At 31.6% G+C, this 72,089-nt stretch overlaps 2 protein-coding genes across 2 annotated transcripts; both read right to left on the bottom strand.

Moving 5' to 3' along the window:
• Positions 1 to 19,588: 19,588 nt before the first annotated feature.
• LOC114728539 (MADS-box transcription factor 23-like) lies at positions 19,589 to 25,691 on the bottom strand. The gene is made up of 8 exons (XM_028915450.1): positions 25,510 to 25,691; positions 23,245 to 23,326; positions 20,578 to 20,639; positions 20,329 to 20,428; positions 20,191 to 20,232; positions 20,021 to 20,104; positions 19,690 to 19,814; positions 19,589 to 19,604 (listed from the first exon to the last, which is right to left on the bottom strand). The coding sequence occupies exons 1-8, from the start codon at positions 25,689 to 25,691 to the stop codon at positions 19,589 to 19,591; spliced, it is 693 nt and encodes a 230-aa protein (XP_028771283.1).
• A 13,587-nt stretch (positions 25,692 to 39,278) lies between these two features.
• On the bottom strand, positions 39,279 to 46,754 carry LOC114728540 (agamous-like MADS-box protein AGL21). The gene is made up of 5 exons (XM_028915451.1): positions 46,681 to 46,754; positions 46,300 to 46,525; positions 41,341 to 41,422; positions 39,498 to 39,559; positions 39,279 to 39,384 (listed from the first exon to the last, which is right to left on the bottom strand). Exons 2-5 carry the CDS (start codon positions 46,479 to 46,481, stop codon positions 39,279 to 39,281), a joined length of 432 nt encoding a protein of 143 aa, XP_028771284.1. The 5' UTR covers positions 46,482 to 46,525; positions 46,681 to 46,754.
• Between the last annotated feature and the right edge of the window lie 25,335 nt (positions 46,755 to 72,089).

Here is a 72,089-nt window from a genome sequence, read left to right as displayed (position 1 = left end):
TCAAAAGACTCTAAGGGCCACCCTTTAGACTCGGTTTAATTAGAATAATCAACACCAAGCCACCTTGCATATTAATTACTCATCACAATTAAATTGTTTTAGTACAATTAGTCAAAAAGAATCAAAGAAAAACAATTAACATTTTTAGTCCAATAACCAAGCCACCTTGAATTACCACTAAATATTCACAATAATTTCAAAACATAGTCTGACCCAGTACAATGTAAAGAAATTAAAGCTAATCACAGTATAATGTCAAATGCTATCCCAACAACTACAACCAATCTCAATACAAATATAATTCATCACAGCACGTCCAAACATTATAAAATTTATTCTAAGACCTAAGAATCACAATTATAATGAAAGAAATAAAGATTGGAAGAGCTGAAACTCCCCTTTAAAGCTCCAAGTTCAAGTCATAAACACTGTGCTAGAGAATTGAAGGATTTAGCTAAGCCCGTGCATCAGTAAAGCTCCACCGTATGCTTTAATAATCACAGCCATAGCAAAAAAACACAGCGAAAGGTAGATGAATGCTGAAGGATGGGTTTCGGTTGATGAGAGACAGAGAGGAGAGGCGAAGTCGAGACTATAGAGGTTTGATTCTCCCCCTGGCACCGTCGGCCTCTTGTGCTCCTCTCGCCTTCGCGTCTCTCTCTTTTTTTTCTTCCAGCGCCGTCCAGCTCGTGGCCGCCTCTCCCCTGCAGATGATGAAGAATAGTGGTATATTAGGTTGGGGGGCAAAATGTTGCGTTTTGCTCCCCCCCTATTATTATTATTTTTTTAAAAAAATTTTATTATATTTTTTATTTTTTATTTTTAAATCTTCCAAAAACCTGCAATCAAAATTCAAAGATAAGGTAGCATTAATTGTTCTCGAAATTCAATTAGTTACAATTAAACCAAAATATGACAATTTTGCCCCTATAAAATAATAATTCAAAATAAAACATATTAAATCAATTAACAATCAATTAAGGTTAAAAGGACTAATTAAATTGACAAAACCCATATAAAAGATATCAAAATATATAAAAATAATTGAGTTTGTCAACTCCCCCACACTTAGCCTTTTGCACTTCTAGGCAAAACATCATTAAAGAAGAATCCAATAGAGAGACTCAATGCAAGCAACCATAAAATCGACTAAGCATGAATGTGCAATTAACTCAAACAACCTTTATTCCTAATCAATCAACAATCATAGAATACTTCAGTGCAAAGAAATTAACATAAGAAACATAGCAGGATAAAAGAAGAGAAACATAATAGAGTTCACATGGGGTACAAGTGTTTCACTCATCTCTCAAATGGGAAAAATTTCACTCAATCCACCTAGATTAGCACCTACCATGAGCTTGTAGAGATTCTAATGTCTCCACCACTAACATACCTTAGACTCATGATCAAGGGGATTTGAAAGGTTGTAATATTGGAAAGCATGGTCAAATGAATGATGAATGAACTAACTAGTGAAATGCATGAACAGTAGTATCAACTCAAAGTGAGCTAAAGTACAATCATGAAAGAATACCAAAGTGTAGATTTTAAACATTTGAAACAGAAATCCTTGCTCTCCAAACCACCATTGAATGCCTTATTTCAAATTTTATTCTCTTGTTGCAACCCTTTATTTTTACTTTCTTTCTTTAGCTTTTTCTATATATTTTCTTTTTTCTATTGCCTTTTTCCACTTCTTTTTCTTCTTTTGTATTCTTTTTTTTTCCTCTTTTTTTTTTGGCATCCAAACCCAAGAAGGCAGAGATATAGACTTTAATGATGTACTTTTTAAAATGAAAAACTAAATGTAACTCATGCAAAACACTTACTAAAAAGCAATGAATAGAATGAAAGTGAAGGCTCAAAGGGGTAAAAAAGGTTAAATAAAGTAGTTTGTGTTAAGGTAAAGGATTTAGAAATGAATGCCCTATCATCTTCACAAATTTCGGTATTAATGAAGCTTTGAAAAAAAATCTAGACAAGTTCTAGAGGTTAACCAAAACTAGGTGAAAATCACACAAGATGAGAAAGAATACATGGGTCAATAATCCTTCCATCAAGGCTTTCTCCAAGATGTTTCCTTTTTAAGGATCAAGCTATGAAACAAGGTTAATAACATTGCAACAAAGGAATTCTACTATGCTAACCAAGTACAGAAATCACTCAAATCAAATGCAATCAAACTCAGCCGTGCAACATTTACAAGCATTGTGCAAAAAGATTTCAAAAGAGATGCCCAAGAATTACAAAAGTCAAGTCAGCATTAGAGAAAACAGCAAATCACCCATACAACAGTGCAGAACACTGAGGCAAATGAAAACAGGAGGGCACAGAAACTAGCAGCAAAATTCCCAAGGAAAAATTACTTTCAAATCATGCGATGCTATTTAAAAATCAACCAATAAGGCAAAGGAAAGAGCAATTATAGCAGCAATACTCAGGAAACAGGAGCAAATCCAGAGGCAAATTTTTTTAAAAAAAAATTCAGCTCAACTCAACAAAAATCCCTCCTCCACACTTAAATTTTGCATTGTCCTCAATGCAAAATCCAAGGGCAAGGTAATGACAAGAGAAAAAGAGGCTCAATAGGGGAGTAAACAAAAGCAAGGTTACCTTTTCTACTAGACTAGCTCCCCCACACTTATCCTCTTTAATAATTCAATTAAGCATAGTTAATTAATGCAAAGTTAAGAGAAAATAAGTGAGGAAAGAGACAACCTTGCGCTTAAAGCGCCTTAGACTCTTGAAAGAAAAATTCTCATCAGTAATGAGAAACATGAAATTTAGAAAAAAGGATTGCTCTTGATGATTACGCTTTCTTGGTGGTGGCTCAGGGTCAATTGAAAGAGGTCCAAGAGTATATGGTGGAGTTTGGTGTCGAGGACGTCCCTTCCAACTATGCGCCTGTACAAAAAACAAGCTAGCAGCAGTACCAAATCTAATATAGAGACATGGAGAGATTTCAAATAAAGTGAAGATATTTTATGATCTAGGCTCTCCAAGTAGCTATCACATCCAAGAAAGTTAATGACACTCCCTTCAATAGGAGTCAAATAATCATTTAAAATTTCAAAACACTCAGGTTTATGTGACGTGAAAACTGAAGAATCCAACTGATAATTATTGGAGTATAGCACATCACTACCACATTCACAAGGAGAGGTAAAAGGGTGGAACCAGAAGAAGATTCATGCAAATTATGATCATGCAATAAAATAGTACTATTTACACAACTAGCTAAGTTAGGAGGTAAGTCACAAGACAACATTTGTTGAAAAGACTCATCTATATGCATAATTTTGTCAATCAAAATTTCAAAGTCTTTCTCAACAACACTAGAAGCTACTAACTCAAAGGAACTATCATGGATTTGGTTTTCAAGGCAATGATTATTCTCACATTTGTCATCAATAATTGCACTCAAACAAGATTTAGCAATCTTAATGTTCTCATACTTATCAATAACAGCACTTCTAACAATAGGAAGAGAAACATAATTGGCATGTAAATCATCACACAAAACAGCATCTTCATCCAAATCACTACCACTAAAAGCAACAGATTGAGTATTAACATTTTCAAACAATTGAGGGGATTCACAAACAATTTCTTCATCCACCTCAGTATCTCTCACATTATCAAAAGCTTCTAAAGGCATATCAGTAGTGAGAGGAGGGTTAATCTCCTCAAGAATAGGAGCATTGTTACCTAAAGTATGTGATGGCTCCTCTGTAAGTTGAAAATGCTCTTGCTTCACTTCGGCTTCTTGTGTGAGTAACTTTGGGCACTTTGGTCCATCCTTCCCATTCTCATATTCAATTTGAGCTATATCACTTAAGATCTTTTCCAATGCACTCTTACATTCTCCTAACTCTTCCTCTGATTCCTTTGAGATTCCAGATATCTGTGCTTCTTCAAGTAATCCATGGTAGTATGAATTTAAGCAGTCATAAGCTTCTCTCAAAAATTGTATCTGGTCTTTCTTAGGAATAGTAAGAAATAGGTCAGGTTCATTGAATTGATGTTCATGAGATTGGGGGAGAGAATGGTACTTGGATTGGGACAAGGGTTAGTGGTAGTATTCATATGGAAAAAGGGGTGGTTCTTGGTGGTATGTATATGTTAGAGGCATATGATTAAAGTATGGTTGGTGAGGTTGGAGTGATGGGTTAGGTGATTGATGTGGAGGATGGTTCATCCAAAAAGGGTCATGGATAGAGAGGTGATTAGACATTTGAGACTCTAGCTAAGCTTGGAAGGAGTCCAACTGTTGTAACAACTCTTCAATCTCTTGAGAACATACTGAATTAGAAGGTGCTTCATTCCATGTACTATTTCCCGCATAAAAGTGAGAATGCAAGGGTAGATCATGATTGCTATTAAACCAAGCCATGAGTCATACAATCAATTCCCAACAAAAACCAACCTAAAGAAACTCAAAACAATCCTAAAAAGCTAGAAAAATCAAAAAGCTAACACAAAAACACACAAATAAAAAAATCTGAAAAAATTCCAGAAAATAAAGAAAAATTGAAAAACTACCCAAAATGAAGGAATTCGGCTAAAATTCACCATACCAAAGCTATTGGTCTTGCTTAGAATGGCCAAAACCTTTAGGAAACCGTAGCTCAAAATTTTCTCCACAAAAATTTGAAGATTTGACAGCAATTTTGAAAATAGAACCCTTTTTAATTTTTAAAGCAAAATCAATCTTATGATAGTAATAAATTCACAAAAATGATAAGCTCAAGCATGTACGGATGAAGAAATTAACCAAATGGCGGCAGCAAAATCACTTTCAAAATTTCAAAGATAACTAAGAATCACCAAGAAAATGCAAGAGGTAAAACGAAAATGAAAATGAAAAATACAAATGAATGAAAAATTAAGATATTTAGTTGTATTTTTGAAAAATTTTCTATGCAAAGGAAAGAAATGCTTTGAAAAATCAAAAACAAATGCAAACTATTTAAAAAATACAAAAGCTAACTAAATGCAAAAACCAAAAGGCTCAAGGACCAAGTCAACCAAAATTTGACACTTAGTTACTAGGAAACCAATTTCTTGGCTTCCCGGCAACGACGCCATTTGATGAGAGCCTTTGTCATTCGCCTTGGGATTTCCAATCAAAAATAAATCCAAACAATACAATATAGTGCAAAACTCGGGTCGTTTCACTTTGAGGAGCCTTTATTTGAAATTCTAAGCAAACTAAGTATCAAAAGTAAAGAATTGACTTGAAAAGGGATTGATTTTCTTTTTAACTAACTAATTGGCAAAATTTAAAACAATGCAAAATGAATAAATCATTTTTGGATTTTTAGTTTATAAAATAGATATGAATGAAATAAACAAAGAGAATTAACAAGTGACAGGAAATGGGAAAACAATCCTCTAACACAATGATTAAGGCTATCATTAGTTCAATTAATTTGGGAGTTAGCTAAATTCAAAAGACTCTAAGGGCCACCCTTTAGACTCGGTTTAATTAGAATAATCAACACCAAGCCATCTTGCATATTAATTACTCACAATTAAACTGTTTCAGCACAATTAGCTAGAAAGGATAAAAAAAAAACAATTAACATTTTTAGTCCAATAACCAAGCCATCTTGAATTACCACTAAATATTCACAATAATTTCAAAACATAGTCTGACCCAGTACAATGTAAAGAAATTAAAGCTAATCACAGTATAATGTCAAATGCTAATCAGAGATACTAACAACTACAACCAATCTCAATACAAATATAATTCATCACAGCACATTCAAACATTATAAAATTTATTCTAAGACCTATAAATCACAATTATAATGAAAGAAATAAAGATTGGAAGAGCTGAAACTCCCCTTTGAAGCTCCAAGTTCAAGTCATAAACATTGTGCTCGAGAATTGAAGGATTTAGCTAAGCCCGTGCATCAGTAAAGCTCCACCATATGCTTTAATAATCACAGCCATAGCAAAAAAAACACAACGAAAGGTAGATGAATGCTGAAGGATTGGTTTCGGTTGATGAGAGACAGAGAGGAGAGGCGAAGTCGAGACTATGGAGGTTTGATTCTCCCCCTGGCGCCGTCGGCCTCTTGTGCTCCTCTCGCCTTCGCGTCTCTCTCTTTTTCTTTTTTTTCCCTTCCAGCGCCGTCCAACTCGTGCCTGCCTCTCCCCTGGAGATGATGAAGAATAGTGGTATATTAGGTTGGGGGGCAAAATGTTGCGTTTTGCTTCCCCCCTTTTATTATTATTTTTTTTTAAAAAAAATTTATTATATTTTTTTCTTTTTGTATTTTCATTTTTATTTTTAAATCTTCCAAAAACTGCAATCAAAATTCAAGGACAAGGTAGCATTAATTGTCCTCAAAAGTCAATTAGTTACAATTAAACCAAAATATGACAATTTTGCCCCTATAAAATAATAATTCAAAATAAAACATATTAAATCAATTAACAATCAATTAAGGCCAAAAGGACTAATTAAGTTGACAAAACCCATATAAAAAATGTCAAAATATATAAAAATAATTGAGTTTGTCACCTAACCTGACATAATTAATAAATAAGTTAGACTCAGATTCAGCTCTATTATCAAGCCTATTTTTACAACTTTCAAGCTTACATGCCGGGCCTATTTAATTTTTTTAGTTTGCATTATTATATATAAGATAATATAATATAATATAAATCAATTTTATATATAAGTTATTTATAAAATCACTAACTTAACTCTAACCCTAAGTTTCACATCCTGTCATTCACACATGATATCGTATCCCGAATTTTGGTCATAGAATCTCAATTATAAGCCGGAATTAAGATAGGCTTCAAGCCTAATTGAGCCGGAGGCATTCAAATGACTCGAAAGATAGAATGATTCACAACGATCATGTAATATCTGCCCTTTCTCAACAGAGGTTAAATATATGTAATTAAAGGTTAGCCCAAGCCCACATAAAATTGCAGACACCCAAGGTAACATTGTGCGTCCAATGTCTTGAGTTATGGCAAAAGCGTAATTTTTGAAAATTGCAGCTATGGACAATTTTGAAAATTATGTCCCGAATCTAAAGAGAAAATCCCTGTAGAAAGGTGGAGAATAATTCCACAGACTGTATTTGAAGCTTAATAGAGGTATAAATGGAAACATTACCCCAAAAATGAATTTTAAATTATTATTGGAATTTGATTAATTAAAGAATAATTAGTCAAATTTAATTATAAAAATATCATGATGCCTCAAATAATAATTGGACAAAATATGGTAAAATTATTTTAGGAGTAATATAAATTTGTAAAAATGTTTATATGCCCAATAGATGGAGAATTTGGTTTAAATAACATTTTAAGAAATTTTACCAAAGAATAAGGCATTTCTTGGAGGAGATTGTGGGAAATACCTAAGGACTAAATTTGAGCTTGGGAAAAAAATTAGAGAATTAAAAGCTAATAAATTTGAATTTTTAATGATATCACATTGGTCTAAGCGTAAGGAATTCTCAAAAAACATTTGTAAGTGATCAATTGCATATAAATGAAGAAATTAAGCTTATAGGATATGATTAAGCTTTTGGAAGACAAATTTATGGACTTCTATGAGGCCCAAGTGGCGAGATGCTGCTGATGGAAGAGGGGCAGAAAAGCTTTGGGCCATGTGATAATAAAGATGTATTAAAACAATAATTCTGGGTGGATATTTTCCTACTTGGGGGGGCGGGGGAGCTTAACGCTCTCATTTCTGCATTTCACGTCCAGCACCAGCACTCAGAGAGAATTTCGAAAGTGAGTGAGAGGAGAGAGGAGAAGAAAAGAAGGGACGAGGAGGAGGATAAAGATGGAAAATAGGTAATCTTGTGATCCAAGTCCATAAATACTTCTCGTTTTCTTGTTTAAACATATATATGGTTTCTAAATCCTCTCCTGATGTTGTATTTTAACAAGAAGAGAGGTTTGAGGTTAGGGTTTCCAAGAGAAGGATTTACAAGAAATCGCACCTTGGACTTAGGTAAGTGGCGATCATGATTTATGGTGTATTGTTGGTGTTGTTAATTGGCCTTGTTCTTGAGCTTTTGTAATTTTTGGGAAGCAAGAATATAAGGGGAGGTGCTGTCAAAATTTTCAAGAAATAATGAAAGCTTGATTTTTAGATTAAGTCATAGTTAAGAGAATGATTAGTACTTGAATTATAGTAGTTAATGGATTGGAATGTTGAAAATTCATTTTCTCTTCCCCTTTGATGGCACATCCGCTTCCTAAACAGGGCATTTGATTTAGAATGTGAATTTGACAATTTTGATGCTTCCATTGAGTTCAAAGTTAAAAATTGTGTAGGGTTCAAGTGACAAAGTAAGTTTGAAAACATTAGGAATCAAAATAGAATTTTGTGTTATAAGACCGTTATGTTTCTGTTTTGACTAGTTAGAGGGGAAGGATGTTTCTTTTGCTCAATTTTAGCTCAAAAATTGAATTCCTCATGAAATAATGAGTGTTCAAATGAAGGCTCAAGAGTTTTTATGGCAAACAAAAATAAAGAGAAAAATTAAGATAAAGAAAGTAGGAATTAAATAAAGGTGATTAATGGCTCTAATAATTCTTATAAACATTTCATAATGGCATATATTTAGGGACGAAGGATGTCATGGAAAAGGACTAAGAGGTTTTTTTAACCAAAAAAGGGAATAAGAGCTTTGGTCACGGTTGAATTGGAGGAAGGCATATCAGGCAATGCTTTTTCATATCATATGCTTATGTTTTGATTGTTGCATTTTTGTTTGGACCATAATGTTGTAGTTAAGCACGAGAACATGTAATAGTTTCATTGGATGGATGGTTAGCCATGGGCATGTGTAGCAGATAGATATGGGGCAGTCTCTGCCATTTACTTTCTCATCAATTAATTCAGGTTAGCTATATGTTTGTGCATTTATGCTTTACTGCATAGCTTGCGAGGTAATATTTCTCCATGACTTGTTTTGCATATTATAGTGATCATTCATAATTATATGGTAGAAATTGCTGCTTCTGGGATTCTTCGAATCTCACCACCCATGACTAACCGTGCTAGATTATGAGCCACCAAAGGAAGAGCTTTTGGAAGAAGCAGGGGTAAGTGGACGGAATAACTGATTCTTATGGCATTATTTTGCTATAATTTGTAAAATGTATAGCAATTACCATGAGTTGTCTAATATCAATATGATGCCTGATAAGTGATTATATGCATAAATATGGCCTTGAAAGCATGATTGTAAGACGCATGATCATGATTGTCCATATCAGACTACTTTTAGATCATGGTCAATGTTTGGCTGAATAACGTATAGTAAATGATCTCTAATGATCATGATAAGTTTTACATATGAACTAGACATCCTAGGATTTCGAGAAAGTTCTAAATGAAGGCCATTGGATGTACAAAAGGTGAGTTATGGATTTTGGAAATTAAGAAACAGTTTCTGTCCAACAAATAAAGCAAGTTAGGACATGCAATAAACTGTATCAATGTGGACAGGATCACGCTAGAGTGATATTTTTTTCATTTAAAGGCCTTGTAGAGGTTTCACAAGAATTTTAGATAACACTTATACTATATTTCTATAATCAGAAACAGCTGTAAATTCCAAATGAAAAGTAACACAATGAGTAAAGTGAAAATTTTAATTTATAGATTTTTATTAATGATTTACCTAAACCATAGCACTTCTGAATGTACAATAAAAGTGAAAAAATAACAGACATGACATACAATCTCAACCCTTTCATTCATAAGTCATTTACCTCTCCATCTCTTCTCTTTGATCATTCAATATGACAATGCTAGCAAGCTCCTTCCCTCTTTCCAAATTTGTGTCATTTGTTGAAATATAATAATTGCTAAAAGTTTAATTTAGTGTTACCCACATGAAATATTATAATTTTAGTAGGAGGAGCTTGTCATCCCAGTTTTTGCTGGAAAAGAAGTAAAATCCAATTTTAAATGCATATTGTTGTGCTTCGTTGATTTTAGAAAGTATATCTTCTAAGCCAACAGATGATTCATTTTCTTATCTCTACTTGTTTGGACAACTATTATCACTAAACATTCTTTTTTTCCTCACCGAACTCTTATATTGTAGATGAGAATAAATCATATTATAACACCCCGAATTTTCTCACTTAGGTAAAGTATAAAAGGAAAATTATTAAAATTATTTAGTGCCTAAGTACAATGGGGAAAAATTATGAAATATTAGTTTTAAGAACTTGGGAATTTTATGGAGAAGTTTATTCCCCAAAAAGTGGCTTAAATAATTTTAGAGCTATTTTCAGAGCAAAATGGGTTATTTTCTTAGAAAATTCTAAGAAAAATACTTAGAGGTTTCTAATTAAATTGGAAATTTTAGGAAAATTATTTTATAAGGTAAAAAAGTTATTTGAGGCATAAAATCTTGAAAATGGGTTAAGGATTAATTTCTGGAATTAAGGGCTATTTTCTTGAAAAATTTCAGAAAAATAGCTTCGGTCATGATTTTTGACCCAAAATTTTTATGAAAATTATTTTAAGAGTCACAAAAGCTATTGGATAAGTAAAATCCATATAAAATATTATTGATTAATTTCTGGGTTTATCTTATGTTTCAGAAAAAGAGGAGGAAGGGTGGAAAGGAAAGAAAGAAAAGAAATAAAGGGCATAATAGTCATTTCTCTTACTCCTGTACCTGCCACACGTGTTCCCTCGCATGATAACCCATCAGAAGCCATTTCCCTCTTCATTTTTCACCTGCAGTCAGAGAGAAAGTTGAGAGAAAGAGAGCTTGAGAACCCGAAAGGAGCAACACCGCAGAAGTGATTGGAGAAGGATTTTGGTGCATGCAACCATTGTTTCAGACCAAGGTAGGTTTGGATATCACCCTCATACCCTTCTTTCTTCTATTCTTCACGATGTTGAAGAGTTGAAGATAGATAAAAGTTTTTAGTTATGGAGGAAAATGGGTATCTTAATGAATTAAGGGTAGATGATCGTTGATGGATGCATGTTCGGGTGATTTGTGATGTTGTATGTTGTAAATGATTTCTGCATGTTGAGGACTGACTGATTGTGACACTGAAACAGGGGCTTCATGTTTCGAATTTTATGGTTTTGGGTTACTGCAATCTTTCGTTGCATGTTGCTTAATTGTTTAGAGATATTCACTGTCAAAACATGGTTAAAAGTTTCAGAGATTGGTGTTGGATTCTCTGAATTTTTAAGGAGGGAATCTAGCTTAAAATTTCTGGTTGCATATGTCGATTTTTGCTCTGGTTCTTCAAGGCTGAAACAGGGAAGATTTTGTTGATTGATTTTGATGATCTAAGTTTACTTTCTTTGGATGGATGCTGTTGGTTCTAGTTTAATGAGAGGAAATTAAGAGTATGTGTATATATATGTGTTTATATGCATAATTGATAGTTTATGTGTTTGCACTTGAATCTGAAACTAAATTAGAAAGATATACATACACATATAATTATGTTTGTGTGTGCCGGGAGGGGTGAGTTTGGAAGCTAAACATCTGATTGGAAGTGCAAAGCAACGATCAAGTCTATAGTATTGGGTTTAAGTGATTGCATATGGAGTTTTGAACCTATGAAAGGTATGTTTAAACCTGGAAAATTCCAGATTTAATGTGTATAGCTGTTTGGAAATTTTTAGAGGCTAAGAGGCATGTATGATGTTCAAATGTAGGATTATACACACGCATGTTGCTGTTGGATAGGAAATGGAACTCCTTAGTTGAATGAGAGGCTAAGGGATTCAAGTGGATAGTATAGTTGAGGAGTGAAATTAAATAGAATTTGATGTTGTAGGTGATTAAATAAATATAAGGACGCTAAAACGGTAATTGTTTGTGGATTAGTGAAGATAAGGAATTCACTACTTGATGTTATATAGTTATTTAGAATGATTCATTGAGTTATCAAGTTGTATTAAGGATCATAAAATCAAGAGTTTAGAGTTTTCCTAAATGAAGTTAGAAAGTCATTGGCTTTAAGTTATTGGAGGTTCTTAGAAGTTATTAAAGGGTAACTGCTTAATTGGAATATAATGTCAATGGATATTCAAAATGTTTGGCTGAAGCATATAGGAAATAAAGGAAGTTAAGAATTGATACAAATGTTGAAGTTTGGGGTTTTGAATTGATGATAAGATTGAATGAGATTTCAAAATGATAGCTCAAAAGTATTTTGGAGGTATTGTAAAATAAAAAAAATTAAAAAAGTATTAGGGAAAGGATTAAGAGAAAAGTAAGGAATATGCTAATAGTTATAAAATGAAAACAATGCGAAGTTTTGGAGATTTAATGATTGAACTTAGAACTAAAATTGGTTGCTATTTTGGGGATCAAAGAAATTAAGCTAGGAATTGATTTGAAATTCATTGTTGAGGTTTCCAAATGGTGAATGGACATTATATTGTAAATGGATTAATGTTTATGACATTTGAAAATTATTTTTAGATATTCATGTGGGAAATTCTCAATGGTACAGTTAATGATTAAGGTGTGGGGTAAAAATTGATAATTGATAGAAGTTATTGGAAAGGTTGTTGGAGGAATGTTAGACTAAAGATTAAGAAGATTATTAGATGGTTAGAAATTGACATTGGCTTGGCTTGAATGTAAATGATAAATATTAAGTTAATCGGGAATAAAAGCTAAGAGAGCTTATAGAATTATTTTGGGAAAATGAAATAAAATAAATTGTTGTGATTATATATAATATTTCTAATCAAGTTAACCTGTTACTAAGTAAAGTAACGGTATGGGTTTGGATAAGGAAGAAAACCCTCCAAAGAGAATAGATTGAGTAAGAAATATTGTTCAGGATGACTAACTATTAAATAGAAGGAATAGAGTTCATTAATGGGTCAAGAGAAGTTATATTTTGATAATAAAATTTTAATGGACTAAGCATTGATCCTTTTATCTATGAAACTATATCATAGGATTTGATATTTGCCTGAGCCTACCTAAAAAGCCAATAAAGAAGAAATCTGGACAAGATAAACCGAAAGAAGAGACTCCAGGTAGTGACTCTTACCCTCATATACTTATGTAATCGTTTTGCATGTCTGTTTGTGCCATGGTGCCTATATTTTTTAATGAATATATAGTGGATATGTTCTGTGACGAACGATTGTGAGCTCATGGAGCTGTACTTAGATATGAGTATGCGGAAGTGGCTTTGCATTGAGCTCATAGAACTGTACTCAGGAATGAGTATGTGGAAGTTGCTTTACATTGAGCTCGTAGAGTTGTACTCAGGTATGAGTATGTGGAAGTTATTTTGCATTGAGCTTGTTTGCATTGAGCTCATAGAGCTGTACTTAATTATGAGTATGTGATGTTGATTTAATTGCCATGGCCATGTGCGTTGCAAAGCATGGGATGCATAAGCATCATTGATTATATCTGTTTACAAAGCATGGGATGTATGAGCATCATTGATTATATCTGTTTGCAAAGCGTGAGATGCATGAACATCGTTGATTATATCTGTTTGCAAAGCGTGGGATGCGTGAGCATCATTGATTATATCTGTTTGCAAAGCTTATAATGTTTGAGCATCACTGTTTATGCTTGGATGCAAGTACTATTAATATGGCTTGTTTTGCATGCGTTTATGAACTCTGTATAATTGTAGGATGAACTATTGTCACTATTGAGATTCCTAGAATCTCACCCTTTTCATCCATGACGTACAGCAAAGGCTAGTGGTTCAAAAGGCAAGAGCATAATGTTTGCTGAGAATTAAGAAGGTTGGGAAGCTAGAGAAGTTAATTTATTGGTCATCAAGTTTATTTTGGATGTTCTAGTTATATTTTGCTAGCCATGTGAGGCTATGCTTTTGTATATTATTATATGTGATTATGTAAAGTACTTATGGGCGATATTTACCTCTATAAAGAGGAAAGTGATAGCTATGTTGCCAATAGGTAAGTGCCATCACCTTCGATGGATGCATAATGGTACATAAATATTTAGCTATTGCTATGGCGTTAAATATTAATAGTTTAGTAGAAGCAACTCATCGATATTTGAGCCAGGAAATTAATTAGACGTTTGAACCACTAAACAGTAATTCTGTAAGTTATTTCAAAAAGTTTAAAATTTTTCAGAAAATTGCATTCTTGATATGGGATCAATCCTTGTGTTTGGGAGAAGTTTTAATAGAGTTTAAGAAAACTATTCTTTTCTCCCAGGATCAAATTTGGCTTAGTGGTTCAATGGCTAATCAATTAACCTTTATGGTATAGTTAAAGTAGGTGTTACAAATAGGAATAAGAAAACTAACCCAATTGCTAGCCAAAATCTACTTTCGATGTGTATAGAATATGCTCCTTAATTATCGTGATGAATTCTTGGGATTGTTTTTGTTGTTGTTGTTGTTATTTTGTGATACACTGGAAAAGAAAAACTGCGGGAAGAAGCTAAAAAAATTAGTCTTCAGGTCCCAATGGAGCATCTCTTTAGGAATGTCAGGATGGAAGACTTGCAAACCACATGTATCTTGAAGCTTGCTTCGCCAGGATGTCAGCCATCGAAGTGTGTCGTCTATCAACGATTTGGAATTCAACTTGCCAGTCCCTCTCAATCATATGGTGTACTTCAGTTATTACATTCCAGTTGTTATGTGAGTCCGGTGTGTTACCGCATAAAAGATTGACAGCTTCAACAGAGTCATTTCTCAAAACCAATCTTCTAACTCCATTGTCCCAAGCACGCTTCAATCCCATTAGGCGCCCACAATTCAGCAGGAAGGGCGTCTCCCCCTTCAAGTCTGAGTTGAAAGCCCTCTAACAGCTCACCATTGTGATTTTTTAGAACACCTCCGCAAGTTACAGTTCCTGTGTGATGGGAAAAGGCACCATCAATTTCCAATGCTTGTTTGGCCATGAGGTCGACAGTCCCTGCTTCCAATTCTGCGGGTTACTAGAGAAGAAAGCCGTATAGTATTGTGGCTTGATGGTATCTTCCCAGAGCTTACGTACTTCACTGCAATCTCTAAGGGCGTGAAGCTCATTGTCTAACTCCCCCCTGCAAGCTGTACAGTGCACATTTTCTTATTTGTATTTTTATAAACTTGTAACTATATTGAGATTTTATGAGATATTATAATGAATCAAATTTTGTTATTTCAATATAAATTCAAATCAAATTTACTTAAATAAATCATGCTTAATCTTTTCCAATGCCTATATGAAATATAATGTAAGCTTTAGATTTTAAGTCTATTTAAAGGCCTATATTTTAAGTAAGCATATTTTAAAAGCGTCTGCGCACGGGTCCACGTACTGCCATCACTGTGAACGTCCCAGACGATTTTTTTTTTTTGGGGTGCAATTATGACTCTTTTTCGTGCGGTTTCTTCAACCGTAGACCTTTGGAAAACCAAGAAGAATCATCATAACACCAATGGGGCAATATTTCTTTTCCAGCCTCTTTAAGTCAAGTCACTAAGGCCCAACCGTTCCTCTATTTTAATTATTGTGACCGTTCGGCATACTGGAGGTTACTACTTTTGTTTCTATAATTGTTGCTGGTCACTCTTTTGCTATAAATATTTTATTATGTCCTATTTGTTTGACTTTTCATTTTATTTTATATTTTCCAAAATAAAAAACAAAGAAAGAGGAGTGGGGAGTGCGGTTAAGGTAACTGTCTACTAACTACAAAATAAATAAATAATTAAAATAACTAAACTAAATCCTAAATAGTGCCTAATTATCTGCATCAAATATTTTAGGCTTTGTCAGGTCGTCGCACATGCACAACAGATGGTATCGCCATCTTCCCTCCTTTGTTATTGTGTGATTGTGAGACTGATAAGTTATATGAGTGAAAATGTTAACAGCACAGGCACATGATGTAACACCTATCCCTTATATTAGTAGAGTTATTCTATTTAATCTTGAACCACTAGAAGTCAGGTTTCATCCTGAGAAAAGACAATTTTTTTTTTTTAACCATTCCCAAACACAAGGTTTGATCCGGTTTAAGGAATGGGATTTTCTAAAAAAGTTTAAACTTTTCAAAAACCCACTTTCAAAATAATATGTCTAGTGGTTCAAGTACTCCATTTAACTCTTTTTACAAAAACGGCAAAAACAGTTTAAGACTCAGGGTTCGCATTCAACCACCAAACCCATTCTTTTTCCATCCAACCATTTGAATTCTGTATTGAGTCAACTATAGCCAGTAGAGTTTAACATTCAATACCCTGGCCATTGGCTCATACAATAGGGTACATATACAGACACACACAATTCTAGACATAATAATAACTATATATCAAAATATTGGCCATTTCCTTCAATAAAAACTATTATAATTTATCTGCCCTTAGCCACCTCCTTATGGAGGAACATTTATGTATCAAAATATATATATTATATCTTCACTCTAAAATAAGATGCATTTTAGGCAAAATATATATACAAAGATCTTCAGCTTCCTTCACATTCAAGCTTCAACAATCACTAATCTCTTGCCCTTAGAAGTACTTGCTCTTGCTGTATTACATGGAAGAAGAGGTGAGATTATAAAGAATCTCAGTAGTAACAAATTTCCTTTATGTAATCATATAAGATTACAAACAACATGCTACACAGGCCAAAGAGAACAATACCTTGCATCCAAATATAATCAAAGATGCACATACACCATACACCCATAGAGCCAGTTGCTAACTATCGCGCCCACATTCCAAAATAAATAGAAACCAGCACATATTGTCATGACAAATAATATCATGCAAAGGCCACTTACATGTTTTCATGCACAATTAGCATAACAGTACATCTAAGCATGTGGCAATCAATGCACAATCACATGAAAGGAAAAAAAAAAATACACTACCTCTTGCTTTTTCTTCCATGCTCCCTTCCCCTTGTTTCCTTCTTGGCTCCTTTCTTAATGGACTCAAACAAATATCAAATCCTATAAATTATTTAAGCAAGGACAGATACACACACATATCTAAATATTCATCTAGAGTGTTACATTAACACATTCCTTATAATTTAAATCCTTTACGATCATTTTAACAAGGGCATTACATTTAACTTCCATCCTCTTAAGACTTTTTTTTCCCTTTACATACATATCTATAATATAAACATTTGTATAAGTCTATAAACTTCCCATTTAAGCATTTTGCATTTAGACACCTCAAACACCTACTATAATTCGAACAGCCCCATTCTGCCACTGTTTCTAAATTTTTCCAGCATCAACCTTCAACTAAAATATTATTTTTGACTCCTCGTTATATATATTCACCCTCTGGCCTCTACATCTTTCCTTCAAAACTTCCAAATTGCTTTATCAATCATATATACATAATTAATACCATGTGATTTAGTTTCAGCCCTCACATTCTAACATCAACGTTGCTGAAATAAGCATCAAACATATACATACATATCATGCTTTAATTAGTTCCCAATCTCAACAATTTCTTCTCTTATGAAAATTCCAGATTTTGGCATCACTTTTCCATTTCTAAACCCAAGAAAATCTGTTCACTTTAATTCAGAACATGGAACCAAAACTAAAAGAGAACATGAACAGCTCAATTGCAAGTCAACTTCTTTCCCCCAATGCTTCGGTCTCAACAGGCTAACTTGTTTATATATATATATATATATATATATATATATATATATATATAGCTTATGCATTTAGCGTTCGAGTGCTTCTTGACCAACAAAAATCGAACAGCTTCCTTCCATCATCAATTCTGGAATTTTCCTTATTCAAAGCACACACTCTCCAATCCCTTAATAACCACATGGAGCTTATAAAATCAACATATTATAAGCATGCAACCAGAAAATAATTATTTATATTTAGACCTCGTTAATCATCTATTACCCAAAACAGAAGCCATTTCCTTAAATTGTTAAACTCTTGTTTCGGTAACCATAAACCAGAGCAGTCAACCATAAAAGCAAGGACAGAAATCCCAACCACAATCTCCATTCTAACCATTAAACACGATTTCTATAGTTTGGCACTCATGCTCTTCACTTTCTCTCTCAAAAACCAGATTTTACTTCATCATCATCCTGCAATACATGCCCAAATAATAGAAAACAAAGATGGAAGAAGATTCAGGAGACTCACCTTGCTTGATTTCCACCTTTGTATGACCCGATTTCCTCCTCCGACTACCTTTCCGCTTCTTGATCTCTCTCGAACTCTCTCAGCTCTCTCTGTTTTCACTTTGAACCACAGAGGAAAAAATGAGAAGGGAGAAGGTGTTAGGACAGATTAAATAGGTGAAGGATGTGAAATGACCATTATGCCCTTTGGTCTTTATTTGTCTTCAATTTGATCCTTCTCTATTTTTCTAGGATAAGCAAATAATTCCAGAAATCAAACCTGGATATTTTATATGAATTTTCTTCTTCCATTAGCTTCTTTAGTCCATAAAATAATAATCCTAAAATTTTTAGCTCAAAAATAATCCTCTCACCATCTTTCTTGAATTTTTCAAGAAAATAGGTCCTAAATTCCTAAAACTAGCTTTATAATTATTCAGACTGTCTTTTGAGGATTTTAATCTCAAAAATTTCTCTCAATCATGCTTTAATTAAATCCATAAAATTTGGGATATTACATATGATCTAATTACCCTCTTTATTACAAAGTACCAAGAGAGAATATAGAGAAAATGGAAAATGAGAGAAAAAGATAGAGTACATTTCAAATTCACCGCCCCATTCTTTGTGAAACGCTCTCACTAAGTTCTTTAAAAACTTTACAGAGTAAAATATTAGGCATGGAACTTTAACTTTTCAAATTCTTTTACAGCGAATTTTATAAAGCGAATTTGCCAGTCTGGTGAGGGATTAATTTTGATAGCTATTCACAATATCTCTCACTTCACCTATGGAGAATATATATATATATATATATATTTATATATGCTTTTTGGTGACAAGAATATAAACACACACACACACACGAATCTTAATACAAAGGGAATGTTATAGGAAAGAGTGACCTACAGTAGAAAAAGCAAATGAAGGAGAAAAGGTTATTAAAAAAAAAACATGTATGATTAAATGATTATTGCAAGGGAATGAGAGTGAAGAAACACTTTTGAGAGATTATTTTATTTACCTTAATATTAATCTTTTGCACCAAGTTCAACTTTGTATTAATATAAGTGCTCTGTTTTTTTTTTTTTTTTGGCATAGAAGTTGTATACTTCGCGCCCGATATGTTAATGTAAAAGTTTATTTTCCCCTAGATTGCCATAATTGTTAATGTCTTCAATCTTCATGAAGAAAATATCAGCAACAATATGATTGAAGGCGGGAGGTTTATGATGATGGCTATTTCATCAAAGGGTAATAAACAGATCAAATCTATTAATTTGATCACAACAAATCTGAAAACTAAATAATTCAACACTGGTCACATTTGATAGTGTCATTGTCTAAAATTTACAGAGACATATCCTTAATATATTATGTTTGATCTCCTTAACAATGATGAAACATCTCTTATGGGAAAGTTGGTGGCAGCATGGCGTTGAGAATCCTAGATTGTCAGAGTTTGTGCTAAAGCAGCCTTAATCTGTCATAAAAATTAAGTGCTTAAGTTGTTGTAATTCTAAAGAATGCGTAATATATACACATACAATTTAAGGAATGTGATATACCCCAGCTCCATTGCTTTGGCTGGTGATTCATCAGATTCAGATTGTGGCTGGCTTAGCTGAAGATGGATAGTGCATGTGGGATTAGGATTCCCATATTCCTCATTCACAACCCTTGCTTCAGAAACCTAAGGAAAGGGGCGGGGACGAAGTCTGTGAAAACTTTGAAAGAAAACTTGAAACATTTAGCTTTTAAATAAGTAATACAGGCTCACTATATAGATGATGTCTTCCTCTTGCCTCCTTTGTTGTTGTGGAATTGAAGGCAACCTTCTTGATCTCTAGTACATTTTATTACATGATTTAATTCGATAAATGTGTTTTATCAACTCACCTTTGTCTGTAATTCTGCATTTTCTTTACTAATGGCTTCTATTGTTTTGTGGAGTTGAACATTTTGGTGGCGAATTTCATGTCCCTGAAATAGAATAAATAAGTTATTCAGAAATTGTGGGGAGTCCTTTCTTACATGGTGGCAAGATCAGAACCAGAATTCTTGAATACATTGTGTTGTAACTCTTTAATCTCATCGGTTAAAATTTGCTCCTACAGACAAATTAATGATCAAGTTCAGGTTATTATCATATATATTTGCTACATGCTAAATTGAACGCAGATATGAATCGAAATTATCTATCATACCTTCTTGATCTGGACATTTTTTAACCTCATCTCTAGTTGATTTTCCAAAGTTTTCAATTCGTTAATTCCCAAACCGTAAAGTTCTTCTCCCGTGACTCGCCTACATGTCGAAAAGGAAGTAAGTTCCTTCTGGTTTACTAAATTGTTCCATTTATTTTCAGAATACATTATAAGGGGGGAAAATCGGAACATATTGCATTTAATTTTGAAGAGATTGTATGATAGTTGAGCGAGTTCAACATTTTGTACCTGTGCAATTCCTGCAACTGTTGAAGTTCTTGCCTCAAGATCGTTGCTTCTCTCTGCCAAAACTAACAAGTGCAGCAACAGAAATAACTGTTACATTCAATAAGGAGTGATGCAATGGAAGAAGGTATGAGAAAAGTAGTAATTCGTTTATTATATTTGGAGATGGATGGAGTATGTGATAGGGGGATTTAGTGGAACTAATAGGGGTAGTTTTATGACAACTTTGATTCTTTAACGACTGTTCGATTACTTTTCTTAATACATGCAAATTAGTTAGACATGACATATATTTAAGATTTAAAAAGGAGTATATTAAAGGACCATAAAAACCTTTGTAGGATGTAACTTATGACACTCCCTCAATTTCTATCTACAAGATAAGATTTCGTAGGGCTTGTACCAGTGTAGAACTAGAAAAATAGAAGTTTAAGACATGAATTAATTTAGCTTAACTTGTGTCTGAGAATTAGGTAATTTTATCCTTTAATCAATAGAAATGGAGGGAGTAATAGATACCAAAAGAAGAACAAAATAGGAGGTTGTATGAAAGGTCATAACAGAGGGCGCAGAGGTTTGTGTTTCGGATTGTGTATTACTCCCTTTGGTCCTCTTATAAGTAACAACCACCCAAATCACACAAATAAAAATGCTAGTTAGACATGATTAGAAGCCAAAAATGTGTAAGGGATACTCCTCTGATCCTATTTAAAGGGTAAAGAGAGAAGACATTTTTTGATAATATTTCCAAGGCATTAAGGGTGTGTTTGGTTGGAGGGGAGGGGAGGGGAGGGGAGGGGAGGGGAGGGGAGGGCAAATGAGCCCCTCCCCTCATTTGGTTAAAAATTTTGGAGGGGAGGGGAGCTAAAATGTCCCCTCCCCTCCCCCCATTTTGGCTCCCCTCCAAATTGGGGGTTTTTGGAGGGGAGCCAAAATTTTGGACCATTATGCCCTTATGGCTTTTTTAATATTCCACTTCTACCCATAAAATATATTATTATAATATTTATTTCAAATAAAAATATATTATCCTAAGTAAAAAAATAAAAAATATATACATTATTATAATTAAAAATATATTATAAAAATTATTTAAAAATAAAAAATATTTAAATAAAAAATTATAATATTATAAAATTAATTGTTTTTTATAAATATATTATTTATTAAATATATTTTAAAACTGGAAAAAAGATAGCCTAAAGAAAATAAAATTTTATTTTTCTTATAGCATATAAAATTTGTTAATTGGATTATTTTAAATATATTATTATATTAATTAGAATAAAAAATTACTATACCAATTTTTTAATACACATATTAACATGATAAGACTGAATTTTTATTAAATTATATAATTTAAATTAAAATGTAAATTAATTTATATAATATATCAATAAAAAACATAAATAATATGTAAGGGTAAAATGGTAAATTGATTATTACTATCCCTCCCCTCCCCTCCTTGAACCAAACAAGGGATCATTAAATGCCCTCCCCTCCCCTCCTTTTTAATCAAACCAAACAAGGTGAGGATGAAACCTCCCCTCCCTCCCCTACCCCCCCCCCCTCCCTCCCTCCCCTCCCCTCCCCTCCCCTCCCCTCCCCTCAAACCAAATAGGCCCTAAGAGAAATTTTTTGTATGAGTGTATAATTTTACTCTTCATTTATTATTCTGTTAACTTTGTTCACATGAGGTATAATGTACATTAAATAGGAATAAAGTTAAAAATTTGTTGAATTTTAAATGATAGTTAATGAAATTTAAGATTTTTCTTGGTCTGTATAACATATGTTGAAAGTTACTTATAAATAGGATTAGAGGAGTATAATTTTTGTTCAAGAATACCTTCATCAGAGAAAATGAGTGGAAAAAAGAAATGAGAGAAACATGCAATTAACTGGATGTAGAAATGAAAAAATTGCATTAAATTGTTAGACAAACCCAAATTGTTACTTATACATAAGACCCACCCTATGTGAGAAAATGTTTCTTATAAAAAAAGGCCAGACAGAGTACATAAAAAAGGACTGGTTCTATGTATAAATCACTTCTAACTTCCTAATCAAAACTAAGAAAAGGTAGTTAGATCATCAGTATTGCTTAAAAGAATTTAAACTATACTTTCCAGTTTACTCTATTAAATGCATCATATCTCTAACAACAATCATATGTTGTTTAAGTCAGTTGGGAACACATATTGGTTTAGTCAGTTGCTTTGTTGAGACGTTTGTGTGTTTACAAGTGTGGCCAATGAGTATGGATGTGTAACTTGAAAATTCAATATATAGAATGCAGTTCTTTGTCTCTTCTCTCATGTTTCCTTGACCTCTGTTTCTCTCTAAACCACTTCAGTTTCTATGGTAATATCATTAGATCATGTATTTGACTTGGTGCTTCCCTTATAGTTTCTAAGTCTCATATTTTTTTCCCTCTATGCTAGAATTAATGTTTCCATTTTTCTATAGTTTTTCTCTTGCTTCTAAATCCTCCCCTCCCTTTTATTTCTCTCTTTCTGTTGTGTAATCATCCTTGGAGTTAAATATAAAATGTGCTGACAATTGCAAATATATATAAACTAACAATGAGAATTATATATGATTTATGAATTTCTAGTAACTACACATGACTTTTATGCAGAAATTTGACCTCAAAAACACTTAGTATACCTTGGCTTCTGAAGCTCGATTCACAAGCGGATTGTGTTCATGATCTTTCTGTTTATTATAGCGGTCAATAATTGACTCCACGCTGCCATAAATCAAGCACATGGATATCAAGTTTATGTAAATATCTGTAATGCAATCCTTTATTGTACCCTGAATATATGTTTCAGATAACATTTTAAGTGATTTGACTCTATGAAAAAACTTTATTTCCTTCCTACACATTTAGATCCACTTAGCCTAACAAGCCTTAAACATACTTTTTGACCCAAAATAACAAAAAACAACATGAATTAATATTCATTCAGATATGTATATACATACGTATATGTATGCATCATAATTCATTCAATAATATTAGAAGACTGTGTTAAATCAAACAACGAGATTATTGTGCCCATACACTTGTATAATACAACGTTTTACTCTAAGGTCACTTATCAGAGCTATTCGGCCATTTAAGAATCACTTGTGGCCCATTATTTAGTGTACCCTGAAAAGACCAAAAATTTTAAAACTTTTTCTAAAAGTTGGATGTTACGCATAGGAAGCGCTTCTCAAACATTTAAACATTTAAACAAACATTCTAAAATTTCTTAAAAAGTTTTTTTTTTTTGGTTGAGAAAAATAAGTTGTTCTTTTCACTAAATGAGCTGAAACAAATAGACCCCTATTGGGATAAGTATTATTGTGCACAACACATATATCCGCATAAGATATTGTTCATAGTATAAATAATACTAACCCTATTCCTATTACAAGTCACATTCTATCACTTTCTATAGTCCAAAGTGTATCTCGTGCTACAAAATATCTAGAGCATTTTTAGATGTATCACCATCATCTGGCAAGACTAAACTCAAAGTTAATTAAATACAAATTAGTTAGCCCAAAGGTAATTAGGGCATATTTGTAAAGATTGTCGTTATAATTTCTTATGATATCTAGCTCTAAATAAAAGATCTAGTTTGTGGTGTAATTCGCACTTGTACTTGTAATGCCAAGAAGAGATTTTTCTGTTGGCTAAGATGATGACTCTTTTTATGTATTTCAAGTTTGGGCTTATGCTTTTCGTAGCGTAGAAATCCAAATTGTTCACAGAAAGATCCTAAATCTTTCCTATTTTGGGCTTATTCTTTAGCTAGTTGGTGGTTTATTTTATCATCTCGGCAAATTTTTAGGGCAACCTTTTGAGCATGAGATATGAGCTGTCCATAGCTTAGATAGATGTTCATATGGAATTGTTCCATTTGTGTTTGACGTGGATTACAAACTAGATTTTATCTTTAAGCCTGGAGGCAGTATTGAATAAGAATTAGTTATTAAAGGTTCATTCAAAACTTTGATGCTCTGATTGATTGGAAGAAACTACCAAATACTGCATTGTTTTTATCCATTTGTAAATTTAGCTTCAATTATCTCTAAGTACCGCTAACCCAGGCCATGTTCAATCAGAAGATTGTAGTTTGAAATCTTTTATTTATCATATGTTACATATATACTATCTCATGCACAGCTTTTTAAAGTTTTATTTATAACCGAAGCTAGGTTTTATTAATGACCTGTAAAAAGAACACAAGTGAGAGAAAAGGCGACAAACAAGAATTAATGAAAGATCAACCAGCAGAACGAGGAGTTTCTGATATTATTCTATCAAACCTATAGGCAACCATATAATTAAGAGGAGAAAAAGAATAGTTAAACAGACAAATCTAGAGCATCATTTAAAAGCTTGTAGATACTCTTATACTATCTCCGGTCCTAATTATAAGACCTTGTTTGTAATCTACAAATGAAGTCTTATAATTAGAATAGGAGGTAGTGTGTGTGTGTACGCAAGCAGGAAGATATAAGAAAATGGATAAAGTATATTTCTTCTATAGTACCAAGAACCACACTGTATATCTGACCGGATATCATCACATTTTATGTTGGGATGATTCAAAAAGGGGAAAAAAAACAAAAAAAAAAGAAAAGAAGCAGATCTAAAGGCAGATCAATTACTTAGATCAAAAGGAGACAAAAGCACAGATATTCTTAGTAGTACTAAGGTGGGAACAATTGCAACCTAGGATTTGAGGCCTCTAATATACCTCCCTCTAGTACTCTTTATGGTGGTGGTGATGATGATGGTATTATTATTATTACTAAGAAGGTGGGAACAAAGAGGAACGTAGGGTTTGGAACCTCTAATGATACCCCCCCCCCCAAAAAAACAACTAATGCTCTTGGTGATATGATGATGATGATGATGAGCATAAGAGGAACCTGGAGCTTCCATATTCGTAGAGTCTGCCAGTGCTAGAGAACACAAGCACCCCAACCTGTGCGTCGCAGAGGATCGCGAGCTCTCTTGCTTTCTTAAGCAACCCACTTCGTCTCTTTGAGAAAGTGACTTGCCTGTTTGCTGAATCCTCTATCCTCTTAATCTCAATCTTTGCTTTCCCCATTACTACAACTTGGCCTGTCAGATCAGCCACACAAAACAATATTCATCAAATTAATGGCATTCTTAACCATAGATAAAAGTGCAAAAATAAATAAATAATGAGAAAAATAATAAAAATTGTAATAAACAGCGCATATGTGTGTGCAGTCGGCAAGCCGGAACTCACAGAGCAATTGAGGAAGACGAAGAAACAGAAGGAGGAGGAGACTAGGTTCTTTGGTAATGTCCTAATGAGAGAGGCTTTTTGATGAGCGATGCCCTTTGAATTCTTATATTTGCAAAGCTTCATGTGGGTTAAAAAAAAAAAAACGGTTTCTGGTTTTTCGGTAAATGAAAAAACCGCTAGTGGTTTTCTTTTAAAGGAATTGGCCATTGGTCCCAAACCAAACGCGCTCAAGTTTGGATTAGGTTGACCGTCAGAGAAATCCCCAAAAGTCGATATTTTTGATATTCTTTTATATAACAGGCGTTTTGTTTTATTTTGGTTACTTAAATTTTAAACTCATGGTTTTATTAAATTTAGTTTGTCTTAAAATGTTAGTCACTGAAAATGCAACTCATCCATGATGTTAAAAGTGGTAATCTGTGCTTACTAGATGGCACTTAATTGGATTTTGTATGGACTACGGAATGTAACATAGTGAATAGCTCCTGAAACAAACAGCGAGGAAGAAAAATGGGGGCCCAAAAATTGTGGTTTGAGGATCGGTTCTTTTTTTCTTTTTGTTATCTACGTAAGATCTAATTATTTGCCATCTTGTGAGTCCACGTCATCACTTTAATACTATTTATAACATTAGTAGATTTTAACACCATTACACCTATGACAACTAACGTTTTAAAACAGATTAAAATCATAGATTTAAAATTTGATGAACTAAACCTTAAATAGGTCTAAATTTACAGATTAAAAATTATATCAACCATAATCAGAAGAAAATAAAAAAGCCATATTTCCATTCTCAAGTCAGCACAGTCAACCCGCTGTAGATTAAATGTTAACAAATGCTTCTTAGGTCCTTTAACATAACAAATTCTCAAAATAAGACCCGAAAAATTGCAATTTAATCCTTTTAAGCATTCGATTATTTCACGAATATATATGGCATTAATTCATTGATTAATATTACTAATCCTTTTAAGCCTATGAATAATCATGTCCGCTATGGCTTCTAATAAGATAATCTTATCTATTCAGTAACTACTGAATTTTAAGTCTTATATATAAGCCTAACATCAAGGAAAACTCTGACAATTAAATGATGAGTAGTAAGAGTTTGGGTTCATAAAGCAAACGGTTAGGGATTCAATTTTTTATTTTTCTGTATGAAGCAAATATGATATGCTCTTTGCCAACGAAATTTAGACAACATGGTCACCGTAAGATTTTCTATATATCTCAACAGAAACATCAACATTAACTTCTCCAAACCTATCAATTAAAAAAAAAATCAAATCAAAAGTTCAGCTACGTACGTACGGAGCTAGCGTAAATAAATGTTCAAAATTCAAATCATCATAACATAAAAAATAATGGAATCTCATACCTTAGCTTTGAATATTTAGTAGCTAGACTACCTAGACGAAAGAGTGGCAATTTAAAAACTAATCAAGAAGATTGTAACATCCCGAATTTTCTGACTCAGGATGAGTAGAAAAGAGAAAGTTCATTAAAATTATTTAATAGCTCAATCACAATTGGGGAAAATTATGGAATATTGATTTTTCAAGGTTTAGAAATATTTTGGAAAAGTTCATTCCCCAAAAACTGGCTTAGATGATTTTAAAGCTATTTTCATAGAAAAATGGGTTATTTTCTTAGGAAAATTATTTTATGGGTCAAAGAAGCTAATGGATAAGAAAAATCCATTTATGATATTTTGATTTAATTTCTAGATATATCTTATATTTCAGAAAAATAGGAGAAGGAATAAGATTGGAGGAATAATTATTTAGGAGGGCAAAATGACTCAGCAACCATGTAGTACACGTGCTGCCTTCTTTGTTTGCCACCTGATTCACTCCCTCAATTATCAGCTGGTCATCCACGTGTTCTGTCTCTTTAACCTCCAGACCGATCCTACCCTCCTTTTTCATCTCATTATGTTCTGCAACGTAGAGGGAGAGAACGAGAGAGAGAACGCAGAAGAAGCTACCAGCGAGAAGGTGATCGGAGGTGATTCTATTGCATGCAAACCGATTAATTGATCAAGGTGAGTCTCTTAAGCACACTTCCATCGTTATTTTCTGCTTTGGGAGGCTGAATATGAAGTTGATGATGGGTTTGAGTTCGGGTTAGTGAGAGGAAGTGAGGGAAAGTGGAGGATAGGTGATGGAATCGCGTTTTGTGAGAAGATGGAAGTGTTTAGCGTTAATCTTCCAGCCTACACGTTACTATTACCGCTGTTTCATGATTTCCGAACAGAGCATGGCATTTCTGGGTTAAAAGGCATCGGGTTTGAGGTATTAGGAGAGAGGAAACGTGTAATACATGAATACGAAGTTGCATGTTGATTACTTCTTTGTTTCCTGGTTGACTGACTCTGGTTTATAAGATTTGAAGTCAGACCTTTGATTCCTTCTCGGTGCTGTCAAACTTCTAGGTGGATTAGAATCTTGATGATGATATTCGGGTGAAGATCTTAGAGGTTGGTTCGGACTCCATGTGAATGATTTTTCTGGTTTATGACTGTCTAAAAAATTGGGTCTGTGATCTAAAATTTAACTCTATGTTCTGTTTTTATTTTAGCGTCGGTTTTAATGAAATTGAAGAGAGATTATGCCACATATATATATATATATGGGACTGCACAACGTTGACTTCTTTTGGTGACTTGGTGATTATTTTGGGAGTATATTTCAATCTGGAAAATGTCAGACTTGCCGAATGTGGCGTGATGTTAATGTTAGGATGCGGGAGCTGAAACTAAATCACAAGGCAATTATTTAATTATATATATAGATATATGGAAAGTATTTTCGGGCAAGTGGGTTTCAAGAGGAACTGTAATTTTAAACTGGGGACTTTCAAATGGTGGATAGAATGATGCTTATGAAGCTGGAATTTCATATCAGTAAGAAAGGAATGTTGTTATTATAAATTATAAGCACGTTGAAAACATTCAAGGGTGCTATTTCATTGTTGAAAGAATTTGAACTTGCTCGATTTGAATTCAAATGATTAAAATTAGAAGTCAAAGATAGAGGACATATAGTTGAGTTTTCAAATGTAGAGAGATATTAGTGGGTTGAATTATGAATGTTCAAGTATGTTCGTAAATTTGGAAAATATTTCCAGATTAAGTGCAAGGTTATGTGAATCATTGGAGATATAAACATACATGTGTATAGGGATGTGCTGTAATGAAAACTCAATATATATAGTTACTGTTTAGTATCTCCAGTTGTTGAACAAGTATTGTAGGTTATTAAATTGAGTTTAGAAACTTCAAATGAAGTGGTGCTGGTATGTTTTAGGGACGTGGCATAGTTTGATTGAGATGCTAGTTACTAAGTAAGGTAATACTATGGGTTGAGATAAGGAAGGAAGCGTTCCAAAGATAATAGTTCAAATAAGAAAAATTGTCCAGGATGACCAACTATTAAGTGAGGGTAGAGATTGAAAGAGATTGGGATTTAAAGAGAGTTATTTAATGTATAAATTATGTTGGATCAAGCATTAACCTACCCTTACTAAAATAATAGGTTTTGATATCTGCTCAAGCCCACCAAGAAGCAGAAAGAAAGGAGAACGGTAAGGTTTGATTTGGAGGGAGTCCGTCCAGGTAGTAGTTCTTTCCTACCTTACACTTGTGTATGATTGCTGCATGTCTGTTTGTGCCATATTACTTTTCTAAAGCATGAGAACATGTAATCCTTAATTCCTTGCATGGATTTTTAGCCGTGACCACGTGCAGCTGATAAACATGGGGCAGTGATTGCCAATTATTTGCGCGGCAGTGATTGCCAATTATATGCGCGGCAGTGATTGCCAATTAAATGCGCGGCAGTGATTGCCAATTAAATGCGCGGCAGTGATTGCCAATTATATGCGCGGCAGTGATTGCCAATTATTTGCGCGGCAGTGATTGCCAATTATATGCGCGGCAGTGATTGCCAATTATTAGCACATTATTTATTCAGCTTGTCTAATAGACATGGGGCAGTGATTGCCAGGTATGTGAGCATTATTTATTTAGCTTTTCTATCTGTCATTGCGCATAAATGCTTAATTGCATTAGCTTGCAAGGTTATGTTCCACTTTGGCTTGTTTTGCATGCTTTATGTGATCTGCACATTTGTTTGATGGAAATTACTACTACGGGGATTCTTCAGAATCTCACCCCCCAATTTATGATGAACAGTGAAGGCTAGTAGCTAGAAGGACAAGAAGGTTATTTAAGAAGAATGTGGACTGGTTGAAGAGCAGAGATACCTGTTATAATTCTGTAAATTGTATAGAAAAATATATGGGCAAGTAACTTTACTTGCTTTATGGAAATATTATTTTGTATCCTTTAGAAGAAGGAGGTGAGCATTGCCAGGTGCATGTATATGCCGTCAACCTAGAGCGTTGTTTTATTTTTAATATAATATTATAAGATTGTATAGTATGAAATTATTTTAGATGATAATAGATTAAGTTGAAAGCAGGGTTGATATTGGATCACTCAACAGTTATCTGAAGGGTTGAAATATTTGATCAACGGATTCCAATGTTAAAGGAAAAAAAAAAATTCCCTGTCTTTTCCTAGGACGGAAACCTGGCGTTAGTGATTCAGACGTTAAAATGATCCTATTAATATATATAAAAGTGAGGTGTTGCAAAGATAATGAAATATTCATTATATTTCACGAGGTCACAATATAAATACCCAAGGGGGAGGTTTGGAAACGAATAGCCAAGTGTCAATCATCGACAAATGATGGATATATGGTTAAAATGTGTCGTCCTAGTTTCGTAAGACTAATATCTTTTATATTATTCCAACAACGGAGATTCACACATTCTATATACCCTCCCTCTAGTTCTTAAGAGAATTTTAGGAGGAAACAACAATCTTTTATTTAAATTATTTATTATAGTTTTTTTTTTATCCTTGTTAGTGGGAATATTTATAAGCAACACCAAAGTGTTTATTATATTACACATTATTAAGGGAGAATTTCAAACACAAAACTTTTGAATTTCAAAATATCAAATCAGTCTTGTTTAGTAGACTTTAATAATATCACAACATATTTTTTTAGTCATTACTAATTTGAGATTTTAAAATTTTAGAAGTATTTTTTTAGAAAATTTTCCAATTATTAACTTGGTATTTTTTTCCACAAAGGAATTTAAATTTATAACATATTTATTGATTCTAATTATTTTTAAATAAAAGTACGGGAGACAGTAGTTACTGTTGCATGTTGTTGTCCAACTTGCCTGATTCCCCTTTTTAATTAGTAATTAGCAAAAAGTAGACTGACAACAACTTGCCTGCTACAAATAATATATTATTCGTTCGTTTGCGTTCACATTGAGAATCTGACAATTTGTTTCTCGGTTTAAACAATCCTAGATTAATCTTTGTTATCTAAATTTCTCGTGCATCTCTAGTAAAAACATAATTTAAGAGATCCGCCATGATGGAACTGTGAAGAATAGAATCAGAACCCGTTAAAGCGAGTTTCATAGCAGAAACACACAGCTTTATGTTGGTTTTGGCCATATATGGTTTAAAGAGTTTCTCCATTTTACTCATTTTAAATAAGAAATATTAAGAGTGGCTAGTTTTCGATCTCTTTCTTTCCTCTTCATTTCATTATGTTTTGTATTATTATGGCTGGTAGTCATATCCGGTGTGTCAAATAATATATGTTTCAAATATGGGTCAAACATGAAAAGTTGATGCATATACATGAGTTAAATGAGATACTAGAGTTCAAGTGAATCCAAGTATGAGAGAAAAGTCTAGTTGAGATAAAAAAAAACATAATTTTAAAAAAAATTTGCAAAGAAAATAAGTATAGAAAGTTTGCTCAAAAATTTAGGAAAAAAAATCATGAACTTAAGAAAATTAGTAGAGGTTTTCAAGATAATATTGAGATTTAAAAGGGGTATCGATAATGAGAATGTTCCACAAAGTGGGAAAGTGAATAAAAAGCCCATTCTTGGCTAATTAAGTAGTACTTAGCCAAAATTCATAATTTTTAAAATCATGTAAAGGTCCCCGAATAATTAGAAAAAATTTGCAATAATTAATTTTTGGGGAGAATTGTTTCCCAAGAGTGGAATATTATATTCGAACTTTAACTTATTTTTGGAATTTAAAATGCAATTCCCAAAAATTAAAACAAAAATAGGCAGGGGTCAAATTTTAAGCTGAAAAAAACTAGATAAATTCTTTTTATGAGGAGAATGAATTTTTGGAAGAGATACATGGATTTTATTTGTTAGAAAAGTAATTATAAAATTTAATTCCATATATATCAAGAAATAGTCGAAAAATTCCAACATAAATCCAAAATTTATAAAAACTAATATCCAAGGCCAGATTCCGGAAGATAAAACTATGGCCTATTTTAAGAAAGGAAGGACCATACACTACAAAAAATTCTACTTTCAGCGGCGACAAATGTCACCGCTGAAAGTCCAAAAGTCGCCGCTGAAAAGCTTCAACGGCGACATTTTGTTGCCACCAGGTCATTGCCGTAGCGGCCGTGGCTGAAACTTATCAGCGGCGACAAAAAAAGTCACCGCTGAAACTAGACATTCAGCGGCGACAAAAAGTCACCGCTGAAACTCCTTTCAGCGACGACTTTTAGTCGCGGCTAAAAGCTGATGAGTTTGCCACTCGAAAACGTCGCCACTGAAACATGAGAATCGGCGGCAACTTATGTCGCCACTGAAGCTTGCTTTGGCGGCGACATTGTGGTCGCCGCTGAAGCTTGATTCGGCGGCGACTTTTTCGTCGCCACTAAAACAGTCTTTAGCGGCGACCACAATATATTTATATTGTCATTTTAATTATTTTTATAATATATTAATTATGCAAAAAATTTTATTTATATTGCTGATAAATATTATCAAAAGGTTTGATAAAAATAAAGTAATTAACACACAAATATAGTATATTAAATAATAAGATTTATAACCATCAAAGTGTTCTTTATGTCTTTATATATATGTATAGAGCTAGTCATTTTACCAAATGATGCTCAATTTATAACATAATGTATTAACCTCGCTAAAATAATAATTATTAATCGACCAAACTAGCTTTCAGAAACTTGAACTTGTCTGTTTGCTGAGCTATGTTTATTTCTTCCTCTTAGGCAGATTTCTTTTTCTTTTCTTCATCTGATATTGCGTTTTGCTTAACGAACTTGAGAAAAAATGAGAGCTTTGTGCTGCTCGGTTGGCTCAATATATAATTACACTGCCTGATTCAGCCTGCGTGCTTACAGAATCAAGGCTATATTGATGTAACCCATTGATTCTACATTGTAGATGTTTAAATGGGCTAAATCATGCCGACAAATTTGGGGGTTTTAGTTTGATTATATGAGAAAATTTGTGTTTTGGAAGTATTACAAGGCTTTATTGATCCATGAAATTTACTGTTTATACACAAGTCTTGACGCACTGCTTATGATGTGATTACCACTGACATTATTTTCTCACTTGCTGAGCGTTTTATGGTAATAGATATTCATTGTGCATATTTAGTATCTATTCTTGGACAATCGACTGGGCATGCTCAAGATGACTTCTATAGATTCAGCTGAACAGTTTTAATCCCCAACAAGAAGATTTTATAATGAGCTATGAAAGACCTAACTCTAATGCCGCTTATTATTGTTTAGCCATTTAACAACCACCAGTAACCCAGAAGTACCTTTGAAAACTGAAAAATTTTAAACCTTTGATTAATACGTTGGTTACTATTCACTGTATTAGAATGGGATTTTCTGAGAAACACTGAGAATCCATAACTAATTCAATTTAGTTCCAAAGTTAGTGGTTCATAGGTCTTTATTTAGACTTTGAAAAGCACTTTCAAAGAAAAATAATTCTCAATTAAACTTTTGACCCGTTTCTGCCAAAAGACTCCCATTACTCAAATCTGGACAGCGCATTTTTGCGGAATTTTTCTGATTTCCAGGTCAAGTTTGAAAACTCATCTCTTTAGGACCCATTTGGAATAGCAGTTTTTCAATCATGGTTTATAAAATATGAGATAAGTATATAAGAGAAGTTTTATCTTGACTTACGTGAAATGTGCTTATAAGTGATTCTAATCAAGCGCATATACTAGCTACCCCCACTAATTCTGAAGGATCATTTGCCATGTTCTCATCATTTGGCTAATGCTAGCCTTCCTTCTCCTCATTATGGAGGTTAGATACATACCATTACATAAATTCAGTCACAACAACTTAAACGAATATATAAAACGGCCACTTAATATAATCAACATTAACAAAATCAAAGAAAACTTTTTAAGAACTTCCACCTTCAAACTTCCTCCACTAGCTTGCTCTTCCCTTTAAAAGTACTTGCTCCTATTCTAGGCACATGGAAGAAATTAGGGGTGATAATTCAGGAGAATCTTAATAGCAATCAATTTCTCAATGTCATTCATGCTGATAAGTCACACAAAGAACAATACCTTACTTTGATGAACTAAGTAATGCACATGGCCACGGCAACAAATTGAGTTAGAAATCTACACATTCTCATGCTTATTAACTACAGCAAGTAGGGCTGCGCATATAACCTGGAACCCGGTCTGACTTAACCTAACCTGATTTGTTCCTCTCTAAACTAATTAAGAAAAAATCAAATATAACCTGGAACTCGGTCTAACTTAACCTAACCTGATTCGTTCCTATCCAAACTAATCAACAAAAAAAATCAAATACAACCTGGAACCCGGTCTGACTTAACCTAACCTGATTCGTTCCTGTCCAAACTAATCAAGAAAAAAATCAACTTGATATAAGGATACTAGACTAACCAAGTCGGGCTGACTGGTCAGCTCAAACCAGGATTTGAATTAATCCTTTTGACCACTAGGTCTAGTCCAACTTAGTATATTTTAATTAAAAAAACAGAGAGAAAAGAAACCTTGCAGGTAAATAAAGAAAATTATTCCCATCTTGACCCACTCTCTTGTCTCACCTCTCTTCCTCACTTCCCCTTTCCCATCAACTCTACCCCACCCAGTTCTTTCACCTTCTCTCATCATCACTCCCCAGTCTCATTAGCTCTTTGAAACTATTTCTTTCTCCCTTGATGAATAAAGAAAATTATTCAAAGAATACAGAGTAAAAATGAACATTATGCTAATTTGTGTTCAGATCTAAAGTGGCTTGGTTTCATTCTCACTTCTCTTCCATAGCTTCATAAAGTTCTTGTTCGTCTTCCAGCTTTGTTCATTCTTATTAATTTGCTGTTGCTGCTTTTCTTGATGTTCGCCTCAAAATTCCTTAGTCCTTCGTGCATCTTCCATCTTGGGTTCTTAGATTTGGACTTCAAGACTGTCTTCAACTTCATCTCAGGTCTGGATTTTGTTGGAGAAAGGAGATGGGTTTTTGCATCTAAACAAGGACGTGGGTTCTTTGATTTGGGTTGGATTATTTTTTGAATTTTTCCTTAGGTTTTTTAATGGAGACCAGCTCGAAAGCCCCATATAACCAGGTCTACTCTGGGTAAGGACTGGATTTTGCCCAGATCAGATTGGATATGGACTACTTTTTCTAACCTGATGCTATTTAGACTGGACATCAGGTATAACCCGATCCAACTTGGTCTTTGCATGTCCCTAACAGCAAATATGGCACAAACAACCATGCAACAAACTATGCATGAAAATATGAGAAGTAAAAGGTTGAAGACCTCTTGTACCAACTTCCAACTTACTTCCTCTTCCTTGCTTGATAGGGATATAGATTAATTCGCACAAATTGGTATATTTTAATAACATAGTTAATCTCTCTCTAAGCGCCAAATTCTTGTTTTTCGTTTAACTCTATAACCTTGTCCCTTCTGTTTTTTTTTTTTTGCCAATTATAACTTTGTCCCGTCTTACTTCAAATTTTAACGTGACTTCTCTATTCTCTTACTTGGTAATTCCTCTCTCATGCTCACCCTATACAATTTGGCACAAATAATTCATTTTTAAGCTTTGAATTGCAAAATTCCAACTCCTTCTTACCCAAACAGAGGCTCAACAAAAACAAGGGAATATTGGAAACTCCTTTGGCACTAATTCCTAGCACTTTAAGCTTCCAATTTTCGAACTCATCATGCTCTCCAACATCAAACTTCTAATAATTATCTTATTACACCACTTCCCTTGCTTTTAATCAATTTAGCCTTTTAAAAATTTCGAACAGTTGAAAATTTTGGAGCTTCAAGAAAACGGTTTTAACCATCATATTGGCGTCTCTAAAGATAGTTTAACAATTTAGAATACTTATTCAGCATTTTTGTTTTTTAAACCATTAATATCTGGCGTAATATCTGAACGTTGGGCTTCTTTGGCCTTGTATTTTGTCCACGCAACCAACTAGTCTAACACTCCCAACATATGTGCTTTCGATATTCTAACTTGTGTTCTTCTTTTTGCGGGCCTACTACCACCCCAATCAACCACTTATTGGTACTTATTCAATATTTTAAAACATCAAAACAGTGGAGCAACACAGCATCCATCCAAGTTACAGTTCCTAAAAATCGATCAACGCGCGCGCATCACCACAATACATGTTCATAGCTTATCCATTATAGCATTTAAATACCCTTGGCAAACCATTTAAAAAAAAAAAAAGTCAAACGACACTCCCCATGCAAAAAAATTCCAGATTCAACAACTCAACTCAAATCAACGTGAATGTAATGAAAACAAGCATCACAAGTTTAGTTCTATAACGGATCGGACTACGTCCCCCATCAAATAACCCATTCTTATCCCCACCCCCCCGTGGGGTTCTTGTATATATTCTTTTTCCGAAATAATGGATCAGGCTTTCTTCCCCCCATTTGGATCAGACTATATACGCTTTGGGCTCTATAAAATGGGCTTGGGCACGGGCCAATTTCCTTTTCGGGCTTAGGGTGGTAAATTGACCATTTTACCCTCCTCTATCGTTACTATTTTTTGAAATCAATTCAGCCACTGTTTAATAATTTTCTGTCTTAATTAACTTCATTACATTATAAAATAATTTATTTAAAATTTTCAAGCCAAACGATAACATCTAATTATTTTTCATTGGATTTGCAGAAGGCCCTAAATTCCTAATAATAAATTTAAAAATAATTTAAGTCACTTGTGGGAAATTAAATTCCTCATAAACTTCATAAACTCTCAATTAAAACCCTATAAATTTTCTTAATTTTTGTAGGGCTTTACATGATTTTAATAATTATATTCCCATTAAACCCCTTAAAATTTCATCTGAAAATAAGTTTTTTTTTTTTTGCTAAATTAATTGTTTTTGAGGCGTCATTACCTTAAGTAATTTTTCTAGGCCTCACTGGAAAAAATGAGAATTTCTCTAGGCCTCAAAATGCCATAGGAATCTCTTTTGGATCTTTTAATATTTTTCTTTAATTTCTGAGCATTTTTTATAATTATACATTGCCCAACAGTTTTGTTTATTTATACTTTTACCCCTAAACTTATTACATTTTTCAACTTTTGCCCCAAATTAGCTTATTTGACCAGTGATTCAAAATTTAGAGTGTTATAGGTTGGTTATAAATATGACCTTCCTTTTATCCAAAAAAAAAATATGACCTTCCAAATTTGTATTTACATATAACAAAAAAGTTAAAAAGTGATCTGATGAGTTCATGAGTTTCAAAGATAGCAAATCATTTTTTGAGCCAAAACTAATGAAATCTCCATTATTTCATCTGGTTTGAGTATGTTTCTTGAGATACTCTGTTTCAGAAACATCATTCTTGTATGATTATTGTCTTACTCACTGTAAGACAAGGGTAAGAGTGAAGAAACTCTCTGAGAGATTGTTTTAATTAACTGAAAATTATAAATATAAGTGCTCTGTTTTTGGGCATAAAGGTTGTGTACTTCATGCCCCAGACTTATACTTGTTAATGTCTTCACTCTTCCTCAAGAAAATATCAGCAACAAAATTATTGAAAATGGGAGGTTTACACATCGATGGTTATGTCATCTCAAAAGGACCTAAACAGATCAAATTCCTTTCATTTGATCACAACGTACAGATCTTAAAGACTAAATAATTCAACACTTTGGCACATTTGATAGCTTTATTGTCTAAAATTTACAGAGACATATCCAATATTTAACCAACAACAGAAGTAATTCCCGATGAAACATCAACCCATACCTATATATGCATTGCGCTATTCTGATTCTAACTATCTTGCTGATCGAAGTGAAAAGAGAGATATGATTCCTTATGAAACATCTCTCACAGGAAAGTTGGTTGGTAGCTTGGCATTGAGAATCCTAGACTTTCAAAGGGCTAGCTAGTGCTAAAGCAGCTGTAATCTGTCATAAAAATCAAGTTCTTAGTAGGAATTTTTGAGAATAAGCAACATATACACATGCAAATATATACTTTCTCCAGCTTTTAATATAGGAGTTATTTAACTAATTTGAGTAAATTAATAAAACGAAATAAATTAGTTAATTATAACAAATGTGACTTAATCTTCCTAGCTAAAATATCCCTGTAACATTACATTATATATCAATTTATAAGTTAAGTAAATCAGTTTGATGAAAAATGATAAATATCAAAGATAAATTAAATTGAAGTCTTATATTTATGATCAAATCTAACCCCATCGATTAACTCCTATGGTGAGAATTAACCGGGTGTTCAAGCTGTATGTTTATTTCACCAGTTTGAAGGTACATACCCCAGCTCCATTGTTTTCGCTGGTGATTCACTAGATTGAGACTGTGGCTGGCTCAGCTGGAGATGAATAGGTGGATGTGATCCATATTTGTTGCTGACAGACTGTGTATGATTAGAATTCCCATTTCCCTCATTCACAACGCTTGCTTCAGAAATCTAAGGAAAGTGGCAAAACAAAGCAAACCAAGTCTATGAAAACCTTGAAAGAAACCTTGAAAACATGTAGCTTTTAAATAAATAGTACAGGCTCACTATAGTTGATGTCTTCCTCTTGCCTCCTATGTTCTTGTGTAATAATAATTGAGGGCAAGCTTGTTCGTCTGTAGCACTTTACATGACCTAAATCATAAAATGTTCTTTTTTTAGTCATCTTACCTTGGTCTGTAATTCTGCATTTTCTTTACTAATGACTTCTACTGTTTTGTGAAGTTGCACATTTTCTTGACGAATTTGATGTCCCTGCAATTGAATCAATAAATTAGTCAGAATTTGCGGGAAGTCCTTTCTTACATGGCAAGATCAGAAACAGAATTCTTGAATATATACCTTGTGTTGTAACTCTTTAATCTCATCTGTCAAAATTTGATCCTGCAGACCAATTAATGATAAAGCTCAGGTTATCATATTTGCCCCATGTTATTAAATTATCTTGAATGTGGATATAAATTGAAATGATCTATCATACCTTCTTGATCTGGACATTTTTCAAACTCATCTCCAGTTGATTTTCCAAATTTTTCAATTCGTTAATTCCCAAACCAGAAAGTTGTTCACCCATGAATTGCCTACACATTTCCCAAAGGAAGTAAGTTGCTTCTGGTTCACTAATTTGTTCCAAATATTCTTGGGGGAAAAAACAGCACATAGCATTTTCCATGTGGAGGTCAATATCTTGTACCTGTGCAATTCCTGCAAGTGTTGCAGCTGTTGTCTCAAGACCGTTGCTTCTCTCTGCCAAAACTAACAAGTGCAACAACAGATATAACTATTACATTGAATCAAGAGTGATGCAATTGTAAGAAGGTACGAGTTGTAACTAATGATACAAGCATGAAGATGCCTTTAGGTCCAAATCTCTTTATAACATTGTACAATTACTTCTCAAAAGCATTACATTCTTTTCCAGTATAAATTTAGGAAACTCCATTAATGACTCCCTTTAATGACTTCATTACGGGTATTTTTGTAGAATATTTAAAGCATTGAACCAACAAAAATAAATTTTCTTTTGTACTAGGGAAGGTAGTTATTTGTTGCTTATATTTAGGGATGGAGGGATTATTTGATATTGGGATTTAGTGTAAATAACAAGGGTAATATTGAAAAAAGTCAAAATTTACTTTTAGTTCTCTAACTTTTTACAAGATTTTAGTTTGGTCTCATAATTTTTAAAAACTATTTTTTTAGTCATCTAACCCTAAAATCATTAGTATCAAATGATTTTTTCTTTCTGTCATATATGTCATTATTTAAACAACTTGAAAAATTAAAGGACCAAAATGAAATTTGCACTTTTTCCTATGAGAACTAATTAAGGTTTTAAAACAAATCTAATGCTTTAACTAATCTTTAAACTACTTTTCTTATTGAGAAGCATATATGACAGAAGTAACTTGTATGCATTAAAGGACCATAAAATCATTCTAGAATATAACTTATAATAATGCTCCCTCAGTTTCTATTAGTAGGAAACTTTGTAGGGAGATTTGTTTCCATTTATAAGACAAATTACAAAATTTAAAACGTATGTAGAATTTCTTTTCTTAATATACCCCTATTGGATGTATAAAATGACTTGCGACAAATGTTACCTTTCTCAAAAAATAAAGTGAGCATTAAATAAGGGGAGAACTGGGGGGAAAAAAAAGTAACTAAGTTTACATGAATTAGGTGAATCGATTGAAGGCTGTGCAGTAGTTTTTGTTACCTTTTGGGTTGTGCACTGTTAAAAAAATGTTAGAAGCATATATATGATTGTAATGATCTCAATATATGTTTTGAAGACCTTCTTATCCAAATACTGCCTCATCCTATGTATCTAAATGCTTAACCAGAACTAGGAAAATGTAGTTAAATCATTGCTTTTGTCTAAAGGAGTTAAACTTTCTAATTTACTCTTATTAGACGCATATGCTAAAAAGGTAAGTTTGGATAAAAATCAATTAGTTATGTATCACTTGGGGTCCTTTTTCTCCTTCAGAGAGCACTAATAGTTATGTTGGTTGAATTAGTTGCCATTGAGATGTCTGAGTTGTGTGTGTTCTTCGTCTCTTCTCCCATCTCTCCTTGATCTCTGTTTCTCTTTAATTTGTGCCACTTCAATTTCTGTAGTAGTACTCATTTGATCCTAAATGTAACACCTAGTTAATTAATTTGAGTAGATTAAAAATGTTAATTAAATTAGTTAATATGATATATTTTTTCTAAATTCCATAAACATCATCCTAATTATCTCCCTACCTCTCCTACTTAATTATTGTTGAGAAAATATCAATAGGGTTAACTTGAAAAAAAATTAATAAAAATATAAAGTAGGTCTTACATATAGGACCAACATGAACTCCCCAATTAGGTCCTACTTACATAATGTATTCACTTTTTGCTTCACCAATAATTTCTAAGTCTTATATATTATTCTCTATATTGGAATTGATGTTTCCATTTTATCTAGTTGCTTGGAGTTAAATATAAAGCACACTGACAATTGCAAATACTAGACATGACTTTTATGAACTTAGTACCTTGGCTTCTGAAGCTGGATTCATAAGCGGGTGGTGTTCCTGATCTTTTTGTTTATTGTAGCGGTCAATAGTTGACTTCATGCTGTCATAATTAAGCAGAGAATTCAATCAATAAGATGAAAGTTAAGTTTATGTAAATCTATATAATGCAATTTAATTATATAAGAGATCATGTTATGGTATTAATACTTTTTTCGTGCAAATGATTGATTTTTCTGAGTGTTTATCATTTTTTCTTCCTACACATTTAGATCCCTAAGCACATGATGGGGGTAAAACTTTATGAAACAATGGAAAGGAATATGATTTTATTGCAACGCTTCATATCTATGCCCTTGCCTTAATAAAAAGGAAAAGGGAAGCTAACGGAGGTCACACTTGGCAATGCATGATCTATGATTGGTGCTTAAACTAAGCCAATATAATTCCACTTAGCCTAATAAGCCTATAACGTACTTCCTGGCTCAAATAACTAACAACAACATGAATTATTCATTCACATACGACCTCTAGTTTTTCAATCACACATGGTCATGTGTCATTTTTTAAAATATTATCATTATTTAAACTATAAACCTACATACAGAAAGGAGGCCACATGACGATATGTAATTGGAGAACCTCATATAATGGATATAAGAAATTTGATATAATATTTTTGTCCTAAAATATCCCCTTTAATTATTGGTATTGGAACTACCTTTTAATGAAAATCACCCTAACATGTACAATTAATATAGTTAGTTTGAAAAAAGTTATAAATTTTTGAAACAAAATAGACTGAGGTCTTAATTATATTTAAGAGCAAAACAGATCCCTAACTAGCTCTTAGATTTAAGATATGAGAATATGAATATGCAAATCATACTTCATTCAATAATTGGAATAGGATGTAAAATCAAACTAACAAATTAAAGAAGCAAGCGTATTGCATAACAACCATAACCATTTTATAGTGGACATAATATATACTCCCTCTGTTCCTATTTATAAGTTACAAATTTTGAGAGGGGTGTGGTCGATTTTATAAGCTTCAATTAAGGTTTGTCTTAACATTTAATTTTCTTTTCAAATTTATCCTTAATTATTTATTCCTTCTCATTTATCATACTCTTTCTCATCACATTTCCCTATTTATTCTCTTTCATATTTTTTGTCATTTATCATAAAGGCATATTTGAAAATAAAAATATATTTCTCACTTATTTATTACTTTTAATTAATTATAACTAATTGTTCATTATCTACAAATTAATTATTTAACGCGCATAATAAGAATCAGAGAGAGTATTTCAACTTCACTTCATAGTCATGATTTGAGAGGGTCCTACATCACCAATCACCAAATAACAACTTAATATAGATGGGAAGGTCGGCTAGCCAGGAGGCACAAGCACTCTAGCCAGCTTCATATTGATCTGAAAAATTATGGAGAGTTGAATGAGTTTATTAGTGAGGGTATAAATAACAATTTGTGTGAAATGGAAGCGATTCCTAAACAAGAGTTTCTCCGAAAAAACAAGCGTATGCACTGTTTGTTTGAGTTTTAAAAAATAAGTGATTTTCGAATTTTCTGATAAAAAAGTGATTTATTATTTTGATATTTTATGAAAATTGAAAGTTATTTATGTTTGTTACGAATATAAAAGAGCAATTTTTACTTGAAAGTGGCTTCTTAAAATATAATTAGAAGCTATTTAAAATAGCATTTAAAAATAATAAAAAAAAATTTCTTTAAATTGTTTAAACATTAAACAAACATCTGAAAATTTCTCAAAAGTACCGATTTTTTAATTAAATAATCTAAAACAAATAGGCCCTTACTGAGATAACTATCATTGTGCCCATACATCCACATAAGATGTTTCTTGATGCGCTATACGATCTATAGTTGATTAAGATCTAGCTAGTTAGATGAATATATATATATATATATATATATATAAACACATATATGTGTAATATGTATTGTATTTTTAAGTATTCATGTACATAATACTACCTCTACTACTTGATATAAGAGCTAACTGAAAGGAGGAAAAAAACAGAGCTAGTTGGAGAGTTCAATTTGTTCCCCTAATATAAGATCCCAAGATCTCAATCTACTTTGTCTTCAATGTTTATCAATTTTTTCACCAAGCAATTCCTATAGTAATTATACATGTTAAGGAGTTTCCGCCAAGAAATAGTTTTGATGCATATAACTAACAAGGATATTTTAGAGAAGACAACATCCATTTATTACAAATATATAGCTCAAACAATTAATTTTTTGAATATCCACAAATTAGTTATTTAACTCTTATATTAAGGATAGGAGGTAGCATCAATACGGCTTACACTTTTGTAATATAAATAATACTAACTGTCGATATTTAATTTCAGTTCAAAAACCACTGTTGATATTTAATATCTTATAAAAAATAAAAATATATATAAGATATTTTAATAAAATTATAAAGATGTGAACTATTTAGCTCAAAATTTAATAATTTAAACTTATTTATATAATTTTTTTTGTTAGTTGATATCAAAATAATATTTTTATATAGTATTAAATATCAACCGTCCAAAGTTGATCTAATAGTGAGAATGAAAAAAAAAAAAACAAGTGGATGATAAGAGCGTAGGGAGGTTTCCTTTCCAATATAAGTCATATTGCAAAATGCCTAGATCATTACTTTTATTGTCCCCACAAACACCCGTCTTTGGAAAATTGTTTTTCCCTCTAGAAAAAAAAAAGGATATTAGAATTAAATAGGTATGGTTTTGGAAAAAAAGATCTTCCAGCATTTCAATCTTTACTAGTTGAATAAAAAAATGAAAAGAAAAGTCCATGTTCAAGTACATATTCCACTAAGTAAATCATTAGTAAAAAAAAAATGTGCCTAATGTAATATGCAGTACAAGGATGCTTTAGATTTCATTGTTATAATGAAATCTAAACCATCCAAAACATGGTATGAATGATTTCAATTTAAAATTTTTAATTTATAGTTTTTTTAATAATAAATTTATTTTTTAAAAAAGATTGTTTATTATAACATTATAATTATTTTAAAAAATCTAAAATAAGAAAAAAATTAAATTAAATATGGACCATTCAAAATTAATCTAAGTGATCCAAATTAACTTGAGCATTCCGTGCTCATTAAAAAAAAAAAAAAAGAGCACGGAATGTACTACAATATGCGCATGCACAGCTTTTTGAGTTTATATAGGGAAAGGGTGTCTGTGATCTTCTAATAACATATTACCATGAGAGAATAGAGAAAACAAAAATGATTGGGGGAAAACTATAGAGAGATGGACAGAGGGCAAATTTCAGGCCCACTCCATTTTTTTGTATAACACCCTCCTAAATTCCTTTTTCTTTAGTTTTCAAATACTATTAAACTTAAACTTACAATGTTTCTACTTACAGAAGAATATTCATGCTATTTGGTTATAAGGTCATTGACGCTATCTAAATACAAAAAAATTTGTTAACGCAGCAACTTCAACTTTTCAGATTCCTTTTCAGAATATGTCACTGCCAATGCTTAACGTCTTCTCTATATCTTTGAACTTTAGAAAGAGTAATTGTAAATGAGTTTGCCAGTCTGCCTATGTGGCTAGTGTACACTTCACAGGATAGGTCTTACTATTAAGAATATACAACTTCTGATCTTAATTATAAGACTTCATTTATAGACTACAAATGATATCTTATAATTAAAACCGAAAGTAGTATATATATATATTATGAGGAAGGAGGAGTTTCTGATATTCTATCTAGCCTTGCTATACTGATGACATTACGATTCCCACACCTAGCTTACGCATGCATGTGGATAATACTCCAACACAAACACACACACACATATCCTCTTTTCATATTTTTTTTGTGTCGTTTCTTTTGGTTTTTTAAGCTTAGTAGCAAATTTACATTGCATTGATCAGAACAAGAAGACTACTAACAAACAATAGCACTTAATATAAGCATAGATGGTGTCCTGTGTGGCATCCAATAAAGATATTCAAGTTGGTAGCCAAGTCCTACATGGCAGCCATGTCATATGTGGCATTCACAGTCATCAGAGTGGTGTCCATGTCATCCAAAAGCGGTTGGTTCAATCCCAAGATCTTCTACATGGCATTGAAAGCCCAACCACTAGAAGTCCAGTAAAGAGGAAAAGTATCAAGAGGCTTGAAAGATCATTTGAGTACACAGCAAAGCATGCAGATCCGTGAAGTACTAGTGGGGGTAACATAATTAGCATAAAAGAAGTTGAATAAAGAGTGCTATTCAGTTTCTTGTACTTATATTGCTTTTTTGTTGTCTTTTTTGGGTTGAATATCTCGTAATAATTCGGGTTATTTTTGTGGCTTTAAAACCTAAGATTTTGTTGAGTGTCCAAATATGATTATAATCTCTCAGTAAAATTTTCTTATGCAGCTAGCGTGCCATACTTTTTAATGAATGATTCAACCCAAAATTCTAACACCTGTTAATTGTTAACCTAAGCAAGCATATAACAGGTAAAAAGGAAAAAAGAATAGCTCAATATCCAAAACTAATTAAAGCATCAAAAAACATATTTTAATGTAAAGTGATCACTGCAAAACCACAAGAGAGAGAAAAAAACAGAGATGACGACATACAGCAATCTTTAATGCATCAATTTCAAGCTCGCAGATGCTCTCCAATATATGCCAGTGGGATTATATTTTTTTTAAAAAAAGACTGCTAATTTCTTCTGCTACCGTTCAGATCAGTATGAATGAATGTCATCACATTCAAGATTTTTTTCTTCTTTTTTTTGCCTTTAAAACAAAGGAAGGAGTGTAGACTAGAGGCATATTATCTAGACCAAAAGAGAGAAGTAAAAAGAAAAAATGCTGTGGTAGCTTTTGAGGGAGGGGAAAAAGAAACAAAATAATAAATAAATAAATAATGAAGGTGGAAAGAAGAGGAACCTGGAGCTTCCATATTCATAGAGCTTGCCGGTGCTGGAGAAGACGATGACCCCAACTTGTGCGTCACAAAGGATGGCAAGCTCCTTGGCTTTCTTGAGCAAACCACTTCGTCTCTTTGAGAAAGTGACTTGCCTGTTTGTTGAATTGTCAATCCTCTTTATCGCAATCTTCCCTCTCCCCATTCTTCTAGGGCTTCTTAACACCTTCACCTTCCAGATCAACCAAACTACAATCATCCTCAAATGAATCAGAATAATGTTCCAAAATCACAGATAAAATAAAACTAAAAAATAATTATTATTATTATAATAATAATCGTAAAAATGAGATCGTGGTGATAATTAATAGTGCGTATATGCTCGAGAAGAAGCTGAAACTTACAGAACAATTTGGGCTTCTGCAGAAAGAAAACCAGAAGAAGAAGACGGTGAGGATGAAGATGAAGGAGAAGAAGAAGAAGACGGCTTCCTTTTGGGAAGGTCCTTATGAGAGAGGTGCTTTTTATGAATGATGCACTTTGAATACTTTATTTGGAAAGCTTCAATGGTTCGGTATGGTTTTGTTTGTCTAGTAACCCGTATCCCTTGAAAACAAAAAAACAAAACAAAACAAAAACCGGAAAACCGATTTTCGAGCAGTCAAAAACCGCTAGTGGTTTTTTCTCAAAGTTCCTTTGGATCGACCAAATTTACCCTGACGCTCGAGTATTTCTTAGGTGGGAACCAGACGGGGACTTAAAGCTGACGAGAGAGACAAAACCGGACAGGTGTCTTCGGCAGAGAGCGAGTGTCCGTCGAGTAAACTATCTGCGAGTGAGTAAATGCGTTTCCTAGGACAATCGGGGATCAGGAATTGGGGAGTTCGAAAAGCGATGAATAAATTGGATCATCTCACGAATGGGAAAGTGACACGTGGAATAATGAAAACAGAGGAGCGTATGGTTGCTGCTTTTTGGTGATGGATTTGGTCAGAAGTGGCGAATTGGGAATGACTAATTGGCGACGCGCCTCCATTTTAGCTAACAAAACGGCCGTCAGACAAACTTTTTTTTGGGTTAATTTTGCGATAAATTGAAATTTTTATAAGAGATTTTACACATTTTTAAAATAAAATTATTATCTATTATATTTTAAGTATATTTAAGAATTTAAATACACAAAGAGAAATAAGAGTGGAAAAATTTTAATAAATTTTATTGAAGTAGGACAATCTTAAAAAATCATTAAAAAAAATAAACATATTTAATGAGAATTACTAATTTTACTAATTTTTTTAATAAAATTTATTGAACATTTCTCATTTAAAAAAATCCAAATGGAGCTTAGCATTGTCTCTTTATTGATATGTAACAAGTTTAATATTGTCTTCTCATCAACAACTTGTTGGTTGAGATAGTAAACAATATCACCTCTGTAAAGAGAAAAACATAAGTTTAAATCCTGAAAAGCGTATTTGTTGAGAGAGCTTTAACTTTTATACTTCGGGTTCGATAAAGATTAGTCTCAAATCTAAAATGATTTTAGAATATTCTAAATTATATCAAGAAAACATATTGTCTCTTCATTAAAAAGAAGTGATATTTCCATTTTAAATTAAAATGTAAAAAGAAAAATAAGAAAATTTATATTTCTGTTAGAAAGGAAAAGTCAAAAAAGTTGGATCAGCAAATTATGTGCTGTGCAGCAATTTAAGCTGCTAGTGCTTAATCTTTGTCCACTAATTATTATTTTCAAATATATCTCGTCTCTTCCGGTCAAAAAATATATATATATATATATCTCGTCTCTTATTATAAGATCTAATTTTTTGAATATGTTTGTCTCTTTTTATAAGTTTCTTTTTGAGTTTGTTTAAACATTTAATATATTATTACCTATTTTATTCCTAAGCATATCTTACTCTTAATCTCTCACATCTACCCATTTATATATAGAGGTATATTTAGAAAAAAATTATATTTGCTAAATATTAATTAACTTTTAATTAATTTTAACTGTTTTCTTAAACCGTGTTAAAAAAATCTTATAATAAGAGATAGTATATTTTTATGCGGAGATCACCTACTCTTCACTGATAAGTGGCCAAAATTATCAATGGCCGGATGCTCATTAGTTCCCACCTCTCTCTCTCTCTCTCTCTATATCCCCGCCTCTATTCCCAAAAAAAAAAAAAACTTTTACACGGATTTGTGCTTTTTTGGGTTATCGCCTCGAGTAATTAAGTCATAAGAAACCGAGAATCTTTAGTTTTAAAAAAAAAATTAAATAATGTTGTTTTAGCTGGAAAAATAATTTAAAAAAATTCAAAATAGGAAAAAGGAATAAAAATACCTCAGCCCTAAATGGGCGACCCAAAAATCAAAACAGCTAAGAAGGCAACTAATTCAATGATCAGTGTACCTAATCGATGGCACATGCACTGTGTCCAAATTCCAATAATAGTGAAAACTACATGTGACCCGTTCTTTTCCAAATATATAGAAAAATGACTTCATTCAAAATATAAATTATTTGGAAAATAGTTAATGTTTATTTATTAATTTATTTTTGTATTTTTCTTTCCCCTTCACAATCTCATTTAACGTTGGTAAAGTTGGAAAAATATTTCAATTAAAAACAGATTTATTGAGTTAACTATTATTTATTAATTATGAATGAATTAATGAATGCGGCTTATATTGTGAATGGAAGAAAATATATACATACATATTCTCTGTTCTCTATCATATAAGTTACTTTCGATTATCTCACTGAAATTAAGAAAAAGTGATTAATTCATTTAATTTGTCTTAAATTTTAAAAAAAAATTGCTTCTGAAAGAAAAAGAAAATACAAGGATTTTTATTTAAACAATAATTATCTAGAAAAAAGGGAAAATAATCATTTATTATTTAATGTGCCAAGTAACTTATATTATGAAGTAAAGAATTTTTTAAAAAGATTACTTATATTCTGGATCAGATTATATATCATTTTAAAATTCTCTTTCGTACTTGGTGTGCATAAGTTGTAAGCCTTACTTATAAAACAAATCGTATAACTTGTATTAAAATTTGTGTAAACTAAAGAAAAAACATGTAATTTTGTATATAAGTAATAATAATTAGAATAACGGTCATCATAAGGGGGTTTATTTTTAAACCACATCAATTTTTATGAACTAATTTTTAAAGACAAATTAAATAAATAATTCGATTTTTTCCCTTCAGATAGTGTTACATTTTTTATTTAGTCTATCAAATATTAATATTTTAATTTATTCCTTAAAAAGTAGAGTATATTTCAACTAATGTAGTTTATTGTTAAGTCTGACTTCTCAATTTGATATCCTTCATTTAAACGGACAACAATAATTGAGATAAAATTATCGAGGGATTATTATAATCAAATTTATATCTTATCTCTAGTTCTAAAAAATATATTTGTATTATGTATCATATCTCAAATATTGCAGCTTGTAAATTTGAAGTGATTACTTGTATATTATTGTGAAAAAAAAGTAAAGACTACAACATGTTGTGAATATCATTCAAATTATAGGCACCTCTCATAGCAGATTATTTTATCACTGTAAAAATTGGTAAAAGTGTCGACTCTAGATCTTTACCCTATGAAAGAAAATTAATTAGTTATAAAAATTTACAATTAGGATATTCTTGCGCATAAACCGCATATTTTAGAAAATGTAACTTTGTGTGACAATTATATTTTTCTTTGGAGACCCCAAATCCCTGTCCCCACTGTGCAATAGTGGCTGGCCGGTTCAAGCTTTCAGGATTTGGGCAAAGAAAGATTTTTTTTTAAAAAAAATATTTTTTAACGTTTTTTATCTTATTGGGAAATTAAAATTATTTCTAGTTAAATATATTATTTTTAATTACAACATAATTACCCTTTTATGTAAGAAGATTTAGTTTAAGTTTGAATATATTATAAAATAATTAAAAAAAAAGCGGAACTTTTGTTAGAATGGAGAAGATATGCATATATGTAGAAAAATTAAAAGCCAAAAAGATGAGGAAAAACAACCAATATTTATATAATATCCGTTTCTTTTATAACCAGTAAGTCAGTAACTTGATGTTGTATGTTTTGCACCCAAAAAAAAAAACTCCATGATATTGAAATAAAATTAATGTTCTAAATTATTTATGAACTAGTATTGGACCCGTGTAATACATGGGGCTATTATCTTAATTTATATGAAAATGGAAACATACGTGCTAAAGCCAAGAAGAACAGATAATAATAATAATAATAATAATAATAATAATAATAATAATAATAATAATAATAATAATAATAATAAGTAGTGTAATTTAATTGAAAAATTTAGAAAACACTTCCTTGTAAGCAACATTTCTTCTTAGAGGCGTTATGATCTTCAACAGGAATCTAGATTTTTTAAGCCTTCCTTGTTTTGTACCGTGTGATAGTTCATTAGTGACTAGGGGATGTTTGGATAAAACTAAACTATGGTTTGAAGAATAGATTTTGGAGAATAGATTTTATGAAGAATAAATTTGTGAAAAAGTGATTTTGATAAAATAAGAGTGTTTGGATAGTTGTTATCAGAAGCACTTTTTATATGTGCAAATTACTTTAAAAAAAATATAAGTTAATATGATAATTAAATAAAAGATAGATTTTATAATATATTTTAATTTGAAGAAATAAAATCGTTAATAATATATTTTTTTACCAATATAATTAATAATATATAATATAATATAATTAATAAATAATTAATACGTGTATATATATTTATAAAATATAAGATTCAATATGCTTATAAAAAAATAATTGAGGGGTGTTAAAGTCATATTATCATTGAGATATACTCTGATAGGCACAATCATACTCTCCAATTTGAATCAGAAGCAGAATAGATTCACTTTTTATAAAACCATGGTTTTAAATCTAAAACCATGGTTTGTTAATTTTCCCTCCTATCAAGGCCCCGTTTGGGTGACACCCCAAACCATGGTTTGGGGTTTGGGGACCCAAACCATGGTTTGGGTGATAAGTCACCCAAACACCCACTAGTTTTGGGCAAACCGTGGTTTTGGACCAAAACCATGGTTTTGGCTCCAAAACCATGGTTTTGGAAAAAGCAGAAATTTTTTGCTTTTAGAGAAAAAAGGGAGAGTGTGAAAGCTTATAGGATATGTATCTTGTTATTTTTTTTATAAACATATTTTTTTATAAACATATTTAATATTATATTTTAAAAATATATATACATATTAATTATTTATTAATTATATTATCTTATGTATTATTAATTATGTTAATAAAAAATATATTATTAACAATTTTATTCCTTTAAATTAAAATATATCATAAAATCTATTTTTTCTGTAATTATTATATTAACTTATTTTTTTTAGTAATTTGTATATATAAAAAGTGCTTCTGATAACAACTATCCAAACACTCTCACTTCTCAAAATCACTTTTTCATAACATTTATTCTTTCCAGAATCTATTCTCCAGAATCACTTTTCTAAACCACGGTTTGGTTTCATCCAAACACACCTTTGGTAAATCTGGGACCCAAACCATGGTTTCCTATGTTACCCAAACATGTCCTAATTAGAAGATTGAAAATACACCTTATAATATCATAACACAACTCTTTCCCCAAAAAAAAAAAGGAAAAAGGAGGGAAAAAAAGAAAACAAAAAAACGGGTGAAATTAAAAATAAAAAATTGGAAAAAAATCTCTCATCAAAAATTTTATCAGTGAAAAGAACCTGATAAATTTTTATAGATAAAAAATATCAATATTGTACAAGATTATCAGTATCCTGATTTAAGTCTCTCTCATTAATAAAATTTTTTAATGAGGATCATTTTCCAATTTTTCCAGTTTAAAAAGGCCAAGGGGAAAAAAAGGAAAAAGACAGCAAATATATATATATTGGGCACACGTGTGGATAACTCTCCCGTCAACTACTCGTTCTTTTGGGCCACTATAAATATTACGACTGAAGAGAAAAAAAACAAAAACAAAAATTAGATGCCGTCTGTTTTTAACCATTCTCATCTTAATTTGACCAAATAAGAGATAAGAATATTAAAATTAAAAATGACAAATATTGCAACTAATCTTTGAAAAATACGCAATTCATAGAGGAGGGCATTTTTAATCTTTAATGAAATATGTTTACCTTCAAAACCAACGTCATTTGGGAAAAGACAAAAGTGACAACGTCAAAGTTTGAAATTAAAATTAGAGAAAGAATTAAAAATTAAAACACATCATATTATAGAAATTTCTCTGTTTGGTCTTTTTTCTCAACTGTGCCCACGTGCATCCAGTCACATCTTGTAGATAAAATCATAAATATAAATATAAATATTGATTAAAACATATATAAAAAAACATATAGTAAGTCATTTTCTAAACTTCATGTGAGACTTAGAAGAAATATTATTTTTCATTCATTTTTGATGTCATGGAAGGTTGTCCAGAAATTATTATAGGTAAATTAATTTAATTTCATGTAAAAAAATTTCATTGAAAAACTTAATATACTTTGGCCGAACAAACTTAACAATATATTTTTAATGTTAAGAAAATGAAAATAACTTTATAAATTTAAAGGGCCAAATAAACATATTTATTCTAAAATCTAAAAACTAAAAGCATGGTTCTTCCATGAGAATATTCCTATTACTGTTACTAGGTCCCCTTTGGTAAGAAGTGTATGAGAATGAGAGGTAAGAATTGAGAATGAAAATGAGAAAATCCATTAAAAAATATTTAATACGAGGGACTACTGCTTACTTGGAATTGAATTAATTTATGCATGTGGGAATGGATTGCTCCCAAGTAACGAACAATCTTTTATACTAAAAGCTTTTTTAATGAGTTTTTTCAATTCTAAATCCAATCTTACCTTTTGTTCTTAATGCTTCATAGTTTCAACTGCTTAAATTCTTAAACCTCAATTATGTAAATTTATAAAAGTTATCATTGTTATAATTTCTTAAATGTATTATTTCCACTCAAAGCTGAAAACATAAAAACTATATCAAACGTCAATAGGCAAGTTGCATTTGACAAATTCGCCTGAAAAGAAGTAAAATTGACGTTGATATAATTTTAATGTTTTCCCTTTTTAATTAAAATATAAAAAAATATATGATAGCTCAGCATTACGTAAATTAAACATTTTAAGAAATCTTACCTACCTAGTACTAAGAGTTAGAAAACTAATTTGGAGAGATGAAATATATCAGTTAAGTTAGTTAATTATAACAAATGAATGTTAACTTTCTTAAATTATATTTTTTAATCATATGTATTGAAACTATTTCTTAGTGAGAACATCTTACACTCAATAGAGGGTATTTTAGATAAACATCATAGATTTTGAGAGAAAGTTGATTAAGATATTATATTTAAGATTAAATTCAATCTCTCAACTAGTTCTTGTATTAATAAATAGATATAGTATAATTTAGCAAAAAAAATTACTAAATTGCAGGGGTACTACTTTGTGCCATTTGGGTCAAACTTAGAGTTTTTCGGTTCATCGGCGATTGAACTAATTAGTTTTCAAAAATGGAAGCTTTACTTCCAAGAGTGGGTGATGGCCCTCACGTTTAGTATACATGTCATTACATACCCACGACTCTTTCATCTAATTTTCTCCGGCCTAAAATTTTTCAAATTTACAGAAACCCAAAAAAAATTCCCAAGTTTATAACATACTACATGCGTTCTTTAAAAGCTAGATAATTAATTTGAAGATATTAAAAAAAAATTAATCAGTGTATTGATTTTTTAAACTATCTTCTTTAATCATATACTCCTTCTGATCACCTTCACCTATCATATTCGATGGTGATTTTTTATAATTGTCAAGTATTAAATGTTAAATATTAACAAATTTGTAGTAGTGAAGATGATTTAATTATCAAAGATGACAGGTTTCAGGTACATACACGACTTTGCATGCCCAAAAATTAAAAAAAAAAAAAAAAGCACGTACACGGCTTTTTTGAAAGTCTATCCTTGCCTCCCTATTAATTAACCCAGCCCAAACTAATGGCTACTAAATAGAAATCACTAGGACTCAAAAGGAAATAAACACACGTCTTTGTACCATGCATATTTAAAAGATAATAATAATTATATAGAAGAAAAAACTACAATAATACGGAAAAAAGGGTTGAAAAATGCCAATGAAGAAGAAATAGCAAATAAGCTAAACTAACATGAACTCCAAAATGTTCAAAAATAAAGTGAGGAGGCATTTGTTGATTGTTTATCTCCCCATAAGTTCAAATTTAAGAGGATTATCTACATATAACTCAGAGTTTTAAGGATTATATGCACACACAAAAATAAGGAGGATATAATTAATAATTAGGGCTATCCGCACCAATTTATAAGCGTAGAAGAGTTCATCATCAACTTACAAAAATTTAAAACCTAAATCGAGTATAGAATTATATATCAATTAAAGTGCTTAGGAAGTTGAGTACTACGGCTTTTTTACAATTTTTTTTTATTCTCAAGTTGCATATACGATAAGTTTCTTGAGCTCCGACCAAAGCACACAGGTCATTCCCGATTGATATGAGTGATAAGTGACGAAAGAAACGGCATCCAGAAGAAATTAATATTCATTAAATACTGTCAACTCTTCTGGAAAACTCCTTTTTTTAATATTATATATATGTGTGTGTGTGTGTGTATCTATATATACAGCCTCGATGGATCAGTACTGCGGCATTTCATATTAACAAAATAGCAGGCCGTGCATGTGAATCCATGTTGTGCTTTCTTTTCTTAATTCTTAGTCAATGTGCAATTTGGTGCGATGGTGAAGTTAAAAAAATAAAACAAAATGTTTCTATTTTTAAAGTAAAAAATGAAAAGTATACTTATTGGGAAAGAATAAGAACAATTTCGTACAAAAACACAGTACTACCTCCGGTTTTAAATATAAGAACTAGTTGACTAATTTGAGTAGATTAAAAAAATAAGTTAAGTTAGTTATTTGTAATAAATAAGTATTTTCTTTCGTAAAATATCCTTACTAATCAAGTCTATTGGTTAAAACTATTATTATTAGAAAGACTATCTTGAAAAAAAATGAATAAGTACGAGAGACAAAATGGATTGATATCTTATATTTAGGACCAAAATAAAAATCAAATAAGATCTTGTATCAAGAACCGGAGGTAGTATATCATATAATAAAAAGACAAGCCTCTGTCTGATCGGGCGAAAAAAAGGAGACAAGCCTCTGTGGTTTTCCCACAACCTATGTCATCGCATTTTCTGTTCCAATATTAAACATGCACATGTGACCCCAAAAATGGCTGTCTTCTACATGAAACGAGGTATAATTAGCAAAAGCCTGCCTTGAGTAGCCAATGTTTAGTACGAAGATACTTACAATAACTATACGGAATTTCATCCTAGAAAAAGAAAAAAGAATTCTATTTTGAAATCGATCAAGTATATAGGTTTGTTTTGATTTTTAAGCATAAAATTATAGTTTATTTTTTCAATAGTTAGCCTTCTAACCTAGTAGCATAAAAACTCTACAGTAAGTGAAAATTTAACAGTTTAATTTTGCTTGTAAGCTCAAACTATTACTGCCGTCCCCTCATCTCTGATGCATGTACGAGCTAGTTGAAGAGTTTGTTTTGGCTCTAAATGTAATACAATAATTTCAATAACCTCTTCTAGCGGAGTAGCATAAAAGCTCTTTGATAAATGGTAGATCACAAGTTCAATTCTGGTTATAACCGTAAGCTGTTAGTACCTACTTACCCCTTTTAATTTAATAAAAGATCTCAATTTACTTTGTTTTTAAATTTATAATTTTTTCCCTTCAAACTATCTTTATCGATTATGCATGTTAAAGGAGGATTTCCATAAATGAGGTAGTTTTTAATACAAATGATTAAAAAAGAAGATATTGTAGAAAAATTAGCACACGTTTATTTTTTAAATAATTAATTTAACTGATTTTCTTAATATATATATACACTACCTCCAGTCTTAAATATAAGAGGTAGTTGACTGATTTGAGTAGATTAAGAAAATAAGTTAAGTTAGCTATTTGTAATAAAAAAGTGTTGTTTTTCTTAAAACATCCTTATTAATCAAGTTTATTGGCCAGAACTATCATTATTAGAAAGACTATATTGAGAAAAAATAAATAAATATAAGAGACAAAATAGATTATGATCTTATATTTATGACCAAAATAAAAGTCAAACAAGGTTTTATATTAAGGACCGGAGATAGTATAGATTAATTATCTAGTTCCTACATTTTAATCTTGGGAGTGTATAATAAATGAACACGATGTACCGGTTGTCTTGACGCAATCTAGCACATTAATGCTTATATGAATTATGAATAAGCAAACATGGGTCCTTTGCTACTATATGTTTTCATAGATCTGGATGATTCAGATTTTTTTAATCCTATTTTATTTTATTATAATCATTAACACAACAGCAGAGGACCTGCAATCGTCTCTAGTTAGTATGACTTCTAACGGATGATTAATACCTATTCAGCAAGCAGCTCTGGCCCTAAAAAAAATCAACGAATTGAGAGCACCAATTTTCAAGACTTGAAAAATTCTAATAATTAAACGATCGAAGTGATAAACTACAAATTAGAAACATAAATAAAAAGATCTGATCTTCCGTGAAAATGTAGCAGGATGACTACCTAAACGAAAATGTGGTGATCAATACGAAAACTAATCAAATATAGAGATGAAGAAACTAAATACAATATTCATAGTATAGCGATGGATTTAAGAAGCCAGTTTATTCATATAAGAAATGCCAAACTATTCATAACCCCTCTTAACTTTAGCCCTAGTGCATATAATTCCCCTGCCTTTAAAAAGAAAACCTTCAATTTTTATATTTTGACATCCTATCGTTAAAATCACCGTTAAATCTATCAGAATATAACAGGTGCCACATCATGTTATCAAAAATTGTGTGGCAGGTGACCTATAATTTTATTATTAAAAATTACATGCCATCCACTCCGTTAGATTTAATGGTACTTTAATAGTAGGGTGTGTAATATGAAAGTTGAGGGCTTGCGAGGGATGTTATATGCACCAGAGCTAAAGTTAAGGGAAATTATAAGTATTTTGAACCATAAGAAAATAATAAAGTGCGAGGTAAGATAAGGCAAGAAATGTTATTGTGGTTGTAAATGATTCTTTAAATTAGGAAAAAATTAATTTCTAAGCCCAAATAGTTTCACTTAATTTTTCACTTAGATCCCTGTATATATATATTTTTATCATGTCTTTATAGGCGGTTTACATTAATTTTAATTATATTTCTGTAGTTTTTTTCATCATGTACTTACAATTTCACATGATTTTAAACAAATTTTTATAATTTCAGGTGAATAATAAAATAAAAAAATACAAGGATATAACCATAAATCAGGTGAAAGTGTGAAGTTGTAAGGATTTGATAGAAAATACGTAGAGACAAGATTAAAAATTTCATAAAATTATGAGAATCGACACGGAAAAAAAAAAACCATAAAGTTCATCCATGTATATTTTGAGGCGTCCAAAAGTAGGGGCTTGCAACTTTCAGACAATATATGGTTCACTTCTTTTTTTTCCCTTTGTTTTCTTTTTGGCCCATGACAATAAGGTTCACTTTCACTTTAAGTTGTAAAAAAGAAACAGAAAAAAAATTAATTCTGATAACTGACCGTACCGTTTCGTTGTTGATAAGTGCTTAGCCAATTAACGTTCAATTTATATATTTGAATTTAATATATCAGTCTTTTTTGGATTTTATTGGCTGCAAATGGTCCGCTCCACGTGACCTTGTTCTTGTACATATCTTGACGAAGATTTATTTCCTTAAATAATCAAAACCCTAAATTATTTTAATCAAAAGAACAGAGAAAACAGACATTTAACATTTTATTTATAATGTTACGAACCAAGTTTAGCCAAGTGTCAGTCATGAAGCAAATATATGTAGATGGGATGCATCGATCATAGGGATCAAAGTGTAGCCATATTTATCTTAACATTATCTTATTACTCCAACAATGGAAAACGACACTTTCTTTATAATTACTCTTTTGTAAGTTCTTGGCCAACTTGCCTATTTTCAATTACTTAATTGAATTAATTTAATTGGAAAAATGTAAACTATCTTAACTGCTACATATAATTTCTTATTCCTTTCACATGCACTGGCGTTCCCGTTGAGATAGGGTTGTAGGTGATCCGAAAAACATTTAATTTATTACTACTAATTAGACTCTAAATTAACCATGCTAAAAACTACTGAGTATATATATTCCATCTAGTTCTATTTATAAACTTTAAATTTGAAAAGAGGCATGATCTATTTTATAAGGCTCAATTTATATGTGTCTCAACATTTAATGCATTTTTTTTGTTATGCCCTTAATTATTATTCTCTCTCTTTGGTCACAATTTTTCTCATTGCATTATTCCACATGTTCATCCTTTTTCTTATTTATTATAAGGAAGTAGTTGAAAATAAAAATGTATTTCTTAATTATTTATCGCTTTTAACTAGTTTATCATTATACGCAAATCGGTTATTGAAGTATATACTACTTTTGGTTCTTAATATAAGACCTAATTGACTAATTTGGAGAAATCAAGAAAGTTACTATATTACTTTAAAGTATTTATAGTTATCGTTTTTATCCAAACTAATTGCCTCGCTTATAAATTGCTATATAATTTAATGATTCATGTAAGTATTTTAAGAGAAATCATGTAACATATGCTATAATTAAGTACTGCCTCTTGTCCTTAATACAATAGCTAGTTGACTAATTTGAGTATATTAAGAAAGTTTATTAAGTTAGTTATTTGTAATAAATAGGTGTTATATTTCCTAAAATATCCTTATTAATCATATGTATTAGTTAGAGCTGTTATTTGATGAACTCTTTAACATGTGCAACTATTATAAAGACTATTTTTAAAAAAAAGATAAATACGGGAGATAAATTATATTGGGGTCTTATATTTAGAACCAAATTGAAAGTCAAACTAATTCTTATATTAAGGACCGAAGGTAATAACTTAGTAACTTTTTTAATCTTCTCAAATTAATTAATTATTCTTATATTAAGTAGCGGAGGTAGTAATAAGGATCATGCGGAGTATTACCTAATTCGAATATAGGTAACCATTTGACATAAGTGTAAAACAGCTTGCAAGCATCATTTCTAAACCAAGTGTGGAAGATACAATTTAAAAAGTGTGATCAGTGACATGTAATATATATATATATATATATATATATATTGGTAGATCTGTTGTGGCAAGAATTACACCAGTTCCTAATGACAACAGGTTTAGAAACTCAATTTTTTCTTATTCTCCTTTTCTTCTAGATGATTTCTACCTGTCTCTAAGCTAAGAACAGGTCTGAAAAATAATTTTTTTCAAACATTGATGGTGCAATCAGTTTAGAAAGTGATGAGTTTTCTAAACTGCTTTTAAGTTCTTAATCCAGTTTAAAAATTTATTTTTATTTTAAAATAAAATTTTTAATACCAGGGTCTCTCTTTAAATACTGTGTTTGCTTAACTTGGAAGAGCATCAACTATAATACCTCATTACACACGCTGAAGTGATTTTCTGTAAAGGGCCACTTGATCCAGCACTTTAATTAATTTATTACACAAATGGCCTGTACAATAGGCGCAATCACTTAAATTTGTATTAACGAAACAATTCATATATTACACTGATTTATGAAGATAAATTAACAACTAAATAATGAGCTTGAATTTTTAATGGATTTAACAGTACGAGGATGTCAGATTGATGTGATTTGTTTTTCAGGGTGTATTTGGGGTGTAGGCTGTAAAGATGTCTTTGGATTTGTTCTTCACATTTCAACTGTTCAAAAGCACATGATTCTTCTTTTTTTCTTTTGGCCATTAGCAAAATATCATCCTGGGTCAACAAAAAAGAACCGCGGAGTCTTTAATCAGCAACTCAATCGCTTACTAAATTTGCTTTTTGGACATGTTAGATTGGGCGTGTTTTAGAATGAAATTACGGTTCTTAAAATAAGTTATTTTTTCCTTTTTCTTTTTGGTATAATTCAAGGTATACTCGAGTCACTTTAGATTTAAGACTAATTGACAAATTCAATTATTTTTATATATTTTGGTTTCTTTTATATGAGTTTTGTCAACTTAATTGGTCCCTTTTTGTCTTAATTGATTGTTCTTTGATTTAATTTATTTTATTTTGAGTTATTATTTTATAGGTAAAATTATCATATTTTGGTTTAATTGTGACTAATTGATTTTTGAGGACAATTAATACTACCTTATTCTTAAATTTTGATTGCAGGTTTTTGGAAGATTTAAAAAAAAAAGAGAAAAAAAACAAATAAATAAATAAATAAAAGAAAAAAAATATATTAGCAAAAGGGGGGAGCAAAACGTTGCGTTTTGCTCCCATCCCTATTCCCCCAACCTAATATTCAATTAATCATCATCAAAGGGGGAGAACGAGCTGGAGGTGGAGACACGCTGAACGAGCACGAACGAGCGGCAGAAGAAAAAAAACAAAACAGAGAGCTGGCGGCGTGAGAAAAATTGAGAGGAGGGACATAAAAGCTGGGCGACGACAGAAGACGAGCGACGCATTCATCATCATCAGCAGCGAGCTGAGGAGCTCGACGGCGAGAGAGTCGTGCACAAGGACCAGTGGAGTGACCAGCGTGAACAGACCAGCAACACGAATTGACGGCAAGACCAAAAGCGTGAACAGGATCATTATCACCACCGTCTTCTTCGCTGCCATGGCCGAGTGTAGGAGGAAACTGATTGAAGGAGATTCTGAAATTATGCGTGACTAGAGCTCTGTAATTCTCTAATTCAACAATAATGACAGGAGCTCGGATCATCAAAAAGGAGTTTTAGTTGCTTTAATTTCCTACTCAATAATTGTTTAACAATTCCTAGGTCTTAGGATAGTTTTTCTGATTGTTGGGATATTTGTATTGTTTAATCTGATTATATTTAGGGATTATTGTGACTGAATTATTGTTTAACATTTGACATTGGGCTGTTTATAACTTTAATTTCAATTACAATATTGTGGTTATGACATTTGTATTGATTTTGGAGTTAATATATTGTGATTTTCTAAGGTGGCTTGGAATTTTGGATCATATTGTTTCTTGCTAGCTTTAATTCTATTGCTTTGGATTTAAGAATTTTAATTAAGCATTGGACTTTAGCATCCTTGATTCTATTTTACTATTCTGGTTACAGTTAGCAAATTGGAATTTTGGAAAAATATTTTGTGACAATTCGAGTTGGCTCGATTGTTGGATTAAAAGTTTAATTATAATTCTTAATTCATTGTTTTAACTCCCGTATCTTTTGGAGTGAGGATTGCCTGCGTTGTTAAATTAGAGAATTGATTATTATCATTGTTATTTGTGTGTTTCATTTTCAGTTCTTTCATCTTCAATTTATTTCAATCATTTTTATATAAAAATAACCAAAAAAAATTATTTTAATTTCAATTTAATTCAAAGCATTTAGTTAGCAATTTTCAAAATCAAAACTCCTTTTTATAGTTTAGGTTACTTGCATTTATTTACTAGAATTTAATTTCGTTTTCGGCTCCTCAAAGTGAATACAGCCTAGATTGTGCACTATATTACATTAATTCGGTTAATTTTTGGAGTAACCCCAAAGTGACAAATTAAGGGCAGTTATCTTCACTAATTCCTATCCGGCCAGGAGTGTTTAAGAATAAAGCCTTCCTAGCAAGTGTACTTCTGGGGATTTGAACTTGTATTGTCCTCCTTATACAAACCAACAGCTTGTTTGTTGAAAATAAGTCATTTTTCATTGTTTAGTGTAGTATTTAATGAGTTAGTACCCCCTGTGCATAATATTATCAGAGTTAATTAGTTGGACATTACATTTGGTCCTAAATATCTCTCAATCCATTTTGTCTTTCGATTTTATAATTTTTTCCCAAACGATCCCTATTGATTGTATTATGAAAGTATTAGATGGTTCATGCTAAAAAGTAATTCCAAAGCACATAAATAAAAATGTTAGTAGTATAAGAAAGTCAATACACATTAATATTTATCACCATAAATAATCGACTTAACTAATTCCCAAATTAATTATATAACTCTTATATTTAGTAGCACAACTAATATTTTGAAAATGGCTTTGGAGTATATTTCATTGCAATATGAAAGTATTTAATGACATTTTTTAAGGGAAGTATTTAATGACAGTGTTACTATTTCATTGCAATCAACTCAAGCAACCTTTATTCCCAATCAATCAATAATCATAAAATACTTCGGTGTAGAGGAATTAACACAAGAAACATATTAGGATAAAGGAAGAGAAACATAATGGAGCTCACATAGGGTACAAGTGTTTCACTCATCTCTCAAATGGGAAAAATTTCACTCAATCCACCTGGATTAGCACCTAACATAAGTTTATAGAGATTCTAATGTCTCCACCACTAACATACCTTAGACTCATGATCAAGGGGATTTGAAGGGTTGTAATGTTGGAAAGCAGGGCCAAATGAATGAAATAAACTAACAGGTGAAATGCATGAGTAATAAAATATCAACTCAAAGTGAGCTAAAGTACAATCATGAAACAACACCAATGTGCAGATCTTAAACTTTTGAAGTAGAAATCCTTGCTCTTCAAACCACTATTGAATGCCTTATTTCAAATTTTATTCTTTTGTTGCAACTTATTTTCTTTTTCTATGACTTTCTTTCTTTGGCTTTTTCTATACATTTTCTTTTCTTTATTGCCTTTTTCTATTTCTTTTTCTTCTTTTGTATTCTTTTTTTTTCCTCTTTTTTTTTTTGGCATCCAAACCCAAGAAGGCAAATATATAGACTTTAATAATGTACTTTTCAAAATGAAAAACCAAATGTAACTCATGCAAAACATTTGCTAAAAAGCAATGAGTGAAATGAAAGTGAAAGCTCAAAAGGGTGAACAAAGGTTAAATAAAATAGCTTGTGTTTAGGTAAAAGGTTTAGAAATAAATGCCCCTATCATCCTCACAAATCTAGGTATTAATGCAGCCCTGAAAAAGAATCTAGACAAGTTCTAGAGGTTAACAAAAACTAGGTGAAAATCACACAAGATGAGAAAGAATACATGGCTCAAAAATCCTTCCATCAAGGCTTTCTCCAAGATGTTTCCTCCTTAAGAATCAAGCTATAAAACAAGGTTAATAACACTGCACCAAAGATATTCTACTATGCTAATCAACTAAGAACAGAGATCACTCAAATCAAATACAATCAAACTCAGCCGTGCAACATTCACAAGCATTATACAAAAGGATTTTAAAAGAGATGCCCAAGGATTACAAAAGTCAAGTCAGCAATAGAGAAAACAACAAATCGCCCATATAGCAGTGCAAAACATTGAGGCAAATGAAAACAGGAGGACATAGAAACCATCAGTAGCAAGAATCACTCTCAGCGATGCAATTTAGAAATCAACCAATAAGGCAAAGAAGAGAGCAATTATAGCAGCAATACTTAGAAAACAGGAGCAAATCCAAAGGCAAAGTTTTTTCCCCCCTTAAATAGCTCAACAACTCAACAACAATCCCTCCCTCACACTTGATCAATACATTGTCCTCAATGTAAGCTTAGACTAAAGATATGAACAATTAGAAGCTCAAAATATGCAAGGACAAGGTAGGGAAAGTACTACATACAACTAACAACAAACAATAAAACAAAACACAAGCTACCTTTTACTATTGGCTATGTCCCTCGCCCCACTTATCTCACAAAACAAACAAGTAATTCAAAGGATAAGAGTTAAGGAAGGAAAGGGACAATCTTTAGAATGAAATCTCTTCAAACTCTTGCAGGAGAAGTTCTCATCTCGGATGAGAAACATATATCTCTTTAGTGTGCTCACTTCTCTATTGACATTTCTTGGTGGTGAGGGTTCCTGCAAGAGAAACATTGAACTAGCAGCAGTATTTAGTCCAAAAAGAAAAACTTGGAGAGATCTAGAGTAGCATAAATATATGTGAGTAGCAAAATCTTCCAAGTCAATATCACACCCAAGAAAGTCAATAGGATTCCTTTCTATAGGAATCAAATAATCAGGAATATTTTCAAAAATGTCTTGTGTATGCAAAGCAAAAGATGAAGAATCCAACTAACAATTGTTGGAGTACATCACATCACTTTTGCTAACACAAGAGGTGGGTGGAAAAAAAAGAGTGGAAGAAGAAGATTCATGCAGGATATGATTATGCAATGCAATATTATTATTTACATAGCTACTTAAATCAGGAGGCAAGTCACAAGAAAGAATTAGATGAAAAGATTCATTTTTATTTACAATTTTGTCTTTCAAAGTTTTTGAATCTTTCCCTACTAACACATTAGAAGCATGCAACTCAATAGGATTTTTAGAAAGATAATTTCCAAGGCTATGGTTAAATTCACATTTCTCCACAAGATCAACATCCAAGCAATTCACATCAATATCATGCTTTATATTGTCAGCATTTTTAGTACCAGAAAGCAATGCACATACTTTGTCAAAGTTCTATTTTTGCGACCCAACAAGTATATCATACTTGTTATCAATGCAATCCATGCATATAGTGTGGGCATTGCAAGAACAAGATAGAGGTTTGTTCAAATCAGAATCAATTGTACCATCCAATTTAGGGGGTGTTTGGATGAAGCCAAACCATGGTTTGGAGAATAGCTTCTGGAGAATAGATTCTGGAGAGAATAGATTTTGAAAGAATAGATTTTCTGAAAAAGTGATTCTGATAAAGTGAGAGTGTTTGGATATTTATTGTCAGAAGTGCTTTTTTATATATAGAAATTACTAAAAAGGATATAAGTTTAAATGATAATTACATATAAGATATATTTCATAATATATGCTTATTTGAAGTAATAAATTTGTTAATAATATATATTTTGGCAACATAATAAATAAGACATAAATAATATAAATAAAAAAATTAAAACGTATATATATTAATAAAATAAGTAAATATGTTTTTTGTAAAATAATTTATTTTGCCAACAAAAAATATGATTAATTATTTCAGAAAATATGATTAACAAAAAATATGTTTAAGAAAAAATATGTTTGAGGAAGTAGGATCCGCAGACACCACCAATGAAAGCTGTAGGATGCAGCGAAGAAGGAAGGAAACAATTGACATTCGCAGGGCCCACCAGCAGCTCAAAAGCAACTCCTCCGTCCCTTATCCAAAACCAAGCTTTTGGGGGGCCAAAACCATGGTTTCAAATTTTTTAGGGGTGTTTAGCAAATTTTTGTCCAAACCATGGTTTGGATCTCCAAATCATGGTTTGGGGAGAGAGCCAAACACCCCCTTAGTACTAGAAAGAGAAGCATGTTCTTCACATAACGAAGCAATGACAATGCAAGTAACATCATCAACTAAACAATTACTATTAGAAGTGTTCAAGTGAGAATTTTTATTTTTAAACATTTGAGGGGATTCAACTATGATTTCCTCATCTACCTCATCATCACTCACATCATCAATAACTTCAACAGGAATAGTAGTTATAGCCCAAGGATCAATCTCCTTAAGAAGAGGATAAATATTACCTGATGTAGGGCACAAGTCCTTATGAGTTTGTAGATGCTCTTGCTTCATCTCGGCTTCTTGTATGAGTACATCTGGGCACTTTGGTTCATTCTTCCCATTCCCATATTCAATTTGAGCTATATCACTCAAGATCTTCTCCAATGTGCTCTTACATTCTCCTAACTCTTCCTTTGATTCCTTTGAAATTCCAGATATCCATGCTTCTTCAAGTAATCCATGGTAGTATGAATTTAAGTGGTCATAAGCTTCTTTTAAAAATCGTATCTGGTCCTTCTTAGGAATAGTAAGAAATGGGTCAGGTTCATTGAATTGATGTTCATAAGATTAGAGGAGAGAATGGTACTTGGACCGGGACAAGGGTTGGTGGTAGTATTCATATGGAAAAGGATGTTGTTCTTGGTGGTATGTATATGGTAGAGATATATGATTAAAGTATGGTTGGTGAGGTTGGAGTGATGGGTTAGGTGATTGATGTGGAGGATGGTTCATCCAAGAAGGGTCATGGGTAAAGAGGTGATTAGGCATTTGAGACTCTAGTTGAGCTTGGAAGGAGTCCAACTGTTATAACAACTCTTCAATCTCTTGAGAACATGTTGAATTAGAAAGTGCTTCATTCCACGTACTATTTCCTGTATAAAAGTGAGAATGCGAGGGTAGATCATGATTGCTATTAAACCAAGCCATGAGTCATACAATCAATTCCCAACAAAAACCAACCTCAAGAAACTCAAAACAATCCTAAAAAGCAAGAAAAATCAGAAAACTAACACAAAAACAGAAAAATCTCAAAAATTTCCTGAAAATAAAGAAAAATTGAAAAACTACCCAAAATGAAGGAATTCGGCCAAAATTTACCACACCCAATAGCAAAGCTATTGGTCTTGCTTAGAATAGACAAAGCCTTTAGGAAACCGAAGCTCAAAATTTTTTGGGCAAAAAATTTGAAAATTTGACAGCAGTTTTGAAAATAAAACTTTTTTTTTTAAAGCAAAATCAACCTTGTGATAGTAATAAATTCACAAAAATGATAAGCTCAAGCATGCAAGGATGAAGAAATCAACCAAACGCCAGTAGTAAAATCACTTTCAAAATTTCAAAGATAACTAAGAATCACCAAGAAAATGCAAAAGGTAAAATGAAAATAAAAATGAAAAATACAATAAATGAAAGAACCTATATACTTCTTTCTTTGAGTTTTCAATGCAATTATATGATGCCAGATGCTCAAAATATGCAATACTAACTAAAATGCAAATGAATGAAAAATAAAGATATTTAGTTGTATTTTTGAAAAATTTTCTATGCAAATGAAATAAATGCTATGAAAAACCAAAAACAGATACAAACTATTTAAAAATGCAAAAACTAAAAGACTCAAGGACCAAGTCGACCAAAATTTGACACTCAGTTACTAGGAAACTAATTTCTTGGCTCCCTGGCAATAGTGCCATTTGATGGGAGCCTTTGTCATTTGCCTTGGGTTTCCTATCAAAAATAAATCCAAGCAATGTAATATAGTGTAAAACTAGGGTCGTTTCACTTTGAGGAGCCTTTATTTGAAATCCTAAGCGAACTAAGTATCAAAAATAAAAAATTGATTTGGAAAGGGATTGATTTTATTTTTAACTAACTAATTGGCAAAATTTAAAAGGATGCAAAATAAGTAAATAATTTTTGGATTTTTAGTTTATAAAATGCATATGAATGAAATAAATAAAGAGAATTAACAAGTTACAGCAAATGAAAAAGCAATCCTCTAGCACAATGATTAAGGCTATTATTACTTCAATTAATTTGGGAGTTAGCTAAATTCAAAAGACTCTGAGGGCTACCCCTTAGACTTAGTTTAATTAGAATAATCAATACCAAGCTACTTTGCATATTAATTACTCACAATTAAACTGTTTTAACATAATTAGCTAAAGAGAATCAAAGAAAAACAATTAATATTTTTAGTCCAATAACCAAGCCACCTTGAATTACCACTGAATATTCACCATAATTTCAAAACATTGTCTAACCAAGTATGATGTAAGGAAATTAAAGTTAATCACAGCATAATGTCAAATGCTAATAAAAGATTCCAGCAGTTACAACCAATCTCAATACAAATATAAATCATAACAGCACATTCAAACATTACAAAATTTATTCTAAGACCTAGAAATCACAATTATAATGAAAGAAGTAAAGATTGGAAGAGCTGAAACTCTCCTTTGAAGCTCTAAGTTCAAGCCATAACTATTGCTCTAGAGAATTGGAAGTATTTAGCTGATCCTAACCATCACTATAGCTCCACCAAAATTCTAATTCGGTACAGCCATGAAGAACAATGAAGATGGAATCTGGAGGTATGATTTCGGTGTGAGCTCACTATTTTCTGGTCCTTCGTTCTGTCTCTGTTGGCCGCCACTCCTCTGGTTTTGTTGCGCAATGCGGAGAGGAAGAAGATGATGAATAGTGCCGCACATGTAGCCGCCAAGCACCCCTCGCGTCCTTTGCCGTCAACTCGCACCCTCGCGTCCAATGAAGATAATAAATATGAATAGTCGAATATTAGGGATAGGAGAGCAAAATGTTGCGTTTTGTTCCCTCTTTTTATTATTATATTTTTTTCTTTATTTATTTATTTATTTATTTTATTTATTTTTAAGCCTTCCAAAAACCGGCAATTAAAATTCAAGAATAAGATAACATTAATTGTTTTTAAAAATCAATTAGTCACAATTAAACCAAAATATTACAATTTTGCTCCTATAAAATAATTATTCAAAATAAAACATATTAACTCAATTAACAATCAATTAAAGCAAAAAAGACTAATTAAGTTGACAAAACTCATATAAAAGATATCAAAATATATAAAAATAATTGAGTTTGTCAAGGGACTAGAAACAAAAAGTAATACAAGTACTGTAATTTTTAGAGAGGCTAACTTGATTACTGATCGGTTCAACAAAGCTACCCTTAAAGTGTGCCCTTCACATTGGATTCTTTGTTCACCACCTTTTTGTTAAATTTTCCGAATAGTGATGTTGATAATAGTGTTTTGGCTGAAGAAGAACATGTGGAAGTCAGCTGAGTTGGTGTCTTTGTGGTGCTTTTCTTTTGTTGTTCATCTTTTGATTTTTTAGACTTCGTTACGTCATACTTCCTCCGATTTTTATTATAAACTTCAAATAACTAATTTATAAGTAACGAATAATTAGTTAAAAGCAATAAATAGGCCAGAAATATACTTTTATTTTCAAATATGCTCTTATAATAAATAAGAAAAAATATGAAAGAGAATATGTAGAAAAATGTGATAAGATAAGGTATGGCAAATGAGAGAAAATAAATAATTAAAAAAATTGAGAAAGAATATATTAAGTGTTAAAACAAACATAATTGAAACTTGTAAAATGGACTATACCCTCTCTAACTTAAAAGCTTATAAATATGACTAGAAGGAGTATTTTATTTCAATGATAGATGGCTTTTAATTAACTGGATTTCAGTTGGTTGGTTAAAAGCCACTAAACAATAAGACCGGAAAGAGTATGCTATTGATTTTAGTTATAATTAAGACTTTGGTAGCTTCAAAATTAGCGAAGCACTCAACTCACTCTACCTTGGATAGGTAGATAGAAGTTGGGGTGGGGGTGGGGGGTGGGGGGGAGAACAAAAACAAAGAAAGAAAGATAGCTAGATAGGAATAGTTGCTGTTTTGGAATATTTTGTGGGAATATACTTATTCATCACGTCTCAGGCTGACACAAATATGGCCCGAATTTCCTTGTTATTTTGAGTGATTCCTCTTAATTTAAAGGTTTAGCAAATGATTAGTGATTTGAACTACAAATTCTTCTGCTCATATTTATAAGGCCGAGAATAGTTTTCATTGCTGCCCTTCTATATATAAATCACATTATTACATTTTTCGTATAGATATATAATTGTATCCTTTATTTAGTATTTATACGAACAAGCTATTAAGGTATAGACTATATATGTATTAAATAGGAATAAAGCTAAAAAGTTATTAATTTTAAAATAGAGTTAATAAATTTTAATTTAAAATTTTTCTTGATTCCAATAAAATATTTTTGAAATAATTGGAGAAATATTAAATGGAGTTCTGTAAACATAAGCAAATTTTAACTGTTTCACATAGTTTAAGTAAGTTTATCTTAAGCTACTTGACCCATAATGTATTTGTCTTCTTATTTGCATTAAATTTCATTTATTTCAAATTCTTCTTCAACTATACTTTTATGCTTGCATCTGGGAAATTGTAACAAAGGACCCAGGAACCCACTCATTTGATAATTACTCCTTTGACCCCATAGGTGAAGAGCGAAATTTTTTTTTAATCTTATTTATAAGTCACTTTATTAAATTTTAGCATGGATCTAATATTTTATCCTTCATTTATTAGAGTGTAAATAATTATCTTTTTTGAAAAGTGTATTTATTACATAGGAGTAAAGTTAGAAAGTTATTATATTTTAGTAGAGAGTTAATACAATTTAAGATTTTTGTTGATCTGTATGAAATATATAGAAAATGTTTTATAAATAGGATAAAGGAGTAAATGTTGATTTTAGACTATGAATATGGCATGTTAGTACTACTGAACTAGCAGCTTCCGCGCCGTGAATTCCCCCCCCCCCCAGCACAATATTCGAATATTTTAATTTTTTTATTTGTCCCAATAATAAGGTCCAGGCTTGACAATCTGCATCCTATTAGGAAAATGGACATCTTGTATGGGCCCATTAGGTTTAGCCCATTAGAGTTGGGCAAAACTATTTCCCAGCTATAATTAGTATTCATCCCTAATTAGTGACTACCCCATTTCTAATATAAGAGTTAGATAGGAGTTGAATTTGGTTGTAAATATAATAGATTAATCCATTTTTCCCTTCATAATTATCATTTTTTCCCAAATCATCCCTATTAATTGTATATGTTAAAAATGTTTGCATTAAATGTAGTTTTCATGCAAATGATTTAAGAGGTTATTTTAGAAAATTTAGCACATTTTTTTTGAATAAAAACTAATTTAAATAAATCTATATTAAGCACTAGAACTTAAAAAAAAAAAAAAGATCTGGTGTGTGTAGAGCGCAATGTGGTAGCTTGAAAGGGCTAAAAACAATCTCTTTAGTTGGGTGAGCCCAATACAGCTTGGTATCTTTTGGGCCAAGACAGGGCCGAACCCATCACAAATTGGGTTCAGTTCATAGAAATTTGAAGTATAAATGTGATATTTATATAAATTAGACATGATGCCTAAATCTTCCTGCAGTAAAGTGGTTGCTTATCCTTATGCACCTACACACATGGTTTTTGGGGTTAAACGATGTTTTAAGTCACTTCAAAAATGAGGGGTTTTTTTCTTTTCTTTTTTTCTTTGACTTTTGACTCTCCTTTATATGTGTACATTTTGAAACTGACTTGTTAATTGACGCATCTTGAAAATAAATTTCTATCAAACTAACTTTTTTTGATATAAAAATCTATCCAAAAGATATTACATTATAATAATTGACTTTTACCTCAACAGTAATTTATAAAAATTAGTTGAGATATACCAATAGGGTTGGGTTTAGCAGAAGAAATTAATACCCACAACATGGTAAATAAAGATTTAAATTTTTATTAGGAGAGGTGCCCATTGCCGATTGTACCTCGAAACATGATTGTCTTCTTAAAAAGAGTATCTATTTAAGAATCATTGCTGTTCTCCAAACCATTTTTGTCGTTTACTTTCCCCACATGTGATAGAATAGAAGCAAATAGTTAACTAAGCAACATGTTAGAAATTAAATTTATAATTCAATTTTCTATTTTTAGTTTTTTTAAAACTAATTAAAAATTTTCATTTATATTAATTTTAATATGGATTTCAATTTTCATTCTCTCTATTTTTCTTTATTTTGAACATACCCCTATCCTTGGCCATAGCCTTTTGGCGAAGATTAACAATGAAATCATGTTTTTTTAGTGCTTGTTGATTATTTAAAATCCCTTAACACCTTGTTTTCAAATGTACTATGAATACAACCTCTCAGATTCGTATTTACAAAGAACAAAAAAGTCAAATAGCATTTTATCAGAG

This window comes from Neltuma alba, unplaced genomic scaffold, assembly GCF_004799145.2.
Source record: "Neltuma alba isolate B1F8T4 unplaced genomic scaffold, ASM479914v2 tig00012546_pilon, whole genome shotgun sequence".
In the NCBI taxonomy this organism is placed as follows: domain Eukaryota; kingdom Viridiplantae; phylum Streptophyta; class Magnoliopsida; order Fabales; family Fabaceae; genus Neltuma; species Neltuma alba.
The sequence above is the reverse complement of the archived record's forward strand: the minus strand, read 5'-3'. Positions and strand labels throughout refer to the sequence as shown.

Coding starts and splice junctions, on each gene's coding strand:
- LOC114728540 (XM_028915451.1), bottom strand. CDS start 46,481: ATGGGGAGAGGGAAGATTGCGATAAAGAGGATTGACAATTCAACAAAC. Junction 39,560..41,340: donor ATCCAGCTTCAGAAGCCAAG/GTACTAAGTTCA, acceptor TGCACTTGTTAG/TTTTGGCAGAGAGAAGCAAC. Junction 39,385..39,497: donor CACTTGCAGGAATTGCACAG/GTACAAGATATT, acceptor GGAAATGTGTAG/GCAATTCATGGGTGAACAAC.
- LOC114728539 (XM_028915450.1), bottom strand. CDS start 25,691: ATGGGGAAAGCAAAGATTGAGATTAAGAGGATAGAGGATTCAGCAAAC. Junction 20,640..23,244: donor ATCGAGCTTCAGAAGCCAAG/GTATACTAAGTG, acceptor TGCACTTGTTAG/TTTTGGCAGAGAGAAGCAAC. Junction 20,105..20,190: donor TTAAAGAGTTACAACACAAT/GTATTCAAGAAT, acceptor ATTCTATTTCAG/GGACATGAAATTCGCCACCA.